This window comes from Solanum verrucosum, unplaced genomic scaffold (genome assembly GCF_900185275.1).
Source record: "Solanum verrucosum unplaced genomic scaffold, falcon-dt-bn FXZP01000038.1, whole genome shotgun sequence".
NCBI classification, from domain to species: Eukaryota; Viridiplantae; Streptophyta; class Magnoliopsida; order Solanales; family Solanaceae; genus Solanum; species Solanum verrucosum.
The window spans coordinates 3,945,075-4,017,163 of record NW_026020564.1 but is presented as its reverse complement, the minus strand read 5'-3'; the positions used below and the strand labels follow the sequence as shown (position 1 = coordinate 4,017,163).

General features: G+C 31.5%; 3 protein-coding genes across 3 annotated transcripts; all 3 read left to right on the top strand.

Annotated features, from left to right (window-relative positions):
• Nucleotides 1–31,633: 31,633 nt before the first annotated feature.
• Nucleotides 31,634–43,214, top strand: LOC125810333 (uncharacterized). Its single transcript, XM_049489839.1, has 3 exons — nt 31,634–32,042; nt 32,168–32,860; nt 43,168–43,214. The coding sequence occupies exons 1-3, from the start codon at nt 31,634–31,636 to the stop codon at nt 43,212–43,214; spliced, it is 1,149 nt and encodes a 382-aa protein (XP_049345796.1).
• Nucleotides 43,215–56,961: 13,747 nt separating this feature from the next.
• Nucleotides 56,962–57,921, top strand: LOC125810332 (uncharacterized). The gene has a single exon (XM_049489838.1). It carries the CDS (start codon nt 56,962–56,964, stop codon nt 57,919–57,921), a length of 960 nt encoding a protein of 319 aa, XP_049345795.1.
• A 3,382-nt stretch (nt 57,922–61,303) lies between these two features.
• Nucleotides 61,304–61,775, top strand: LOC125810331 (glycine-rich protein HC1-like). The gene is made up of 2 exons (XM_049489837.1): nt 61,304–61,397; nt 61,522–61,775. The coding sequence occupies exons 1-2, from the start codon at nt 61,304–61,306 to the stop codon at nt 61,773–61,775; spliced, it is 348 nt and encodes a 115-aa protein (XP_049345794.1).
• Nucleotides 61,776–72,089: the final 10,314 nt, after the last annotated feature.

The following is a 72,089-nucleotide window of genomic DNA, read 5'->3' as shown; positions in this document are numbered from 1 at the left end:
CTTATCTATCACATCATATGCAGCCTAGATGCCTCACTATAAGTTTTTTTCTTAGGCTTGAAGTATTTTTCTGCAGAACTCACACACCAACTCTTTCCAGAATTTCCAACTCTTTAGAAGTTACAGAAAAGCTCAACTCTTTCCAGAATTTCCAGCACTATATTATAGCAGATTGCAACATCTATATAAGAGTAATTGATAATAGCAGATTGCAGCAGCTGAGTTTCCAGAGTTTCCAGAATTTCCAACACTGTATAATATTGCAGCAGCTGAGTTTCCAGAATTTCCAAAATTTCAAATATTGTATAAAAGCAGATTGCAGCAACTGAGTTTCCAGAATTTTCAAAACTTCCAACACTGTATATAAACTGATTTTATAACATGTATAGACACAATATCCTAGCAGGGAAGCTGGAGCCACAACTAAAATGATTCTATAAATTCAAACAAAATCAGGACCTAGACAAACTATTTTTGATCAAATTGAACATTAGAACTTGAAGCCTCATAGCATCAGATAGCATTTGAGAACAATCAGACGGAGATATACAATGACTAAGTTAAAAGATACTCAAAAGAGAACTGAGCCACACTTGGAGAGAAATGTAAACAACCAGATTTTACAGCCCCATTTCAAGAACCCAGAACACATAGCAGGCACACTTAAAATTGTGACTGAATGAACTACAGACCATCTTGAATAAAAGGAGACTCGGTTAACTTTAAGAAAATAGATCAAATCATATCAACTAAGAAACTGATACAAACTAGCAGCTCACTATTTCAGTCACAACAACGCATAACACTCTTGGTCTGAAACAAACAAGGAAAAATTAAAGGTAAATAGTTGTACCTCTCTCGGAGCGACGAACTCGGGACAACGACAAAACCAGGAGCGACTTCAAACTGCAGAGCTCACTGTTCTGCCTCTAATGCCTACTGCCTGATAATAAAAGGAAACAAATAAGTATATAAAAATAACAAACATCCAAATAAAACAATATTCAGCTAGAAGTAGTGGTTCCTCAATAAAATAATAATCAGATAAGAAGCCAACATAAATTACTTAACCAAACAACAATTGGGCGCATGAAAAAAACCAACAGAATACTTAAACATTGTAGCGATCTAATCTTCAATTCCACATATTAGATATCTTAATGTGTTTGTACCAAAAAAAAATTAAATTACAAAAACAGTAAGTGAGCACTATATGGTCATCACAAAAATAATGAAACTCATGGTGCGTCACCTTCAAACTCTTCTGCAGACTTATCTTCATACTCATCTTCAAACTCATCTTCATACTCATTTTCTAACTCGTCTTCAAACTCATCTGCAAACTCATCTTCAAATTCTTCTTCATACTCAACTTCAAGTTGTTGAGTAACAAATTCCTCTGAAGGCACATCAATAATTGTTTCTGGTACATCAATCCTTGTTAAGAGTACTTCACCATAATCTTTTGGTATAGATGGTCCCATCAAATGTTTAGATGGCTCGTTTTCATAACTTTGTGGGAGATTATATTCAACTTCATCACCCATGTTAAACAAGTCTCTCAGAACAGTCTTCCTAACATAATGTCTATCTTGATCATATGGATCTTGCACATAGCAGCATTGGTGTACTTGAGATCCAAGCACAAAAGGCTTTTCCTGAGAGCATCTCTTGTTAAAATAGACATAAGTAAGACCATAAGCTTCAGTTTCAACCTCATACCAATTTCACTTAAATAGAACAATCTTAACATGACCATAATAGTCTAATTCAACAATATCAACTATTCTGCCATAATAAGTCAAATCTACAGCAATCGGATTTTTATCCTTTGAGCTTGCAAAGCTTGTAGTTGAGGCAACTAGTGCAACACCACTATTTTGTGTTTTAAGCCTTGCATCCGCTGCCTAACATGGAATCTATATCCATTGATGAGATACCCAAAATATCTTTTTGCAATGGAATTTGGTCCTCTAGACAATTGTTTTATCAAATCAGGCACATCCTCTTGCAAAACACAGGTTTCAAACCATTGAAAGAAGTTTTAACAATAATTCTTGGCCTTGTTCCATTTAGATCTTCGTGGATGATTATTAACCTCTTGTTCATGTTCTCTACACAACATGTACTTTTTTTGTTAAAATAATAAATAAAATAAGTTAAAAATTAATTATACAAAAAGAATACTATATTCAAAATAAGGTACCTAATATATTCTTGAACCTCGTCACAATTTCCCAATAAATATGCATGTGCCTGACTTAGTGACTTGTTATCTAAAATGAATGGATCGGTTTTCTTTGATCCTGGAAACAAACTCATAGTTTTTGCATCACTTGGGTCACATTCATCATTATTTTGGGCTCTTCTGTTAAATCTAGTATGCACACCCCCATGCAGATATTTAGAGAATAAATTCATACAATCTATTCCCACTTGTGTCTATGCTATGCAACCTTTTGGATAGCGTCTATTGTGGATGTATGATTTGAATGTACCCATTTCTCTTTCAGTGGAACACATTCATCGATTTTGAACTGGACCTCCTAATCTCACTTCATTCGCCAAATGGATAGGCAAATGAATCATTATATCAAAAAATGAAGGAGGAAAAATTCGCTCCAACTGATTTATTGTTTATATGATCTCTACTTCTAAGCAATCCAGTTCCTCCAATGTGATTACTTTTTGACACAAACGACGGAAGAAGGAACTAAGACGAATCAAAGGAATAGCCACATGATCAGGAAGAATGCTTTTAATTGGTATTGGAAGCAAGTAATGTAACATGAAATGAGCATCATGGGTTTTATAATTAGACACTTTTCTTTCATCCAAGTGCACACACCTAGATATTTTGGGGGCACTACCATCAGGTAGCTTGGCTGTCTTTAAAACTCCACAAAAAATTGATTTCTCTCCATTTGTCATTGAGAAGCACGCCTTTGAAAACATTGTTCTCTTACTATCTTCTGTATCTTTTGGATGAATGTTCTTCCTGATTCCCATATCTTTCAAATCATACCGGGCTTTTGTATGATCCTTTGTTTTGCCAGAAATATCCAAAAGAGTTCCAAGTATGCTATCAACTATGTTTTTCTCTATGTGCATTACATCAAGGTTGTGGCCTAACAAATTGTGCTGCCAATAAGGTAATTCAAAAAAATTGACCTTTTTTTCCATGGGCCTTCATTTGATCTCTTTCTCTTCTTTCCAAACACATTTTCAAAATCATGTAAGCTATTAAGCACATCAGTTCCCTTAACGAAAGGTGGAGGAGGCCTGAATTCAGTTTTTCCGTTGAAAGATCTTTTGTTAGATCTCCATGGATGATCCATGGGTAGAAAAACACGATGATCCATATAACACATTTTCCGACTATGTTTAAGATAGCGAGAATTAGTGACATAGTCACAACAAGGGCAAGCAAACTTTCCTTTTGTACTCCAACCAGATAACATAGCATATGCATGAAAGTCATTGAGTGTCCATATAAGAGCTGCCCGCATTTGAAAAGTTTGATTTCTTGAAGCATCATATGTTTCAACTCCATAATCCCATAATAATTTTAACTCATCTATCAATGGTTGTAAGTAAATATCAATATCATTTCCATGTGATCGCGGCCCAGGTATAAGTAAAGGAAGTATAGAATATTCAGATTTCATGCACATCCAAGGCGGCAGATTATACACCATCAACATAACTAGACATATGCTATGTGATATACTCATGGTTCGAAATGGATTGAATCCATCACTTGACAAGCCAAGTCTCACATTGCGACAATCTAGTGCGAAATCTGGATGCAACCTATCAAAATATTTCCATGCTAGACCATCAGCGGGATGCCTTAACTTTCCATCTTTAGAACATTCCTAGTCATGCCACCTCAAAGAATCTGCCGTCTTTGAGCACATAAATAGCCTTTTGAGTCTAGGAATTAATGGAAAGTGTCTTAAAGTCTTTGCTGAAACTCGATGTTATTTTTTTAAAGGCTCAAGCTCACTATCAACTTCAGGAGATTTAATATATCGTGAAGCTCCACAAGTATGACAAAATTCATCATCCTTATGATCATTCCTGAACAACATGCAATCATTGGGACATGCATCAATTTTCACATAATCAAGTTCAAGATTCTTAACCATAGACTTGGTTTTATTGTTAGACGGAGGAATGTTCAACTCGAGCATCGCCTCTTTTAATAACTCTAAAAGAAAAGTGAATGATTCATTGCTCCATCCATGTAGACACTTCAACAAATATAAACGAAGTGTGAATGATAATTTAGAGAATCCTGTACAACCAGGATATAATTCTTGGCTTGCCTCTTCAACTAAGTTATAGAATTTCTTGGCATCTTCATTTGGACCATCATAAACTCCTTCCGCCTGTGCAGCATCTCTAAATTGATCATTCAACAACCCATCAATATCATCACGCGAGTAATCCATATCATCGTCAACATTCAACTTGATATCCCATTCCTCGTGATTGATCCATCTAGTATAGCCTTTAACAAATCCATAGCATATTAGATGATCATACACTACATTCCTTCCAGTCCAACGAATATTACAATATTTTGCACATGGACACTGAATTTCCTCTCCTTGAAGATCGCCATAAGAGTAAGCAAATTCTAGAAATGATTCAACACCATCAATATACTCTTTGCTATACCTTACTAAATTCATCCAATCCTTGGATGAGATATTTGAATTCCTAGAAGAAGATATCAATATTTAATCTTTCAGTAACAATCACTAAATCATTAAATACTTCACAAATAAGTTTTAAAAGTCACGAGAAAGTTATCAGAATCATGTGTTATGAGATGATAAAAGTTTCCTACCTAGTCATGGCACTTGTGCTATGCCAAATCAAACCTTGAATCCTCCACAAATGTTTTTGAATGTTGATGATACTACCAAGGAAAAATAAGTAAAATTAATAGGATAGACATAATTAAGAAAGAAAGTAAGTAAATAGAATTCAAATGATTAAAAGTTAAAGTTTTGTGAGTGAATTTAGAGCTTTAGAGCTTTTAGAGTTTTTTAAAACTAAGTCCAAAATTTTAAAATCTCATTCTTGTGCACACCCAATCAAAGAAGTATCAAACATCTAATACCATGTTTAAACATTCAAGCAAACATTCCTATGATCCTATAATAGATAGTCGATCAACAACTTATGAAAGTCGCTTTGTCTTAGTAATACAATAATTTTTGAAATTTTGTTGTCTTAGTAATACAATAGTTTCCAAATTTCACACTGTATTAGTGACACAACGGTTTTTAAAATTTTCTCTATATCATTGATACAACAACAGATACAAAGCGAATTGTTGTATTAGTGATACAGAACGAACTTCAGAAACTCTTGTATCACTAATACATAGAGAATTTCAGAACTGTTGTATCAGTGAAACATGGAGAAAGGTATTTTTTATCCTTCCCTTTTGTGGTGAATGTTCTGTGAGTTTTTCAGCTTCTCCACATTTTGATTTAACTAGTTTTGTAAAGCCCTTGGCGGGTAAGCATATGAGAAATAGAGAACACATGGTAGGTTTTGATTGCTGATTGGGAAAAAATGAAGGAAGAAATGCTAAAAGGCTGGTCTGTTTTTGCTGGCTATTGAAGTGCAGAAACACAGTGACAACCATATGTCTAGTGAGCACAGAACAAGTTGTGCTATCCCATGTTCCTTACTAGTGGGGTCTACCTTTTATTATAGCTGCTCAGTGTAGTCTTTTTGTTGTTCATTAAAGGCAAGAAGGCTTCATCTTTCAATCTACTGGTTTTGTGGTGTTTTTGGTTAAGTTTTGCATTTGATTTATGAAGGATTTCTTAGCATGTTTTTCTTTTATGTACATCATATATGTTCCATTGTACCCTTCTAGTTCTCTTACACATTCAATAACACTTATATTTCTGAAGCTTAAAAGATGAGGATATATCTTCTTATGTTTTAACCCATGCGGCTGAGTAAGCAAATCAAAACACCAAAACAGAAAAGTATTTTGAATCTAATTCAACACCAAAATGATACTTGAATCTAATTCAACACCAAAATGATACTTGAATCTAATTCAACACCAAAATGATACTTGAATCTAATTCAACACCAAAGACTATATCATGAGAAACTCAAGTTCATATAAGTAGACCATCAGTCAAAGTACTTTATGAAATTCCACAAGTATTTCATCATGTGTTTCTTGAGCATTGATTTTTCGTTACACCAGGTAGTACCCCTAGTGTTCAGAAAGAACATGGTTCGCACCACCAGTAAAGTCAACAGGCTTCTGGAGCAATGATTCCTTATAAGTCCTAGTTTATCAAGGACAAAGTCCACTAAATACCACATCAATGGGAACCAAGTATTGCCACATCCATAGAACAAGAAGTCAACAAAGGTGACTTGAAAAAATCAACAGAGATACATGATTTTCAGATATTGCATGGTTATCCATTTGAAAACAGCTTTTTACACAAACTTGACCAAATTTATTGGGCTTCAAATGTAGCTACTAGTGAATTTTACAAGTTTAGATAAGAACAAAACCTAGATTTTTTCTTGAGTCATGTAAAACAGTCTAGACCAAGGCATTTAGACCTGCACTTTTTTTAGTCATGTAAAACTGTATAGACCAAGGCATTCCAGCCAGCTACATGATCCTTTTTTTCAGGGTTTATAGAATATCAATTCACAACAATGCATTGCTCAATTACTATCTGGATAACTGATGATATGGTGACCGTCACTATGCCATTGACTTGATAAAGGAAATGGATATCATATCCAACATCTATCGTGAGAGAGCAGAAACTTTCACATAGTTTAGATTTGAGAATCCATGTTCAACCTTCAAACCATAAAACAGATATCCAAATATGTACTAGGTTATATCGAGTAATTCCTATACTTTTTTTGGTGTACACCTTAGATACTGGAACATAGCATCTAAGTATGAGCAAACTTCACTTTTCTAAATCGATTACATGAAGTGAAGAATCAAACTTCTAAACTATCATGTAATGTATTGGTTAGCTACTTATTGTTTGAACTCAAGGCATATTCACTGTAAGAGTTCAAAATCGATTACATGAACTCAAACTTCTGGATGATTTCAGCCCTAATCGGCTTATAAGCCTAATAAAAGAGAAATTCTCAAGTGAAGAATCAGCCCACTTATACTTATTTAGTGATTACGAGCTACACTCCCAAAAATCAACTGATGAAGCTAAAATATGAGCCATACTCCCAAAATTTGTATAAAAAACACAAGAATATCAAAACCCTAAAGCTAAAATTTAGACTTTCAAAGATAGAATTTGTTACCTGATATGAGCTACACTCCCAACAAAATCCTATTTTCAGCGAAAACTATGATGTAAATCGTGTCCTTCAGCGAGAAGTTCTTCAGTTGTTGAGCTCTTCAACTAGAAATTTTTCTGAAATCATGTTCTTAGCTTCAGTTCATCTTGCCAACAACCCCAAAGTAATCAATTCCTTCTTATTCTCCTCTTCTAAACACAAAACAAAAAATCAATCAATAACAAGAAGACTATTTTTAGTACTTACAAAACAGTGAATCGAACTCATGCTTGACGAAATTGCAATCGGAGAAGAGAATCGAACTCACGCTTGACGAAATCGTTATCGTTATTAGTTTTTCGACTTCAATTCTTCAGCTCAGTTCTTCAACTCTTCAATTAGTCAGTTCTTCCGAGAAAGAGAGTACTCACGCATGTTTTTTTCACAAATGTTTTGTGCATTTTATTAAAATTAATGTTCTATGAATTATGTTTTTTTGGCCAATAAAAATGGGAGGGAGAGTTAAAAATGTTGGAGGGAATGCAATATTTTAGTGAAAATTTAAGGCCACACTTCTAATGTGTTGTTTTTACAATTATAAAAATAGGACACTTTAAAAGTTTGGCCATGTATGTTAATAGTTGTTGTCAATTATATATATTGTAACAACACTTATAAAGTGTAGTTTATACCATTAAAGAGTACACTTTTTAAATGTTGCCAATGTAAAGTGTAGCTAAAAGTTAAAAACTTGGGCTACGCTTTGAAAGTGTCCCCAAAAATATTTTAGGCAACACTTTACAAGCGTTGTCCAAAATTAGTGTGACCGTAGGCCTAAAATGGTGTAGTGAATATTGTTGTATGTAAACTTCACCAACAACAAAATGATTCCCAACAACCACCAAAGTTGATCGTACACACCTCTGCCACATGTTATCAAGGATCTTGACACAAACATCAGGACGAATCTTTTATCACATAACCATGATAAAATTCTAAATCAATACTCGCTACAATTAGAGGTGGACCTGAACCAACCAACACACACTCATAATACCCAAACAATCATAGTTCTTAAACAATATCTCCATCACACAGCATAAATTCCCATGAGCTTAAGTTATAACAAATTTGATCGTTAGAAATCATATACTCATCGAGGGATATGTCCAAGCATACAATCCCTCCAACAACACTATCAAAATGCCAGATTTAGTAATTGTAGATTACCTCTTAAGAACAGTAGAATTGGACCCAATGATCCCCACATTCAACCACACATAAACGGTACATGACCTTGATGACTAGAGGAATATTAAGATTGCCGGACAACCACAAATACGCATGGTAGCTCTTCTATAAATTCTCATAAGCAAGGTGGTACATGTAGAACCACTAAAATACTTTAACAACTCCAAGACAACACCAATTATGTCATTCGAAATAACCAAAACTTCCCAATCTTCCTACTCAACCAAGTGAACATTGCAGGATTTGGTACCCCTGATCCACCACTAGGAGTCTACCCACAAAAGTGAAAACACACTAGAGCATAGCTAGTGAATCATACTCACAACAATAACAACCATCATAAATACTCCGACCATCAATCTCGCTCTAAACCAACACTTTTACATGAAAACCTTTCTTAGGCACTTAATCAATAGTAATAAACTTTACGACTCAACCTAGTTGTAAGTCCTTTCAAAGGTTCAATACCTGATACAATTGATCATTTCTCACCTTGCCAATTCATACCTTGACAAAATACATCACCACGAATGTAGGCTCACAATGAAAAATCTAAATTGTAAATTCAATCGTATAACACAATCCCCATATCTATCAACATTAGTTTATACCTCGAAGATTTTTATGAATTCATGGATCTTCGATTATCATGGACCGTATCTCCATCTATCTCACATATCTTTCGCTAACAATTCAATCGTAATCATTTCAAAATTCAAAACAAAAACACTTATCATCACATTCAAGATAGTGTCTATACACTCCTTTCTCAAGTCTTTTTTAATAGTTTATAACCAATCTGATGGACTTGTGACACTATTACCATAGTCACAACAAAGCGAATGAAATTACGCATCTTTGCACCCAATTATATACACCTCTAAAGATATCTCTTTAGCCTTTGCAATCAATACAATATTCTTGCTCTCACCTCTCTCTAAAGGCTGCACTTCGTCCCACTATTTTTCTTCATTATGACTCTAGCTCTTTTAAGTTCTATTCGAATGGTGTCCCACATCTCTTAAAGTTTCCATACAACCACGTTACTCACCAAATATTTAAAAAAACCACAACCTTAGATACTCGCAGGTCGTAATTACCATACAAAATTCGATTAATCAACAATCTCATTATATAGTTGCATTCCATTATAATTCATCGCGAACTCTTATTACCATTACGCTCAGTTAGCCCTGACTATCACTATGAAGTCAACATTTTCATCAACATGACACCTAAAACTCAGGTATACTCATCAAATTTAAAGGACTAACCCAATCTTGGTTTGCACTTTCTTACTAAAATCTTAATTTCCTTCACCCAAGTATACTCAATGGAACTTTCTTTATCCGTAAGTTTGTCATTCTGGTATTAATCGAAACAAAATATCTCTCATCTCCCCCTCAAATAAATTCATTTTTTTGTTTCCAAAGGAATTTTGTAATGTTGTTTTGAAGGGTGCACTAATCCCTTGAATCCGATACCAATGGGTATCACCTCCCCCCCCTCAAAACAACGTTCTCTTTTAGGCGTTTCAACCAATCGATACGACCCGAAGAGCCACTTTTGCTAAAACTCGAGCAGTTTCATGAAAACTTGCTTCAGATATGAAACTTTGAGTATTGAGAGATGCTCTTGTTATTTCCAATAAGACGATTCGATAACTGATCGTTTCTTCCTCCCTTATGGGTTAAGATAAAATCATCAATCATCATACTACCCTCCTTCTTCGTAACAAACAAGACAGGAGCACCCCACTTGGAAACACTAGGACAGATAAATCCTTTAACAAGACACTCTTGGATTTGAGCCTTAAGCTCTCTCAACTCTGACACCCCAGGAATAGACTCAATAGATGGGAATTCAACCTCAACATCCCAAAAATGAGTCAATTATGTCAATCAATCCTGTCGTACTAGTTTCCTACCCTGCATGAAAGATACGACCTTAGCTGACTTAGGCTTGTACCCCCTTCCCACTCTAACCTTTCCCTAACGGGGATCTCTAGAGTTACCGACTTAGCACTACAATTAAGTCTGATATAATAGGGGGACAATCATGTCATGCCTAAGATTATATCAAGTCAGTCATATCTAGCATAACCAAATCAACCCAAAACTGAAAATCCATAACCACAACAGGACAACACGATACTCATGGGTGATTATGACCGACTCTTCAACTGGGGTAGAAACATAGATGGGGGCATCAAGAATATCAACAAACCACATCAAATCCCAAGGTAATTGAACTAACACGTATGAATAAGAATAACCCATATCACACAAAACAATAGCCATATGGACACAAACAAGAGTAGCACTAGTGACCACTACTTCACACCTCAAACTCAGTTTTGCCTAGAAAAGCATATAATTGAGCCATATCATCTTGATGGGAAACCTCCTCTCCTGGTTGCACTACTCTTCTACATGTATTACGATTTCTCCGGCCACGCTAATTCCTCCTCATATGCCCAGGTCCTCCACAATTTTAACACACCTTATAACTTATATTCGATTGTCGAACACTGAATTAGTTCGCAGGGGTTAGTTCAGGAACGATTCGAGGTCCATAATTATGACTAAAAAACCAGGGGAGATAGGGCTGAGATTATGTCTCAGCCTGTCCCGCACTGACGGGAGAAATATCGCACTGGCATCAAGTATTTACAACTTGCATAACTTCAACGACCAGGCCAATATATTGTACATATCAAAGTTCGGACACACATTTATTGTGCACATAATCACCTCATCATATTCAAGCAATTACAACTTCACATTCGCAGTTAATTTAGACAACCAGAAGCACGCATTCAAAGTTTCCAGATATAATTTTCAGATAAGTCCAAATTCTTAATAATTTTTTCGCTCCACGGATGACCATTTCTGATCATCCATGTTTTCACACCACCCCTAGGGCCAGATACCAATTGGAACCTTCTCAGTTTCCAATTTGCTTTGCTTGTGGCCCCTCAGTCGTGACCATGACGTCTAGTTCACTTTGTTGAGATACCAATTGGAATCGGGAGATACCAATTGGACTCAACTCATACCACAAGAGACAAAAGTAACTAGCGAGCCCCACAAAATTGCTAATTTCAATCATAGAACTTGGTCGAACCCAATTCTTAACCGCCTCAATCTTTAACTGATGGCAACCAGACCTTAAATCAATCTTAGAAAAAATTGATGCACCTTGCAATTGATCAAAAAGCTCATCTATCTGAGGCAATGGATACTTGTTCTGAATGGTGACCCTATTTAACTGTCGGTAGTCCATGCACATCCTCTCTTACTAGCGATGGTATTACCACTTTTGTTGCTCTAGTTCGGACCATAGGGTGAAGGAGGAAAGATATCAATTTGTATCACTCAAATACCAATTGGATTCAAGTCATAGCACGAAGGAGTCAAAAGAAGTGAGTTTTTCCTAAAGTCTTATAGCCTCTCGAAGAAAAGTACAGGCGTCTTCCTACCGCTCCGCAAGACTCTACTAGACTTGTTTTGGTACAATGAGATCAACGAACCTAGGCTCTGATACCAACTTTGTCGCGACCCAGACCGTCGTGATTGGCACCCACACTAACAATTCGGTGGGAGAACTACTACTACAACTCAAACCAAGCAATCAATCTAAAAGCTAAGGAATATAAGTCAAATACTAAGGAAAGAAAATAGAATTTCCATAAACTCTAACAAAAGTTCAACAATAACTAACAAATGTGAAAGAATTAACCTAGAACCTGAAAGTTAATATACCAAATCTCTACTAACGACAAGTCTAAGAACAAGGGGTACAACCCCAAAACTAAACAACACCTTAAACAAAAGTTTGAGTCCGAAAAGAGTGGAATTAAATAAGAAAGATCCACGGCAGCCTAAAAGAATTGGCTCACCCTTGAATCCGGTCACGCTCATAGTCACCTAGCTGAGGTCTATCAATAGCCACCTGAAGATGCCTTGTACTCAACAAAGAAAGAGCAAGTGCAGTATTAGTACACAACCACTATGTACTGATAGGATCACACGGCTATCCCACTAAGTGTAACATACATTAGTCAATACGACAATATAATCACATGCACATATCGAACATATACAATATCATCAACATATACGAACAATGAACAACTTCACGATTCTCACATATCATAGTTATATCAATTTAGAACAACATACCGTCTTCCAATATCATTCATCATTAGATATGAACGAACTCATCACAAGTAGATACGCAACACAATTCAATAGTCCTCTCAAGGAACCAAATTCAATGGTCCTCTCATGGAACCTAAACCCAAACAGTTAGCATGCCGGAACGTGGCAATTAGATTCCATATTTATGCCGGAATGTGGCAATTCGATCCAAGTTAGTGTGTCGGATCATGACACCTGCCCATTCAACAAACCACAATCATAATCACAATGTATATTCTCACAATCATACAACAAGAGGTGATTCATGGCATACAATTATTCAACTGTCCTCAATTACAACAAGTGTGATCAATAATGCAACATTCGCATACATACATGTATCATAATGAAGCAAGAACAAAGATACATCACACAATCATAGAATCACAACCATCACCTACCTTGAATCCAAGCTTGAATCCCCTAAGGCAGTTGAATCTTTTCTTTCCAGATTCTTCCCGCTTGTTTGTGGTCTTTAGCCTCAAGAATGGTGAAAAATGCTCAAGAACTCGTCCTGGGTCATCTCTTTAGCTCTAAAAATCAAAAAGTGCCAAATCAGGTCGTTTAGGAGTTTATTAACCATTTTAAGTCATGTTTGGCCCACCACAGCCTACTTATCCCGCTACAGCGGCCCCGCTCTAGCGGCTCCAATCCCCCTCTGGCGGCCTACACGGAGATAGAATGCTATATGTTCACGCTAAGATCATTTTTGAGAGTTCTACTCGCTCAAATTTGATTCCATAAAGTCATACGAGTTCCTTAACGTCTTAGCTATCTACTCATGTGGTCCAAATCATAATTAGATCTCTCATTAATTACCATATTTCCCTACACCTTAATAACTCTGATTTTGTCCAAATCTGGACTAGGTTGGGATATTCCAAGTTACTACGAAAAAGTTTTCTGGCCCCAACTCTTTCTTCATTGGTTTTTCCCTAACGACGGAATCAGGTCGTTACACAACGTTCCATGGTTTGTCAAATCATCAAAACTGCAAATAATAGTATTTCTAATCATACAAAATTTATTCTCATTATATATAATCCCATATAATTTAAGCGATAAATATACACTTTCGAGATATAATCAAGAGTGCTTAATATTATAGGAATACTATGTTATGAGTGATCAAACTGTGTATCTAAGTAGGTTACATGCATCTAACAAAATATATATATGTATATAATTAAGAGTTTAAATATTTGATAAACGGTACATATGTCTAAGTTAAGATTACATGTATTTATAAGAAAATATTTATGATGCTTAAAAAAATAGAAGAAATTTGAGAATTTTGAATTGTTTTTGGAGAAGAATTTTAGGGAAGAATTGAATAACAAATTCAGGGAAGAAGCAGTGAAAAAGATTTCCGATGCTAAAAAAATTGGGAGGTACTTTGAATATTTTGATATATAACTTTTTTGGATCAATAATACGACAAATACTTATATGCGTGATTTACCCCTAAATTGATGTGTTTGATAAGTTACATTCCATATATATATATAACTAGATGTGATGTATCTGCTCAGCATGTAGCCAATGGAGATTGAAATATGATAGAAATTGAAGAACTTTTGCTCCCCAATTTTCCTGTTGATTAAAAAATACACAACAGCCGTTAATAATTGTAAAAAAATATACTAAATCTAATGCTATTATACTCATGATCGAGTATTCATGAGTTGTCCTGATCCAAATTCACATGTCTTAATGACATCTATGTTACCAACCAATAGGTAAGCCAACCCCTTAGTTTTATCAATTTAACTAAGTAATAAACGTGAAAAGTAAACAACGAGTAGAATATCTCCAACACTAAGCTCTTCATAAATACAAAATGCGGAAAGCTAAAGTACTACCCAAGATTTTGTGTCACAAGTACAAGAACTTCTAAATATGGTGCAAGTTTGAAACTAAAATGACAACTCTAAACATAAGAGATATCATGTTTGAATACTAAAACAACAGAATAAATAAAATATAGAGGGAGGTGTGGGCCACGGAACAACCAAGCAGCTCACCACAACTCCAAGATACTCCAAGCTCGGACGCAAAAAGCTCCACGAGATGTGCTTGTATGCGGAATCGAATCTGCACCACAAAGAGTGCAACAAGTGTAGTATGAGTACTAAACCACGTGTACAAGTATATCTCATAGATCGACCGACAACGAAGAAGTAGTGACAGGAGTTTATATAAGAAAACCATCTTTTTACTTATACAAGTCTATGTTATACTTACCAGGTTTCATCAAATATGGATAATCAAATATCAAACAATATCCAACCACCAATAAAACACATAATCAACAAGAATGAAGGATGTAATGAGATGCATTGCAATGTGACACAATGAAATGATATGCCTTATATGACAAGTATTCTCCCAAGCGTATATACATGATACGTCTCGAAAATACATTGAGAGTTCATAACCCATTGGGGACTCACGAGGTCCATATACCGACACGGACGATCTCCACGCGTCTGTGCGGACGATCTCAATGCACTATCATAAAATCAAACAATTTTCACACGGACGATCTCCACGTGCCCAACTTATACTTAATCTCATGTCAATGCATGTGCATAATATGATTTCAATAAAAAGGGATGATGTTGCATCTCAATCAATCAAATATCATCAGGATATATAATCACATCAACTATCACAAATATATGGGTTGAATTCAAGTCAATAATACATCAGCTAATGCCCACATGATTTGGCATTCTCGTATTACAATCCACATTCTATAGTACTCCCTCCGTTTAAAAAAGAATGACCTCCTTTCCTTTTTAGTGTGTTTCAAAAAGAATGACCTCTTCCTTTTTATGGTAACATTTTAATTTCAGTTTTCCACGTGGCATGTTTAAGGCCACAAGATAAAAGGGCAATTTTGTACATTTGACATAACTTTAATTTAGGACTACAAGATTCAAAAGTCTTTTTATTTTCTTAAACTCCGTGCCAAGTCAAACTAGGTCATTCTTTGCGAAACAGAGGGAGTAATAATCTTTCCCTTTTATAACACTGGTACTCGTACCAATGCATGTCACACCATTGGTACGAGACCCCCATCTTTCGCCCTTACCCGTTGTCTATTCCCATTTTAATCTTTAATTAGAAAAACGTCATTCAACGAAGTCTAAGGTCTTAACATACGTTGAATGTCGAACACGTGTCACAAATCCTCAAAATTTTCTTTTCCCTTCCGTAAGGCTTTCGAACATTCCCAATCTATCAAAATATGCATATTTCGTAAGCAAATGAGTCTATAGACACCCATGTTACTATATGACTAGCCTAGACCCACAACTCACTCTAATTTTTAACTAAATTCATAACTCTAGCTGCCAACTAATATGCCAAGTCTCATATTCCTAAATTTTCAAGCTTAAAGTTAAGTCTCAATTCCTCTAAATATCATAAATCTAATAATCTTCATCTAATACAGTACAACCAAAACTTAAAATTTTGAATAAATATATATATAGATTAAGTTTTTAAATATCTAACAAATTTATATAAAAGTACTTAATAATTACAATCATAACATACATTATACATATGATTAGTGGTGCTTCCCATTACAATCTCATATTTGAAAGATATAACAATAGAAAAATGAGAAAAAATTAAAATCAAATGAGGCAAACAGAGATTTGTTTCAATAATTCTAGTGAAAAATATTAAACAAAATAATCATAGGTTTTTTGACAAATAAATAAGTAAAGGAAATTTAAAAAATAAACTTGCAAATTAAAGAATAATAAGGCCTTACAACTTTAATTATTTTAATTCAAATTAACCAAATACTTTTGACTCATGGGCCGATCCTCGCCCGGCCTCGGTCAAGTCTCAAGGGCCAAGAGCTTATTTGGATTGGACTTATAAGCCTAACAATTTTAAATGGGCTTGAAAAATCGTATCTCAACCCTAGTTCGATAACAAGTCGGGTTGAATTAGTCTCATAGACTAAGCCCATTCTATAAGTGACAGTTAAAGTAGTTCCTGTTATTTTGAAGGTATTTTAGTCTATTTCAGCTTATTTTCGTTAGTAATTGTTTCGGCCATGTCCTGACCTTGAGAAATGTTAATGTGATTGTTTGTTATCCTAGCATAACTAGTTTCTAGAATGTCTGTTTATACCTCATTTTGAACAAACACACAAGGAATTATCAAAACGGTAGGTTCATCAAAAGCATATGGAACAACTTGATGATTTCCAACTTCATCATTAAGTACTTGCACTCAAATATCAAATTATCATAGAGCAAGTTGTTATTATTTATCATATGCATAATATTAGTTGAGTCAGTATTGATTTCAAGGGGGGTTAAATTCATGTGTTCCACTGTGATTAAACCTTATCAGAGCTTCTAATTTTGGTCTGTCTGGGTTGGGTGAGTGGGGTATATTAAGAGAAGCTTAGAATCCAGTGCCCTAAGGGGTCGTTTGGTGTGATGGATAAAAAGGAATTAATTTCGGAATAACTTTTAAGTGGCCTTTAATCTGTTGTTTGGTTGCAAAGTGTAACGGCATGTTCCCGTCGTTATAGAAAAGCCAACGGGGAAAATTTTTGGGCTGGAAAACGTTTTCGTAGTAACTTGAGATTTCCTAGCCTAGTCCAGATTTGGACAAAATCGCAGTCAGTGAAGTCTAGGGAAATATGGTAACAAATGAGAGATCTATTAATGAATTTGATTACATGAGTGGATAGCTACGACTTTATGAAATCGAATTCGGGCGAGTAGAACTCCTGAAACTGATCTTAGAGTGAACGGGTATTTTTTTAGTGTCATGGGATGAATGTGTGTTGTGAAATGGGGGTTTGGAACTCTTAATTCGACATTTTATTTCTGTGCAAGCCACTGTGGCGGGATTATTCCCGTTAGGGCGGGGCCGCTGCAGCGAGGTGAGGACCGTTGTAGCGGGGTGAGGACAGCTGTAGCGGGATAGTCATGATTTAAGTCAAAAATAAACCCAAAAAATATTTGATTTTGCATTTTTCGATTTTGAGAGCCAGGAGACGACCCCAGGTGTTTTCTTGATAGTTTCCACCATTCTTGAGAGGTAAGGTTTTTACTTTCCGATTCCGTGTTTCGATCTGTAGAACTTAGTTTCTTGGGTAATTATCGATGGGGGGGGGGGGTTTGATCTGGGATTTATGATGGAAAAAGCTGTAATCTAGGTATGGGGATCAAGAGTTTGACCTAGGGTTGATGTTATTGATTATAATTCGGGTAATTAGGTCTTGTTTATTGATCCTCACGTTATATTGATTGTTTGTAGACCAAGAACAAGCGGAAAGAATCCAGAAAGGGAAGAATCAAGTTTCTTAGGGGATTCAAGCTTTGTTCGAGGTAGGTGATGGTTGAGATTTCATATTGGTGTGATATATGTTTGTACTTACTTCATAATAATGTGTGTATGTATGCGAATATTGCATTATTGATCACACTATTCGTAAATGAGGATGATTGAATAATTGTATGCCATGAAATCATGACTTGATTGTATGATTATGAGAATACACCTTGTGATTGTGATTGTGACTTGTTGAATGGATCGGGTGTTACGTTCCAACACACTAACTGGGATCGGTTGCCACGTTCTGACATAAACATGGGATTCTGGCATAAACATTGGATCGGGTACCACGAACCGGTACACTAACAGTTTGGATTTGGGTCCCATGAGAAGACCATTGACTTGACATGACTGTATATCTTGAGATTTGTGAAATTGTACGTTGTTCGTTAGTGATAATTGAGAATGTATATGTTCGGTGTATACATGTTTATTATGGTTGTAATGACTTATATATGTTCACTTTTTGGGATAGCCGTGTGATCTTACCAGTACACTCTGGTTGTGTACTGATACTGCACTTGCTCTTTCTTTGTTGAGTATGGGGCATTTTCAGGCGGTTATTGACTGACCTCGTTTAGAAGATCAGTGATCATTTCGAATTTAAGGATGAGCTAGTTTTCCGAGCTGCCTTGAGTTCTCTTTTGTTTATGTCCACATCTTCGGACTGAGACTAGTTCTTTAGATTTTCTTATGTTTAATTGGGTTGTATCCATTTCCTTTAGACTTATGATCCTTGTTAGAGTTTTGGTACATTGACTTTCAAGTTCTAGGGAATTACTTCCGCATTTGTTTTGTTAGATCTTTTGAGTTTATGGGAACTCTATTTTCCTTTAGCATTTAAACATGCTTCCATATCTTTAAATGCTTAGTTTTTGGTTAAGTTGTTTAGTTTGGGTTGTAATAGTGGTTCTCCCACCGGAGGGTTAGCGTGGGTGTCAATCATGACGGTCTGGGTCGTGACACAAAGGCTGGGATAACTTACCCCAAGATTAACAATTAGTCCTGTGATAAGTTATCCCTCCCTGGGGATGGAGTAGTAATCCCAGGATAACTTATCCTCGGATAAAGTGGGTAAAATAACAAAAATACCTCCCCTTAAACTCTCTTTTCTACATCACTTTACATTCATGTATATTAACATAATTCTTAACAACATTTATAATAACATTCACAACCTTAATTATTCATTGTTTCTATGATAATATATTCTTCTATTAAAAAAATACATTTTATAAATAGATTTTTTATTTATGAATATATTATAAGTTGAATTTATTTGCCTAATTCTTATGTTTATTTATATTTTGATTTCTCTTAAAATGTTCACTTCACTACTAAATTGCATATTTTTAATTAAATAGTTTACTACTCACTTAAAAATTATATTTTATATATCAATTACAATGTAGATAACTTTAAAATGTATATAACTTTAATGATAAAGTTTATGTTACTTTAATAAACTTAACATGAAAATTTTATTTTTAAGCTACAGAAGATGCATGTTTTATTCTAAATAAGATGAAAGTTCTATTTTAAAGCCAAATAAGATGGAAATTTTATTTTTAAGTTAAATAAGATGAAAGTTTAATTTTAAAAACACACGACACAATCAGGGAAATGCACACACAAAATATTTAAGCTAAAATAAGATGAAATTTTATTTTTAAGAATGAATAACTAATTAAAGCTTGCAAAGAAAGATTTCAAAACAAAAAAACTAAATAAGGTGGAAGGTATTATTGTAAACAAACAACTTGGTTTTAGAAATTATGCAATGAATATAAGTTACCATATGACAAACCAAACAAACAATAAAAACTAATCTCAGCATAACTAATCCCACCATAACTTATCCCAATATTCAAACAAAACTACCCCTAACCATCTCCAACCCAACACCAAATTTTACACCAAATCCTTATGGTGGTTTTGATCTCCAACCTAACACCAATTTTTACACCAAATTTGGTGTGTGAATAGTGTTACACGAAATTTGGTGTAACCCTATTCATCACACCAATTCACTTTTTGAATATTTTAATATTATTTTATTATACAAACTTTTAATTAAACATTATATAAATTGCATGTTTTAATTAAATCTCTTGTTTATTTAATTATTTTTTATGTAATATTTTTATAATATAAAATTTAGATTTTTTATAAATTATTTTTTCTATATATGACTTTTTTTGAATTAAATTTAAAATAATTTTTTCAATTATGTAATGTTTACTTAATTGTATTTCATTAATGATTTCACTTTTATTTGTATTATCCATTATTATGTATAATGTATAATATTTGCTAGCAATTTATATTATTTAAAAAATTATGGTACAAAATAATTTTATAGTAAACGATTATAAAAGGAAATAATATGAATTATATATGGTGAATGTTTTAGAGAGAATAGTTTTATGAAATAAGAAATAATAATATAATAATGAAGAGAGAGAAAAATATTCCTTTTTGGTGTAAAATTTGGTACAATGGGCTGGAGTTGATTACATAAAAAATATTGCTGACACCAAAGTTGGTGTAAATTTTGATGTTTTTGAGCTCCAACCCAACACCAAATTTGGTGTGTGAATAGTGTTACACAAAATTTGGTGTAACGCTATTCATCACACCAATTCACTTTTTGAATATTTTAATATTATTTCATTACACAAACTTTTAATTAAACATTATATAAATTGTATGTTTTAATTAAATCTCTTGTATATTTAATTATTTTTATGTAATATTTTTATAATATTAATTTTAGATATAAAATTTAGCTTTTTTATAAATTAATTTTTCTATATATAACTTTTTTTAAAATATTAATATGTTAATTCTACTATAAATTATAATTGGATATAACTACAATTAACCTTCACAAAAATTAAAAATGAAAACATATAAATTTTTAAATAAATAATACAATGTACTTAAAAATAACCGAAAATAATAAACATTCAACAAAGTAGTAATTGACATAGATCAAAATTGAAATATAAAATACATAGTAATTTTAAAAAGTACAACAAAACATAATAATTTAAAAATTATGGTACAAAATAATTTTATATTAAATGATTATAAAAGGAAATAATATGAATTATATATTGTGCATGTTTTAGAAAGAATTTGTTTTATGAAATAAGAAATAATAATATAATAATGAAGAGAGAAAAATATTCCTTTTGGTGTAAAATTTGGTGCAGTGGATTCGAGTTGATTACACCAGAAATAGTGCTGACACAAAATTTGGTGTTTGGGTTGGAGATGCCCATCTCCAACCATACACCAAATATTATTTGGTGTAAAATTTTGTGTTTTTGAGTTCCAACCCAACACCAATTTTTACACCAAATTTGGTGTGTGAATAGTATTACACCAAATTTGGTGTAACACTATTCATCACACCAATTCACCTTTTGAATATTTTAATATTATTTCATTATATAAACATTTAATTAAACATTATATAAATTGTATGTTTTAATTAAATCTCTTGTATATTTAATTATTTTTATGTAATATTTTTATAATATTAATTTTAGATATAAAATTTAGCTTTTTTATAAATTAATTTTCTATATATAACTTTTTTTTAAATATTAATATGTTAATTCTACTATAAATTATAATTGGATATAACTACAATTAACCTTCACAAAAATTAAAAATTAAAACATATAAATTTTTAAATAAATAATACAATGTACTTAAAAATAACCGAAAATAATAAACATTCAACAAAGTAGTAATTGACATAGATCAATGAAATATAAAATACATAGTAATTTTAAAAAGTACAACAAAACATAATAATTTAAAAATTATGGTACAAAATAATTTTATATTAAACGATTATAAAAGGAAATAATATGAATTATATATGGTGCATGTTTTAGAAAGAATTTGTTTTATGAAATAAGAAAATATAAATGAATTAAGAAATAATATAATAATAATGAAGAGAGAGAAAAATATTTCTTTTTGATTTTAAATTTGGTGCAGTGGGTTGGAGTTGATTAGACCAAAAATAGTGATGACACCAAATTTGGTGTAATAGTGCTGACACTAAAGGGTACACAATCAAAGCAATTAAACGTGTCACCCATCCACCACTGCAATAGTCATATATATATATGACTCCTACTTTCCCATATAGCTTTATTCCTGCAGAGCAAGTATGGCGAGAAAGGGTCAGGGCAACCTGTCATCTTCCATCTCCACCCCCACTCTCTCCTCCAGCCTCACCTTCTCCACCAGCCTCACCCCCACAACCCCCGCTTCCACTAGCTCATCAGGTAGCAGGGCACATTAATGTGCACCCATTCGTCTGTTTTGTTTGTGAAAGCAATAGATATGGTCAAAAGAGTTTTCCGACCTTGGGAGGGATTGAGAATCATAACCATTGACTGCATAAAACCAACACATTTGAGTGTGACAGATGCTACTCCAATTTTGCAACTAGAGCGGATCTGGCTGCACACAGAGCTGATGAAAACCACTAAGTAGAAATTAGTGGAAGTAGTGCAGGATTGATGGAAGAGAATGAAGGTACAAAAACAGTAAGAAGTTTGTTTAATTTCTTTATTTTTTTGTTTTTGTTTTAGTGTTCTAACTCTACTGAAGGTTTACTGTGGAAGAAGTTTGAAGGATTGATGGAAGAGGAGGAAGGTAGAAGAACGGGAAGAAATTAGTTTAATTTCTGTATTTTTTTGTTTTCGTTTTAGTGTTCTAACTCTACTGAAGGTTGAAGGTTTACTGTTCTAATGTGTTTCCTGATAATGAATATATCCAAAAATATAAACCATTTGATTTTGGTCCAAGATGAATCTAACCACAACAAATATATTAGATAGGGCATGATTGTTTTATTAGTCCCCAAACATGGGTTGCTGGAAGTAACACATTACAAAATTTCTGAATGGTTAATTTAAGTTTCTTAAGGTATCTATAGGAGCTAAAGTTTTTAATTATTATACTAATGGGTACCAAGGTGTCAACTTTTTTTGGAATTCTACAATACTTTAAAAAGTTAAGATAACTGTTTTTGCACTTTATATATTAACATTGCTTTATTTACATGTAATAAATACTTAATTATAATTTGATAATTATTTTTTAAAATTGATAGTATAATATTTCTTATAATAATTCGTAAGATAAGAATAAATATATATAAGTTGTTGTATGTTACATAGCAGCACAAATGTTATATCATAGTTAAGTTCTTATTGATTATACTTTTGAAAACTTTTTCAATTGAATAAATTATTATATAAACTATTAAAATTATTCTAGAAATAGTAGAATTATTTAAAAATAGAATTGATACTTGATCTGATTGAGTATGCCAATTAGAGTATCATTTTTATTTGTATAATATTTCATATTACTTTTAAATACACAAATATGTCTAAATCATCAATATTGTAGTTGTAACACCCTGATAATTTCTAAGTTAAGACTCAAACAATTCTTAATTTACATGTAAGGTCGTATCAGGTGATTCTTAAATTGATCATATGTGTAAAGGTCAATTATTTAGTGTGAGAATAAATTTGGAGATGAAATAAGGCAACATAATCCCCTAGCACAAAGTTGAGTTGAAAGCTTCCTTAGTGATTAAGTTTTGATGTAAGATTATACTTGGGTCAACTTCAAACGACCATATATGTTATAATCTAAAGAGTTACGTGGCCCATAACCTATCAAATTAAAGGTATTTGAATCTTCTTTCCAACGCCACAAATTTTGTGTCAATCCGAGTTTCAAGTAACACGTTATGACCATTTTAGTAACCTGATACAGTGCAATGATGAATTAGCAGACGGGAAACAACTAAAGGGTCATTTTTGTCTTTTTACCTCTGAGAAAACTCTAAACAAATTTTTGACTAATAAAAGTTTCAAACCAATTAGATTTTCATCTCTTAATCCCTCATTCTCTTCTCTCTCAAATCCTAAGGCAAAACCTAAGGAAAAATCAAAGTAGAAGACTTCATTCAAGATTCTTTCAATCTTTTTCAAGATTTTTCTTCAAGGTAAGTCCTTCTCCAAGAATTTCATTCTTTCCAACTCAAATTTCTTCATACAATTATGTATCATTAATGATAATCCTAATTCTTGGCAATAGAGTTTCAAGAAACTAATTCAAGAATCTCAAGAAAGGTTTTCTTGATTGTTCTCCTTCAAGCTGAGGTTACAAGGCTTCTAATCAAGTTCTTATTTAAGATTTTTTTTGAAATTATATTCCTAATTATTGAATTGCTATATGTTATGCATTGAGATTTTTATGTTGATTCGTTCATGTTTATATTTCAGTGTGAACACTATGAATTAAGTATTCTTGAGATAAGTAATATTGTTGAGTTCTTAGTTCTTGAGTTCTGAGTATTGAGTTTTCAATAATGATATTAAGATTCTTCAGTTGATTCTTTCATTTCTATATTTCATCATGAACCCTATTTTGAGTTATAAATCTTGAGAATCTTTTAAAGCCAACATTTGTGTTTTAAACTAAGTTTTCGAGCAAGTAAAGAGGAGTTTGAGAAAGAGTATAAGGGAACTAAGTATTTCCCAAATGTTTCATTTTTACATGAAGAAAGAGAATATTATTTTGAGAAACGAGAAACTTTGATTTCTAAACGAGTTTATGTGTTCATAGATATTTCAAAAAAAAACAGTTATTGTTGGGATTTGGTAGAATCTTTTTACTTTTTTTTCTTTTTAGTATAGAAATATTCTATAGTATTTTATTTTTTTTCAAGTCTAGGGTTTACATTAATTGCAAAATATTTTGTTTCCTTTTAGTTTAGTATCTAGAAGGAAAATAATATATTTTATTCTCCTTAATTATTTATAAATAGTGATGTACTCTTCTATTTGAATCAATGCAAGAATCAACACAAAGAGTTATTATTCATTTTCTCTTTAATTTTTCTTTCTAGTTTCTTCCATTCCATAACTGTGGTATCAGAGACTTCCATTGATCTTAATGGATCGGTGAGTTCATTGAATAAAAACTTTCAACCACTTTTAATTCATACCTATTTTCAATCCAATTTTAACCCATGCTTTTATTTTTAACGCAGGGCCAATTTTAACTCGTGCTTTTATTTTTAACGCAGGGCAACTTTTAACCAATTTTTAATCTTTACTATTTTAAACCTTATTTTCAAACCATGACAAGCAACTCTTTCTTTCAATGCCCCACAAACCTTCAATGGTGAAAATTATCAAATTTGGACAGTTAAGATGAAGTCTTATCTTGAGGCTTATGATTTGTGGGAAACTGTAATGGAAGATAAACTCATACAACCACTCTCTGATAATTCTTCTGTTGCTGAAATCAAACTTCCCTCAGAAAGGAAAACAAAAATATACAAAGCCAAAATTGTAATTCAAAATTCAGCTGCAGATTCAATCTTCTTTAAAATCATTGCATCTGAGACAACAAAAGAAGCTCGGGAAAAAATATGAAAAGGAGAAGATATTCTCAAGAATAACTAAGTGTTCAAACTCAAGTTAGATCCACCAACTTGAGTTTGAGTGGGAATGTTGTAATTTGGTAGAATCTTTTTACCTTTTTTCTTTTTAGTCTAGAAATATTCTATAGTATTTTATTTCCTTTCAAGTCTAGGGTTTACATTAATTGCAAAATATTTAGTTTCCTTTTAGTTTAGTATCTAGAAGGAAAATAATATCTTTTATTTTCCTTAATTATTTATAAATAGTGATGTACTCTTCTATTTGAATCAATACAAAGAGTTGGGTTATGAAAGTGATTAGGGCGTCATGCGGAAGCTTCCCTCAACAGTTTTTAAAAAAAAACTTGTTGGGTTATGAAAGTGATTAGGGCGTCATGCGGAAGCTTACAATTGCAAATAATATGGTTGATAAATTAGATGGCACATAAAACTATACTAAAAGAAACATATTATTATATGATATTACCAATTGGCCTACATAATTAAAAACTAATCAAAAGCATAGAAACTATAGAGAGAAAATCTCCCCATAAATTAAGCTCTTAAGCGTCTACATTGTGGAAGCTATTGTGTTTTGATATGAGAAGAGAGTCTTCAATTTATAGATCTCCTAACTTTTCCTCTAAGGAAATAATAAACCAAATATGGAAGAAAAATATATTTTCCTTTCATGAAAAGTAAAAACATTTATGGTAATGTTTTGTCTTTCCTTTTAGGAAAAAATAAACTTCAAATAAAGTAAGAAAATCAGGGTAAAACCCTAAGAAATCTCCCCTTTTGGTTGGATTTTCTTGACAAAACTTGATCCGCCTTCTTCAATTGCATGATAATCTTTGTTCTTCGCATAGTCTTCATCACTGCTACTTGTCATGGTTAACAATAAAGTTAAAAATATATGGGTTAAAAATATTTTGTTATTATTTTTAAAATTGCAGCAATAGAAATGTTGAAAATATGGTTCAAAACTTCTTCTCCACATGTAGTAGCATAAAAATCTTCATTATCATCACGTTAATTGCAAATTGATTTGAAACCGCCTTGAACATGTCTTCAACTTTGTTCCATTGGATCGTTGAACTATGTGATCTAATACCACTTGTTCGGTTATGAAAGTGATTAGGGCGTCATGCGTAAGCATACAATTGTAAATAATATGGTTGATAAATTAGACAACACATAAAACTATACTAAAAGAAACATATTATTATATGATATGACCAATTGACCTAAATAATTAAAAACTAATCAAAAGCATAGAAACTGTAGAGAGAAAATCTCCCAATAAATTAAACTCTTAATTAGCGTCTACATTGTGGAAGCTATTGTGTTTTGATATATATGAGAAGAGGGTCTTCAATTTATAGATCTCCTAACTTTTCCTCTAAGGAAATAATAAACCAAATATGGAAGAAAAACATATTTTTCTTTCATGAAAAGTAAAAACATTTATGGTAATGTTTTGTCTTTTCTTTTAGGAAAAAAATAAACTTCAAATAAGGTAAGAAAATCAGCGCAAAACCCTAACAGTTACCTCTATTAAGAGGATAGTTTGAGAAGTTATCTCAAACCAAAGAAAGAGTATGTTTTATACATTTGAGCATTGATGCATTAAACTTGGAGTTTTTCGTCTTAGGCTTTTTGTTATTAGGTATAATCGTGTTTTGATCTAATTTTGCAGGAAATAGGTTTTGGAGTAGTGGTGTTGAAAGATCCTGATTGGGAACATACGAGCCCACCTACAAGCCGTCGTTCCTTCGGCGAGCCGTAGTTGGAAGGCGTGGATGAAGGTTCTAAGAAAATGGGCTAAGTATGGAACCAGAGAGGCTAATGAGTCGTGAATTTTATTAAATTGATATTGTTAAAAGGATATTGATGATTTTTAAGTTTCTTCATTCAATTACATCTATTTAGCTTATTTTTAAAAAAATTATATTTCTATCTCAAATTCAAGTTTAATATAATTCATCATTTTAAGGAGTTTATTTAAGTTGGTTCATGAAAAAAGAGTTGCATTAAAATAAAAATGTGTCTAATAAATTTAAACAAAAACAAATTCGAAAGAAAAATGATATATAAAAGAGAAAGATAATGAAAAAGGAGAAGAAGTGTTGTGCGTGAGACTCAAACCCATGACATAGGGCCAATTCTTGAACTCCCTTATCCATTGAGCTAAACATCTTACTTGTGTTTTGGGTGGTTCATTTTAATATATATATTTATAAAATCAAAATTTAACCTTATATATATGTAGTGTGATTTTTTGACGACGGGAATTTGAGTGAACCCCAACCCCTGGTTGCATCTAGATCCGCCCTTGCTATCAGGTTTGCTGTTCCATTGTCATACTTGGAACTAAGGCCCTCGGTACTCCTCAGTGCCGGCTCAATGCTTATAAAAATTAGGCATATGCCTTAGGCCACCAATTTTAGGGGGACTCTAATTTTTACCACAATAAATTATGTGTTAATTTTTTTATAGAAAAAAATAATTATCTAAGATAAATATATTTTTCTTAAATATATATATTATTTTATTCACCTTAACCTCAATAAATAGAAGAAATCAAGAAAAATTTGTTTTGTCTTCTTACATTCTCTTCACTAACTCTCGCACTGTAATTTTCTAGACTCCTTTTATACTATAGGTAAGTTAGAGCTCTATAAAAAAATATGAATAAATAGTAAAAATCATGTTTTGGATAAAGTGAATTACAAGCCTGTTTAGATTGACTTATTTTATGTGTTTTTAAATCAAAAAAAAAAAAAAAAAAGAAGAAGCTTATAAGTTGTTTTGTCAACTTATTACTTATAGAATAATGTTAACAAGTTATATAATAATTGCTAGCTAAAAGATTTTAGGCCTTTAATTGAAATTTCGCTTTAGGCCTCCAAGTACGTTGAGCCGCCCCTGGTACTCCTTCTATGGATTTCGCTACAAATAATAAAACTAGACCAAGCATGAATAAAGTTAAGGTGGAGGTTAATCTCACTAAGCCAAAACTAAATTCGATTTGGGTTTTGTCTTAAACATGAATCTAATATAATCCGTTGAAAGGTTTTACTCAAAAACTTGAATACAAGAACGTTTCTAAGTTTTGTCGACATTGTAAAATGTAAACTGCTAGGACACTATTAACCAATGTTGATATCCTGAAAAATGGGCAGAAATTGAAATTGAAATTGATCCTAACACCTTATTACCCGTTGTATTGTATTGTTAGTTTAAATACAATGTTTGTTTTGATTGTTACTTAAATTCTATTGTGTCGTATCATTTGAATTCATCGTTAGGTCATGGCGATTCATTTTATGTAACGACCGATTTGGTGTAATCGCGTTATTACCTTACTATTTTGTTCTCATTTTGTCTTTATTTATCATTTAATAATCATATCTCATATTTTATCCTAAGTATCTTTTCATAGTAACTTTACTCCGTACCCTACTTTTCTTGTAAATTTATCATTCAAATTATGGATGTGTGATACTATGTAACGACAGAGAACAATACAATATATACAAACACTGTATTCATTAAAAGAATATAGTAGTATACAATACAACACAATATAATACATTATGAAACAATATGTAACAATCATCCAAAACAAAGTGTAAGAATTCAACATATGTTGATACTCTGTTCAATTCTACAGGAAACAAAGGCAAACAAGTTGAGTAAAAATGTTGGGCAGATATGGCACTTAATATAGAATTGTGTCATTCTTTTTTGGATTGACTAAAAAGGAGATTAAGTCACATAAATTGGGACAGAGCGAGTATTAATTAGATGTTTGGTATTCAGTCATTATCAATGGATCTAGGACGGGATATTCTTTACATCTTCACAAGGACCGAAACAAGGCGATCCCTTATATATCACCATCTCTATTTATACTGGTTGCGGAAGTTTTAACTAAATATCTAAATAGCTTACTCCATCCGTTTGAAAAAGAATGACCTAGTTTGATTTGGAACGAAATGTAAGAAAAGAGAGTAGACTTTTTAATCTTGTGGTTCTAAAATAAAGTTATATCAAGTATACCAAAATACCCTTTAATCTTGTGGCTTTAAACATGTTACGTGGAAAGTTAAAGTTAAAGTGTTGCCAAAAAAGGAAAGGGATCATTCTTTTTTAAACAGACTAAAAAGGAAACTTGATCATTCTTTTTGAAACAGATGGAGTATTTCTTATGAAAAGTTTATAATCCCGTTTACTAGTGGAAGGACCAAAACTATCAAGATGGTGATGAAGCAAATTAGTAATTATGAGAAAAGCTCACGACAACTGGTGAACAAAGATTAAAGTTCTTCCTGACAGCTCCTATGGCATCAGCTAGCAGAATAAACAGAATGAAAAATAGTACTGGATTTATGGACAAGGAATTTCCATTCACTTATTGTGGATGTCCAATCTACGTTGGAAAAAAAGAAAAATAAATACTTTGATGACATCATAAGGTGGTAAACAAGTTGGGTGTATAAATTTGACCATCAAAATAATAAATTTAAATTAGTCGTTGAAACATAAAAGTCAAAAAAACAAAAATACATGTGAGCTAGGAGGATCTAATATACCTCATATGGATGATATTTTTTTCAAAAAAATAATTAAAAAAATTAAATTAAAATTATTATTTTTTCTCTTTCGTTGGAGGAAAAGAGTATATGTGTGTCATTTGTATAACATTGGGGTATATGTGAGTCACTTTCATAACGAGTGATATATCAGCTCTAAATGATAGAATTTAGAGGTATATCAGACCCTTTTCCAAAAAAAAAAACGAATTATAAGAGGAATTGTTATGGCTTTTATTATTACCCATATTAGTTCGACACTCTCTTTTTCATTCAAATCCGGCAATAGTATTTACCATCACTTCATATATATATATATATATATATATATATATATATATATATATATCCTTATTGCAATTTTTATAAATTTTTATTTATAAAATTTATGCTTCACATCGAAAGTATTAGATTCAAGAGAAATACGACGTCTCAATTTTACGTCTCAATTCTACTTTAGCCTCTGTAACAAGAATGGTCTACTTTAGGATTATAGTATTCCCTATCAAAAGTATTTTTTTCTCAAATATTTCAAATTTAAAAACGGATAATTAAAAATAGAAGGTACTTATCGATCACCTATCACCAAAAATGATAGCAATATATACTTCAAATATATGAAGTAGAAAAGTAACGCAATAAAAATTGTTTCAGCAATTAGAACCTACTTGGGAAAACTTTTAAAATTTACGTATTTTAAAACGTGTTTTCAATTATTATTTTTTTGTATAGTTAATGTTTAAGTAAGATTTAAGCTCTTTTATTAGTAACGTAAAAAAAATATGAACAAAATTTACATTATGATAAATATAATGATAATTTTTAGTTATTTATTACTCTTAGGGATTTTAGTAAAGTATTGAAATTATATATTTTTTTAAATATTTCATCTTTGTATGAGATTCACCGACCCATCACAAGAAAATATTTAGATAATATATGCCTATTTTATTTTTTAAATATAAACAATTATTTTATTTAGTGTACATCTCAAAATGCAGATAAATATTGTGGTCCTATACTTCCTTCTTTTTTAAAACAAACTAAAAATATAGTACAAATAAATTGAAACAAAGAAAATATAATCGATGCGTGATGGTTGGGCAAGATAAGTGATAAGTGACCGTTTATCAATTTCTTATTCATTGAATTCTTTTTAGTATAAATATAACTCAATGTTGTATCAATTTCTTCATCCTTTAATTAAGATAATTAAGTTTTGAAAAAGAAAAAAAATGATGGGTTCCCAGGCATTTTTGTTTCTTGTCATTTTTTTGGTTACTTTTGCAATAATAAGCTCTGAGGTTACTAATTATCTATTTGAAATATTGGATTTCTTATCTAATTATATGACATTTATTCAATGTTATGCTAGTTTTTAAATTTCACATTTGATATTTGTAGCAATGAAATCGGATGATGTACACGATGATGGATATAATGACATTGACGGATATCCCAGAGATGAAAAGGATGAATATAACAATGGATATAAATATTTTGGTGGCAAATATTATCCTCCATGTGGTGGATATAATTTCCCAAATAGTGGATATAAACCCTCACATGACAATTATAACAACAAATATAAAGCTCTTGGTGGTGCATATAACAATGGATATAAGCCTCCAAGTGGTGGAAATAAACCCCCACATAGTGAATACAACCCTCCAAGTGGTGAATACAACCCCCCACATGACAAATATAAACCTCGGTGTGGCGAAGAAAACCCCCCACATTACAGATATAAATCCCCTAGTGATGAGTATAAACGTCCACGTTATAAATCCCCTAGTGATGAATACAAAGCTCCAGGTGACAAATATACCCCCCACATAACAAATATAAACCCCCTAGTGATGAATACAAACCTCTAGGTGACAAATATAACCCCCCACATTACAAATATAAACCTCCTAGTGACGAATACAAACCTCCAGGTGACAAACATAACCCTCCACATGATAAGTATAAACCTCCTAGTGACGAATACAAACCTCCAAGTGACAAATATAACCCTTCATATGACAAATATAAACCCCATAGTGATGAATACAAATCTCCAGGTGACAAATATAAATCTCCTAGTGATGAATACAAACCTCTAGGTGACAAATATAAACCTCCTAGTGACGAATACAAACCTCCAGGTGACAAATATAATCCTCCACATGACAAATATAAACCTCCTAGTGACAAATACAAACCTCCAGGTGACAAATATAACCCTCCGCATGACAAATATAAACCTCCTAGGGACGAATACAAACCTCCAATTGACAAATATAACCCTCCACATGACAAATACAAACCCCCTAGTGACGAATATAAACCTCAAGGTGACAAATATAATAACCCATATGACAAATATAAACCCCCTATTGATGAATACAAACCTCCAGGTGACAAATATAAACCTCCTAGTGACGAATACAAACCTCTAGGTGACAAATATAACCCTCCACATGACAAATATAAACCTTCTAGTGATGAATACAAACCTCCATGTGACAAATATAACCATCCACATGACAAATATAAACCTCCTAGTGACGAATACAAACCTACAGTTGACAAATATAACCCTCCACAGGACAAATATAAACCCCCAAGTGACGAATACAAACCTCCAGGTGACAAATATAACCCTCCACATGAAAAATATAAACCCCTAGTGACGAATACAAACCTCCAGGTGACAAACATAACCCCTCATATGACAAATATAAACCCCCTAGTGATGAATACAAACCTCCAGGTGACCAATATAAACTTCCTAGTGACGAATACAAATTTCCAGGTGGCAAACATAACCCTCCACATTACAATTATAAACCCCCTAGTGATGGATATTAGCCAATTGCCTCATAACAAATCATCATGTAATATTATAAAACTGTTGTACGTAGTGGCACAATCTATAATAGTAATAGTCTTGCTACTCTAAACCTTGCTAAAAAAATCGTATGAATAAAACGGTATTGAGTTTCATATGTATGGTTGATCATGTAATATTTTGTTGTATAATATAACACAATATATTGTGCTGATATATTTTCATAATGTACGTTTCTTATATCTCTTGGGGCTTAAAGTTATTTATGCTGAAATCATATGAATTTTTACCTTTAACCTGCACAAGGTTCTATCAAGTTAGATTTTTTTTATATAACATTTTTGTGGGTGACTAGACAAAAATGTTATAAATCACATTGTACTAGAACTATATATATAAGGGAAAAAAATAAAAATATACCCCCGAGCTATCATAAATGGTATGCAGATACCCTCCATTATACTTTTGGGACATTGGGGTTCCTGTTGTCTAAAAACTGGAAGACTAAATAGGGACACGTGACACAATCTTATCCGTTGATCCGATATTTAATGAAGGAGAAAATGATAAATATACCCCTGAACTATCATAAATGGTATGCAGATACCCTCCGTCATACTTTTGAGACATTGGTGCCCCTACCATCCAAATACGAGAGCATATATATCCCTTATACTAACGGACATACACGTGTAATAATATTATCCACCGACCCGACATTTATTAAATATCAAATTGATGGATAAAATTGCGCCACATGTCCCTATTTAGTCTTCCGTTAGAGTGAAGGGCATATATGCTCTAATTTTTGGACGGCATGGGCACCAATGTCCCAAAAGTATAACGGAGGGTATCTGCATACCATTTACGATAGTTCGAGGGTATCTTTGTCCTTTTTCCCTTTAATAAATATTGGGTCTGTGGATAAGATTATGACACGTATATGTCCGTTAGTATAATGGGTATATATGCTCTAGTTTTTGGATGGCAGGGGCAATAATGTCCCAAAAGTATAACGGAGGGTATTTGCATATCATCATATACGATAGTTCGAGGGTATATTTGTCCTTTTTCCCTATATATAATGGCTCACTGGAAATTCTAACCAGTTATTTGTATCTGATTGTGCTTGAATTGCCTATCGAATTGTGTTACTACTTAGATTTGTACTTTTTTTGTTGTTTTGTGGTTACAAGTTATAATGCAAGATTCATAATTAATTTTACTCCGTGAGTTTTAGGATGTTCTGCTCTCGCCACCACTTTAGATTAGATTTGTATAACATTGTTAAAAGCAAATAAAAGGTCTCGTTTGATTCTGCTTTCATTTTTCATGTCTCATTATTATTGTCACTACTTAGATCAATGTAAGCTTGAAAAGAAAAAATGATTTCATTTTAAGTTGAATTCCCACCACCATCACCACCTCTTTTTTTTTCTTAATTTATTTACTTCATATTAAATTAAATACAAATATTAAAGCTAAATAACACGCAATTTGATTTTTAAAATTTTGGAACATTTATTCATAAATTTTTTAATATTACGTAGTTTGATTTTAAATTTTTCAGTGCACCTATTCATCAAAAAAAAAATTGCTTATGTAATGCTTGGACATCCTTCATGAAATTTCTAGCTCTGCCACTGCATAAGTTGAGCAAGTAAAATATAAACATCCATGTTGCGAATAATGTTATCATCTACAAATAAATATATTTCCAAGTATCTTACATAAGTAAATACAACGAATTTTTGGATTTCTAAAAAGTTTATTTTAGTGTTCTCTCTTGTCTTTTAGTGTAATGACCTAATTTCGTCGTTAGGAAAAAGCCAATGGCGAAAGAATTGGACCAGAAAAACTTTTGAGTCGTAACTTGGAATTTCCTAGCCTAGTCCAGATTTGGATGAATTCAGAGTCAGTAAGGTCTAGGAAAATCTAGTAATAATTGGGTGATCTAACTATGATTTTGATCACATGAGTAGATAGCTAAGACGTTAAGGCACTCGTGTTACATTACGGAATTGAATTCGGGTGAGTAAAACTCCCGAAACTGATCTTAGCGTGAACAGGTATTTTATGAGTGTCATGTTTGAAGGTGTGTTGTGAAATGGAGGTTTGAAGCTCTGAATTTAGCTCACTGTTTCGTGCAAGCCGCCAAGATGGGATTATTCCCGACAGGGCGAGGCAGTTGTAGCGAAATGAGGTCCGATGTGGCAGGGCAGTCTCGATTTAAGTCAGAAATAAACCCCAAAAATGTTTTATTCTGCACTTTTCAACTTTGAGAGCTAAAGAACGACCCTAGGTGCTTCTTGACAGTTTTCCACCATTTTTTAGGCTAAAGGTAAGGTTTTCACTCCCATAATCCATTTTTTGATCTGTAGAACTTAGTTTCGTAGGTAATTATTATTGTTGAAGGGTTTGGGAACTGTTTGGATGGTGGGAAAAGCCCTAATTTGGATATTGGATTTAAGGGTTTGACCTAGGGTTGATATTATTGACAATTATCCTGGTAATTAAGTCTTGATTATTGATCCTAACATTATATTGATTGTTTGTAGACCAAGAACAAGCGGAAAGAATCCGAAAAAGGAAGAATCAAGTTTCTTAGGGGATTTCAAGCTTTGTTCGAGGTAGGTAATGGTTTTGATTTCATGTTGTGTGATATCTGTTTGTTCTTGCTTTATTATGATATATGGATATATGTGAATTTTACATTATTGATCACACTAATCGTAAATGAGGATATACGGATATTTGAATGCCATGAATGATGACTTGATTGTATGATTATGAGAATATACTTGTGAATGTGATTGTGGCTTGTTGAATGGATCGGGTGTTGCGTTCCGACATACTAACTGGGATCGGTTGTCACATACCACTATAAACATTGGAATTGGTATCACGATCCAGCACACTAACTTGCAACGGGTACCACGTACCGATACACTAACTGTTTGGGTGTGGAATTTGTGAGAGGACCATTGACTTGACATAACTGTATATCTTAGGAATTGTGAAATTGTACGTTGTTTGTAAATGATGTTGATACTGTATATGTTCGGTGTGTGCATGTTATTATTAAGTTGTAATGGCTTATGTATGTTGCACTTAGTGGGATAGTCGTGTGATCCTCCCAGTGCACTGTGGTGGTGTACTGATACAACACTTGCTCTTTCTTTGTTGAGTACAGAGCATCTTCAAGCGGCTATTGACATACCTCGTTTAGAAGATCAGTGATCGTCATCGAATTCAAGGGTGAGCCAATTCTTCCGGGCTGTCATGAGTTCTCTTTTCGTTTATCTCCCTATTCCAGACTTAAACTAGTACATTAGGATTTCTTATGTTTAATTGGGTTGCACCGTTTGTTTTAAACTTGTTGTTACTAGAGTTTTGGTACATTGACTTTCAGGTTCCAGGGGTTAAGACTTAGCTTCCGCATTAGTTTGGTTAGTTATTTGTTTAAACCTTTGGAGTTTATGGGAACTACATATTTCTTTGGTCATTTAAACTTGCTTCTGTAACTTTAAATGCCTTAGTTTTGATTAAGTTATGTAGTTCTTTGGTTAGGTAATTAGTATTAATGGTTCTACCACTGAAGGGTTAGTGTGGGTGTCAATTACGATGGTCTGGATAAGTTGGTATCAGAGCCCTAGGTTCGTTGATTTCAATGTACCAAAATGAGTCTAGTAGAGTCTTGCGGAACGGTACGAAGACGTCTGTACTTTTCTTCGAGAGGCCATAGAAATTTAGGAAAAACTCACTTGTTTCTACTCCTTCGTGCTATGACTTGAATCCAATTGGTATCTGCGTGATACAAATTGGTATCTTTCCTCCTTCACTCTATGGTCCGAACTAGAGCAACAAAAGTGGAAACACCATCGCTAGCAAGAGAGGATGTGTATAGATTACAGGTAATTGAATAGGGTCAGCATTCAAAACAAGTACCCATTGCCTCAAATAGATGATCTTTTTGACCAATTGCAAGGTGCATCAGTTTTCTCTAAAATTTATCTAAGGTCTGGCTACCATTAGTTAAAGATTAGGCCTGAAGATGTGCCCAAGACGGCTTTTAGAACCCGCTATGGGCACTATGAGTTTCTAGTCATGTCGTTTGGGTTGATAATTGTGCCTGCAGCTTTTATGAGTTTGATGAATGGTGTGTTCAAACCATTTCTTGATTCATTTGTTATAGTATTTATTGATGATGATATTTTGGTTTATTCGAAAAGTGAGGAAGAGCATGCTGACCATCTTCGTATTGTTCTGGGTCTTCTTGGGAAACAAAAGTTGTATGCGAAATTTTCTAAGTGTGAATTTTGGTTGACTTTGGTTGCCCTTTTGGGGCATGTGGTTTCAAAAGAAGAGGTAATGGTAGATCCCCAAAAGATTAAATCGGTTAAGAATTGGGTTTGGCCTAGTTCTGTAACTGAAGTTAGGAATTTTGTGGGGATCGCTAGCTACTATCATCGATTTGTGAAGAACTTTGCTTCTATACACACGCACTTGACAAATTTGACCAAAAAGGAGATATCATTTGAATAGACTGAAAAATGTGAGGAGAGCTTTCAAAAGCTCAAGACTCTCTTGACCACAACACCTATTCTAGCATTACCGATGGAAGGTAAAGATTTTATTATTTATTGTGATGCTTCACATTCTAGTTTGGGTGTGGTATTGATGCACGATAAGAAGAGGAATTATCCAACACATGATTTGGAGTTGGCAGTGGTAGTGTTTTCTCTTAAGATATGGCGGCATTATCTTTATGGTGTTAAGTATGAGGTGGGTGTTTAATGATCATCGTAGTCTGCAACATGTGTTCACTCAAAAGGATTTGAATTTGAGACATCGAAGGTGGATGAAATTACTCAAGGATTATGATGTGACCATCCAATATCATCCGGGTAAGGTTAATGTAGTGGTAGACGCACTAAGTCGAAAGACGGTGAGCATGGGTAGTTTACCTTGCTTGAGTGTATCCAAGCGACCCTTGGATAAAGAAATTCAAACCTTGAAATTTAAGTTCATGCAACTGGGCATCTCAGAGAAAGGTGGGGTGTTAGCTAGTATTGTATTAAGGGCAACGCTCTTTGAGGATGAAAATTTGAATGAGCTTAGAAAGAATACTGTGATTGGTAAGACACAAAAGACCACTCTTGATGCAAAAGGTGTGCTCAATTTTAAAGAAAGGATTTGTGTTCCTAGAGTGGGCGACTTGATTCAGAAATTATTGGCAAAATCACATGGTTCACGGTATTCTATCCATTCGGGTGTGACCAAGATGTACCGAGACTTGAAGCGTCTTTATTGGTGGCCTGGCATGAAGAAGGATATAACAGAGTTTGTGGCTAAGTGTCAAAATTGCCAACAAGTAATGTATGAACATCAAAGTCCTGCAGGGTTGCTTCAGAGAATGCCAATTCCGGAATGGAAGTGGAAAAGGATTGCTATGGGTTTTGTGGTTGGTCTTCCCAAGACTTTGGGGAAATTTTATTCTATTTGGGAAGTGGTGGACAGATTGACTACGTCAGCCCATTTTATTCCTGTCAGAATAGATTATAATGCTCAACAATTGGCCAAGGTTTATGTGAAAGCGATAGTGAGGTTGCACGGGGTGCCCCTTTCTATCATCTCAGACCGGGTATCCAGTTTACCTCCAAGTTTTGGAGGAAGTTACATGATGAATTGGGCACACAACTCACTTTTAGTACAACTTTCCATCCACAGACGGACGGGCAGTCATAAAGGACTATTCAAGTGTTAGAAGACATGTTGAGGGCATGTGTGATTGATATTGAAGGACATTGGGATAAGTTTTTATCTTTGTGTGAGTTCTCCTATAATAATAGTTATTACTCCAACATAGATATGGCACCGTTTGAGGCACTTTATGAAAAGGGTAGTGGTAGATCCCCAAAAGATTTAAGCAGTCAGGAATTGGGTTGTGACTAAAATTAAGAGTTTTGTAGGGTTCGCTAGCTACTATCGTCGCTTGTGAAGAGATTAAGGTCAGATTTGCAGATTCTAGTTTATAGGTGACAACATTCAAGAAGTTTTGGTAAGGGACGGTTAAATAATGAACACCATTACTTAGGAAAATGCATTTAGTATTATTGTCATAACATGTATGGGTTGTTTATCGAATGATGTAATTAAGTTATGTCAATCGAAGTTTGAAACTATACTATGATTTCCTGGATTGTTTGGTGTAAGTAGCTCATATTCGAGATGTTGAGGTCAAGTCTCCCTCTATTGAGTCTATTCATGTAGTGTTAGAATTTAGAGAAGTGTTTCCTATTGATTTGCCTGGTATGCCCCCGGATAGAGATATAGATTTCTACATTGACTTGTAAACTGGCACTCACCCTTCTTCATTCCTCCTTAACGCATGGCTCTGGCAGAATTGAGAGAGCTTAAAGCCCAAATCCAAGGGATTCTTGATAAAGGTTTCATCCATCCTAGTGCTTCCCCATGGGGTGCTCCTGTCTTGTTTGTTAAGAAGAAGGAGGGTAGTATGAGGACCAATGATTTTATCTTAAGCCATAAAAGAGTGGATTGATACCGGAATGACAAGATTATGGATAAAGAAAGTCCCAATGATTATACTTGGGGGAAGGCAATTGAAGTATTTTAGTAAGAAAGTGCGTATAAATTGGGTTAGTCCTCTAAATTTGATGATTATACATGAGTTTGAGGTGTCATGTTGATGAAAAGGTGGACTTCGTAGTGACAACCAGGGCTAATGGAGCATAATGGTAATAGGAGTTCGTGGTGGATTGTGACGAGATGTAAATATATAATAAGATTGTTGGTTAAGCGAAATTTGTACAATAATTATGACTTGCGAGTATCTAGGGTTGTGGTTTTCTAATATTTGGTGAGTAACGTGGTTGTATGGACAGTTTTCAGAGATGGTAGAACACCACTCGAATAGAATTTAAAGAGCTAGAGTCATAATGAAGAAAAATTAGTGGGATGTAGTACAACCTTTAAAGAGAGGCAAGAGCAAGAATATTTTATTTTGATTGCAAAGGCTAAAGAGATATCTTCAGAGGGGTAGATAATTGGGTTCAAAGATGCATGATTTCATTCGTTTTTGTTGTGGCTATGGTAATAGTGTCACAAGTCCGTCAGATTGGTTAAAAACTATTGAAAAAGACTTGAGAAATGAGTGTACAAACATTAGCTCAAGTGTGATGATAAGTTCTTTATTTTTGTTTTGAGTTTAGTAATGAGTACGATTGCATTATTAGCAAAGATATTGTAAGATCGATGGAGATTCGATCAATGATAAGTGAAGATCCATGAATTCATAAAAATCTTCAAGGTACAAACTGATGTTGATAGATAAGGGGATTGTGTTATACGGTTGAAATTACAATTCATATTTTTTTATTGTAAGTCTACATTCGTGGTGAGATATGTTGTCAAGGTATGAGTTGACAAGGTGAGAAATGATCAATTGTATCATGTATTGAGCATTTGAAAGGACTTACACCTGGGTTGAGTCGTAAGGTTTATTACTGTTGATTGTTAAGTACCCAAGTGGGGTTTTCATTTAAAAGTGTTGGTTTATAGTAAGGTAAATGTTCAGAGTGTTCATGAGGGTGGTTAGTATTGAGAGTGTGGACTTCAATGGAATGATGTGAAGAGTATGTGGAGTCAACTCGATGGAATTGACTGGTATTGACTCTTCAGAGAAAAACCTTTAGTGTTATTCCGTAAAATTCTTACGTGACCATATATTTCATTTTGTACACAGCGATGAGTATGTTTCACTAGCTATGATCACGTGTGTGTTTTCACTTTTGTGGGTGAATCCCTAGTGGTGGATCAAGGGTACCAATTCGGCGATGTTCTCTTGGTTGAGTGGGATGATTGGGAAGACTTGATTAATTCAAATGACATATTTGGTATTGTCTTAGAATTGTTAAAGTATTTTAGTGGTTCTACATGTACCACCTTGCTTATGAGAATTCTTAGAAGAGTTACCCTACGTAATCATGTCCGACAATCTTAATATGCATCTAGTCGTCAAGGTCATGTATTGATTGTGTGTGGTTGAATGTGGGGATCATTGGGTCCAATTCTACTGTTCTGAAGGGTAATCTATAATCATAATTGCTAAATCTAGCATTCGATAATGTGGTTAGAGGGTTTGTATGCTTGGACATATCCCTCAATAAGTATCTGATGTCTAAAGATCAATTTTTTATAACTTAAGCTTATGAAAATCTATGTTGTGCGATGGAGATGTTGATAAGGACTATGATTGTTTGAGTATTATGAGTATGTGTTGGTTAGTTCAAGTTCACTTCTAATCGTAGCGAGTATGAATTAGAATTTTACAATGCTTATGTGAGAAATGATTCGTCCAGATGATTGTGTTGAGGTCCTTGATAATACGTTGCGGACATGGGTACGGTCAACTTTGGTGGCTATTGAGAATCGCTTTTGTTGTTAGTTAAGTTTATATGGGAGGATGTGTAGGTATCCAATTGGTTGGTCAGAGGACCAAGGAGATAAAGTCCGTGAAAGTTCAATAGAAGCATCGTCTGGTTGAAAAAGCTACTTGGGAAATCGAGAAGGACATGTGAGACAAGTATCCCCAGTAATTCGACGATTCAGATACTACTCTACCCTTACTTTAGCCAGTCTTTCCAAGTTGATCACTCGGGGACGAGTGATGGGTAAATTGGTATCTATTGTAATGACCTGATTACATCGTTAGGGAAAAACCAATGGGGAAAGAATTGGACCAAAAAAACTTTTGAGTAGTAACTTGGAATTTCCTAGCCTAGTCCAGATTTGGACGAAATCGGAGTTAGTAAGGTCTAGGGAACTCTAGTAACAATTGGGTGATCTAACTATGATTTTGATCACATGAGTAGATATCTAAGACATTAAGGAACCCGTGCGACTTTACGGAATTAAATTCGGGCAAGTAGAACTCTCGAAACTGATCTTAGCGTGAATGGGTATTTTCTAAGTGTCACGGGTTGAAGGTGTGTTGTGAAATGGGGATTTGAAATCTCTGAATTTAGCTTATTATTTCCATGCAAGCCGCCAATGTGGGATTATTCCCGCTAGGGCGGGCAGCTATAGCGGGATGAGGTCCAATGTGGCGGGGCAATCACGAATTAAGTCGAAAATAAACCCCAAAAATGTTTTATTCTGCACTTTTCAAATTTGAGATCTAAGGAACGACCCCAGGTGTTTCTTGACAATTTCCATCATTCTTGAGGCTAAAGGTAAGATTTTCACTCCCCGAATTCATTTTTCGAACAATAGAACTTAGTTTCATGGGTAATTATTGTCGGGGAAGGGTTGGGAACTGTTTGGATGGTGGGAAAAGCCCTAATTTGAATATTGGGATCAAGGGTTTGACCTAGGGTTGATATTATTGACTATTATCTTGGTAATTAAGTCTTGATTATTGATCCTAACATTATATTGATTGTTTGTAGACCAAGAACAAGCGGAAAGAATCCGAAAAGGGAAGAATCAAGTTTCTTAGGGGATTTCAACATTTGTTCGAGGTAGGTGATGGTTTTGATTTCATGTTGTGTGATATATGTTTGTTCTTGCTTCATTATGATACATGGATATATGTGAATGGTACATTATTGATCACACTAATCATAAATGAAGATAGACGGATAATTGAATGCCATGAATGATGACTTGATTGTATGATTATGAGAATATACTTCTGAATGTGATTGTGGCTTGTTGAATGGATCGGGTGTTGCATTCCGACATACTAACTGGGATCGGTTGTCACATACCAGCATAAACATTGGAACGGGTATCAGGATCCAGCACACTAACTTGCAACGGGTACCACGTACCGATACACTAACTGTTTGGGTGTGGAATCTATGAGAGGACCATTGACTTGACATAATTGTATATCTTAGGAATTGTGAAATTGTACGTTGTTTGTAATGATGTTGATATTGTATATGTTCGGTGTGCGCATGTTATTATTATGTTGTAATGGCTTATGTATGTTGCACTTAGTGGGATAGTCGTATGATCCTCCCAGTACACTGTGGTGGTGTACTGATACAACACTTGCTCTTTCTTTGTTGAGTACAGGGCATCTTCAAACGGCTATTGACATACCTCGTTTAGAAGATCAGTGATCGTCATCGAATTCAAGGGTGAGTCAGTTCTTCCGGGCTGCCATGAGTTCTCTTTTCGTTTATCTCCCTATTCCAGACTTAAACTAGTACATTAGGATTTCTTATGTTTAATTGGGTTGCACCGTTTGTTTTAAACATGTCGTTAGTAGAGTTTTCGTACATTGTCTTTCAGGTTCCAGGGGTTAAGATTTCCGCATTAGTTTGGTTAGTTATTTGTTTAAACCTTTGGTGCTTATGGGAACTCCGTATTTCTTTGCTCATTTAAACCTGCTTCCATAACTTTAAATGCCTTAGTTTTTATTAAGTTGTGTAGCTCTTTGGTTAGCTAATTAGTATTAATGGTTCTCCCACTGGACGATGGTCTGGGTCGTGACAATTTATGTCTTTAATTTTAGGTGAACACAAGTAGACACTTAAACTTATATAAATGGGAATCTGCCGAATAGATTGGACCAAATCCTGAAGAAAGCCAAAAACCGTTGTTTGATGAGCCTGCGTAGTATTAGGAAGTTGGTCAGGTAAAGGCTGACCAAGCTAGTGGTGCTTAACTGGTCTTTTCGGATGATCTGCCACATGGGATTGAGACACGACCCGTACTCCAGTTGAACATATAGACACACTTATTTTATGTGACATCTTACATGACAATTCATGCCCTACGTGACATTTTACGTATATTATACCATGTATGTATCTACTTGTTCAACTTTATATATACAAGTATTATAAGTGTCTACTCGTAAACACCTAAAGTTCAAAGACATAAATACAAGATCAGGACAAGTTAAAAAGCAAATTTATGTATTATATAATTTTATTTCCCTTTTTATTTGGTTGTAAAAATTGAAGATAGTGGTGAGTTTCTAGAAAAAAGGGTTTTTCCATTGTGAGAGATTTATTTCGAAGAAGCATTTGATGGTGTTCTCTTTGGATATTTGGAAATAATTGAAGTCTAAGGCAACATCCACCCCCCCCCCCCCCAAACACCCAAACACTATGCTTTCATTGTCAAATAAGATGGATGTGTGCGCGTGGGACTCAAACCCATGACATAGGGCCAATCCTTGAACTCCTTTATCCATTGAGCTAAACTTCTTACTTGTTTTTAGGTGGTTCATTTTAATATATATATTCATAAAATCATAATTTGACCTTATATATAGTGTGATTTTTCGACGAAGGGAGTTTGAGTGAACCCCAACCCCTGGCTACATCTAGATTCGCCAAGTTGCCGTTCCATTATCATACTTGGAACTAAGGCCCCTCGGTACTCCTCTTTCTATGGATTTCGCTACAAATAATACAACTAGACCAAGCATGAATGAAGTGGCAGATGCTCTAGCAAGATATGCCACTCAAATTCAAGATCCGAAGATTTTTTGCAAGAAGTGGATCTTCCAAAAGTGAGTACTGAAGGTCTTTTTAGGATGAATAAATTGGATTTTTCCGCCTTTCGAAGAAGAGCCAAGAAGACTAATACCTAGCAATTTGATCCACCTTGAATACTTTTATTTATATGCATTAACAATTGTAGTTTAAATGCATTAGTATAATTGTTTTATTTTGTTAAGATCTCTGGATCAAGAACCTTAATAGGATAGGATCTTTCTTGTCCTAAGATGTAAAAGGAGGTTAGGCTTTATGTCCCCCTCCATTTGGTTGTTAATATCATTAAGTTATGTTGATTAAAAAAAATCTAAAATAATCCGTTGAAAGGTTTTACTCAAAAACTTGAATACGAGAACGTTTGTAAGTTTTGTCGACATTGTAAAATGTAAAGTGCTAGGACACTATTAGTGAGAAAAGGATCAAAATCGTCCTTTATGTTTGAGTTAAGAATCAAAATAGTCCTTCTCTTTTAACATGGAGCACTAATAGTCCTCCATGTTTCATGAATTGGTACATTTTTAGTATTCTTCCAAATATTTGTCTATTTTTTAACCCAACCTTTCTTTTGCACGTGAGAAAGTCCCCCCCCCCCCCCCACCCACCAAAAAAAAAAAACTCAGTTTTTTTGTCCCTCTGACCTCCTTATCAAATCAGACTTCTATTTTATATTCCCTTTCTTCTTCAATCAAACCCTATAGTCAAAATTTCATTCTAAATTCCATTAAAAGCTTAGTCGATTCATGGAAGCAATTATGTTGTTATGGCGCAACAATAAAAGGTAGTTGCTTCCAAGAATTGACTAAGCTTTTATTTAAATTATATCGTATATATATATATATATTAGAGAAGAAGAGTGACAGAAGAAAAGTACAGGAAAAAGGAGAGTGACAATCTAGAATGAAAAGACTTGTTAGCATATTCGAAAACAAATATCATGCGATGACAAGTCTAGTTAATTCAACTAATGTTGATTACAATTATGAAAGAACAGATAACTAGAGTTGATCACAGAACAATACTCTCCTTTCCTCACTTGTTTTTATAAATACTAAAAAAAACTATATGTATATTTATAGTGATTCTCGGAGGGAATTTCCTTAAGTTGCTCAAAATTTACTTCAAATAATGATTTTTGTTTGTATAATAGGAAAATCAAAGTTATGAAATTAGGGATGAATACTACGGAGAAGAAGGGAAAAATCTTGTTTCCACCACGTGAATACAGAGTTATCAAAGAAGACGGTTAAATTTGATTTGCAATGGCGAAATTAAAATTATCATGTATATGCTTTCTCACGTGCAAAAGAAAGGCTCTATTAAAAAATAGACATATGTTTGGAAGCATATCAAAAGTGTACCAATTCTTGAAACATGGAGAACTATTAGTGCTCCATGTTAAAAGAGAAGGACTACTTTGATTCTTAACTCAAACATAAAGGACCATTTTGATCCTTTTCTCCACTATTAGTCAATGTTGGCATGCTGAAAAGACCAAAGATGCAGAGGCTAAATGTATTGGAATTGATAAAGAAAGGAAGTAAAATGAAGTGTCTTCCTCTGGTACTGAAAAGGCATGGGCATAAATTGAATTGATCCTAACACCTTGTTTGGATGTTCGTTATCCGTTGTATTGTTAGTTTAAATGCAATGTTTGTTTTGATTGTTACCTAAATTCTATTGTATCGTATCATTTGAATCACCGTTAGGTCACGACGATACATTTTATGTAACGTCGCATTGTTACCTTACTATTTTGTTCTCATTTTGTCTTTATTTATCATTTAATAATCATATCTCATATTTTATCCTAAGTATCTTTTCATAGTAACTCTACTCCGTACCCTACTTTTCTTGTAGGTTTATCATTTAAATTATGGATGTGTGACATTGTGTAACGACGGATAACATGAATACAATATATACAAACATTGTATTCATTAAAACAATACGATAGGATACAATACAACACAATAGAATACATTATGAAAGAATATGTAACAACCATCCAAACAAAGTGTAAGAAAACCAAAAAAATGCCGTTTAATTTATCGAATAAATTAGCCAGGAATTAGTTGAAGATTCCTTTCAAACACAACAAAGAAATTACCCAGGAATTAGATTTCTTAATTTTTGGGTGAAATCTTCCAGGTTCTCAAAACAGTTTTGATTTTTTCATTATCGAGTTATCCATTCTTAGAGGTTTGAAGTTTTTTCTTAACGGATTAACCGATAACCCAATAGTAAATTATCTAATTATATTTATACCATTTGGTATATAAAGTCTTTGAATTAGAGTTTAGTTTCATTTTTTTTTAGGTTGTCTCAAACTTTAGGTTATTCTACAATGCGTCAGTGTTTGCTTTTAAGCAAGATGCATTTTGGCAACTCATGTGCATGCATGGTTCATTTGATTTGTCACCTTGTTTTTAAGTGATTTTTTTGTGTGTTAAATTTTAACAATTAAATCGATAACGATCAATAGCCGATAAAATAATAACCAAAACAAGTCAATATCTTAATGGTTTAATAACGATTTAGCATGTCTACAAACCGATAATCGATAAGTCGAATCGGTTAACTTCAAAATCGAACCGAATCGATCGATACGCATACTAATGGGAAGAGAAAGTTCAATTCTTTGAAGAAGCATACATTCATTGTAAAATAGAACATGAAAGATAAAGATGCCAACAAAACTCATGCTGAATCTATAAAGTGGCTTTGCATACTTGACTCTTTTTTTATTGATACAAAAATCAAAAGTCAAATGGTTTGAGGAGGGAGAAAAAAATAAAAAATATTTTCATAGTATTACGAGGGATAACAAAAAAAAGATTCCAGATTTGACAATTCTTGATAGCATATAATGACACTTTCTTCCATAAGGTGGAAAAGTTACTTCGATTAAACATTTATTACATGCACTACCTACTTATACCCTCACAACCTTGACACCTCCCAAAGGTATCCTTCAATTTAAAACTTTTTTTTTTTGACCGTATTGTAATATAGTTTTTGTATTTATAAAAATAAAATAAAATAAAATAAATGGGGCATCGATAATAAATTTTACAAGAAAATTAGTGAAACATAAATAAGTTTGACCATCAAAATAATAAAAATTAGTCGTTGAAACATAAAAGTCAAAAAAACAAAAATACGTGTGAGGAGGATCTAATATACCCCATATGGATTATATTTTTTTTCAAAAAAATAATTTAAAAATTAAATTAAAATATTTTTTTTCACTTTCGTTAGAGGAAAAGAGTATATGTGAGTCATTTGTATAACATTGAGGGTATATACGAGTCACTTTCATAATGAGGCATATATCAGCTCTAAATAACAAAGTTGAGAGGTTTATCAGACCCTTTTCAAAAAAAAAAAATTATAAGAGGAATGGTTATCGCTTTTATTATTACCCATACTAGTATACTTGCCCGCACGCTGCGTGAATAATTTAAAATGTAATAATTTTATAATTAAAAATAACTAATAAAATGTATTATGCACTTAATAATATATTTAATACATTATAGTAATAATAATATAATAATACAAATCATTAACTTATTTATTTAAGCACATTAAATTAATATTATTAGTACACGATTTAATCTATTGTATTACTATTATATCTATAGCTATATTAAATATACTTTTAGTTTTATAATATATTATGTTGAATTTTTTCTAAAATACCATTAATTTTCTGATTATTTTATTTTGATAAAAAATCAAATACATTAAATATGTTTATTTGTTTGTACTTTATTCTCTGTATTTGGTTTGAATAAAAAAAATATGATAATACTTTATTAAATCTAATATTCCATATGAAATATTTGATATCATAAGATTAAATGGCATGCTAATATATATATATATATATATTGTATTAAATTTGTGTAAAAATATAATAGAAAATTAATTTAAAGGTAAAAATAATCTTAATTACAGGAAAGGGCCTGATATACCCCTCAACTTTGTCATTTGAAGCTGATATGCCCCTCGTTATGAAAGTGGCTCATATATACCCTTACCGTTATACAAACGGCTCACATATACCCCTACAGTTACAAAATGAGCTCACATATACCCTTTATTTAACGGAAGTGCAAAAGTTAGTTTTAAATTTATATTTTTGACTTTTAATTTTCTTAAAAATTATTTAGGGGTATATATGATTCTTCTAGCAAAGTTCAAGCTATATATTTTAATCTTTTTATTCATAAATTATTTTTTGACTTCTTTTATTATAATTATTTGAGTTTCTTATTCTTATTTTATTTTTTTCTTTCATTCCTTAGTGTTAAAGAAAAAAATTTAAAACTATTTTTTTGTGGCCATATTATAATTTAAAATTTTATTTTTTTGGTCTATATTGTAATTTAATTTTTGTATTTGAAGAAAACAATTTGGTCATCTATAATAAGTTTTATAAGAATATTAGTGAAACATAAATAAATTTGACCATCAAAATAATAAATCTAAATTAGTTATTGAAACAAAAAAAAAAAGTTAAAAAAATATATATGTTTGAGGAGGATTAAATATACTCATATGGGATTATATTTTTTTTTAAAAATAATAAAAAATTAACCTGAAATTAATTTTTTTCATTTCCGTTAAAGGAAAAGGGTATATGTGAGCCATTTGTATAAGTAGGGGTATATATGAGCCACTTTCATAACGAGGGGTATATCAGCTCTAAATGACAAAGTTGAGGGGTATATCAGACCCTTTTCCCTTAATTATTTAAACAATTTTGCTAATGTTTTATATAATTAGTAGAAACAAAATAACAATATGTCCTTGTTTCTCTCGCTACACAATCCTAAATTATAGCATCATTATTTGTATATGTAATAGTTATCTACCAAATATTTTGTGGAAATATATTTACAGAAAAATAGGCTAAATTGATTTGTGTTTAGATTTATGTAAATATAAACATAATTGGTAGTTCCTAAATTTTAGCAGCCAGTGTAGTTATATATGTATTTTTAAAACGTGGGAAGTACTATTTTTTTATAAAAAATATGGTACAGTTATCTTTTTTTTTCTTTTTTTTTTTTGGCTTAAAATTAAAATATTTTCAGATTTAAAAAGATTTTCCGATTTTTTTAAAAAAAGTTCAGATTTAAAATATTTTTAATTATATTTTTTAATTTAATATGAATTATGTTTTAAATGACTCCACCGTGCATAAGTATTCTTCTCCTTTAAAAAAGATTGTTGTCGTTATTTTAGCCACATATTTATATTTAGTTAGTTAATAAAATTTTGTTCATTTTCTGATTTTATCTTCTCTCCCCTTTTGTGTAAACTTAAAAGTATTCTTATCATTTAAAAAGATTTTTAGATTTTAGATTTAAAATATATTTCATTATTTAAACTAATAATTTAATTTTTATATATATTTATATACAAACATACAAACATACATACATACATACATACATAGTCAATTTTTATATTTATATTTTATATTTAATAAAGAATTTGAAGTTTTTTAATTTTATTTTTCACATATGGGAGAATTTTACATCTGATTAAATGTGAAAATATTGAATAATTTTTAAAATTTTATTTTTCATGTTTTATTTATTTTTACCCATTTGAAATAACTTTTAAAAATAATTTTCGTATCTGCATGCAGAAAAAACTAAATATTAATTCATTATGAGCAATGTTACTTGAAAAAAGATAAGTCACATAAAAGCATAAAATAATTTTAATTTTTTTATATTCAGAAAAAACTAAATATTAATTCATTATGAGCAATGTTACTTGAAAAAAGATAAGTCACATAAAAGCATAAAATAATTTTAATTTTTTTATATTCGTAATCTTTTTGCTCATAAAAAATACATAATCAACATACATTATATATTGTAATTTGTAAGTGTCTTTTTGCTGAAAAGTCTATTGATATATGAATGCATCATGAACATTTGCAAAAATAAGTTGATACCACAATCTATTTTGGAAGTACTTTAGAAAATTAACTAAAGCTAACCATTAAAAGTATATTTTGACATAGAATAAAATAATTTTCAAAAAATATAGATATTGCATATTAAATATAAAAAACATACTCTTAATCAGTGGTCCATAATCACTATAAGAAAATATTATTTTGGTAAATCTAATTGGAATTGTGTTTAGTTTAGATATTTAGAAACACACATAATATTCATTGAAACCACATATAACCAAGTAAACAAAATCAATTTGTTATATGTTCAATGCAATTTCTCATTTAGTGACGTTTTTCAATAAATGGGCATATAATTTTTTGTTGATCAGTAACCTTAATTACAGGGATTCATCACTGTCTTGTCCTTTTACATATAACAATATTCAAAAAAATAAATGCAATTATACAAATTTTAAACTTACCCCATTAATAAAAATAAGTAACGACAGTAAAACTAAAAAATCTATCTTAATTTAAAGGTAAACAAATCTATTCAACACCTGTAGGAGATAAAATTGACCTTGTAATTGTTAATTTGCTATAAAATCAGGTAAAAAAAAGAAACGTGACTTTATTTATTTTTTGCGGTATAGTTATTTTAGAGTGTGTACTATTATAATTTTAATTTTAATTTGTTAATTGTTAATTTTTTTTTTGAATTTACCATTTACAAATTAAAATACTTTGAGTTATGAATTATTTCAAGAAAAACGAAAAATTCAAATGAAAATAACTATAAATATTAAATAGTAAAGTGTGGCACAAATTTAGGCATGTTTTATATTTAATAATTAATATTACTTTCAATTAGTACGTTTTCATAATTTTTCCAGATTATTGCGTAAATTTTTTTTTCCTAATTTTCTATTTTAAAAGTTTAAAAATTTATTTGTATGCAAAAAAATTGTAACCGTATGTGTATCTATTATAAATTATGTGTATATATTATATATTTATTTTTTAGTTTAAATAATTAATGTAAAAATCTTACAAAAATCAAATAAAAGAAAGAAAAAAAGTTATAAACATGCATTGATTAATGTTGCACGTTTTTAGGACTCCAACATGAAGCACTGATGTGCAGTAAACTTTAAATTCGATTTGAATTTACTATTTAAAATTCAAAGAATGTACCGTTGGATCTATATCTCGGTTACAAAATGCTTTGATTGTTTTTCAATTCTTCCACCGCTAAGAAGAAAAAAGAACGAATTTAACGACTGTCAAAATAAGAAGAAAAAAAAACGAATTTGATGATTGTAAAAACAGACTGCTTTGATCAAGAGCTTTTTTTCCTTTAGATGTTCATAATAGAGAGAGTGGGTTAATGTCAATTTAAAGAATATTTATAGTTATAGTTTAAATGTGGGAAGTTACTTTTTTTTTAAAATGGTACGGTTATATTTTTTAAATTGACTATTTTGAAAACAGAAAAAATTATCCTCATTTTTCAATTTAAACTGTCTTGTATATTGAGTTTGAGTAGAATTGAAATTCATTGTTTGAAAGTTTTGCAACACTATTCGTATTTTTTTTTAAATATAAAAAATCAATTGACTATTAAAAAAACAAAAAAACTGCAACGGCTTTATATTTTGATTTTAAAAAAGAAAACCTTTTTTAATGTTGACAGTTTTCATTATTTGGGTAACTTGATGACATGTGTTTACTTTTATTTCAAATTTTGAATTTACAATATTTAATTATTAATTAATAATTATTTAAAATTTTGAAAATTTGTGGCGCTGACATGTGCCATTTTTTCTTCTCCTATTATATTACTATATTACTATATTACTATATATTAGAAGAGTCTAGGATTTGCTACCATTGTTCCAATTAAATCATTACAAATGTCCAATACTTACTATATAAAATATATAAGTGGGCCCCACCTCCTTCCAATTAAATAATACTTTTCAACCTTATCATGGTAAAAGTTGAATTTATTATCCTTTTCATTTAAGTTTATATGATATTATTTTTTCTATAAAATCATTATATATGTTTTAATAATTTAAATTTCAAAAACATTATAATTTAACTTTAAAGATTTTATTTTATCAAAATCTTGTACATTGAAATATATAGTTATGAATTTAAAATATTTTTACAATCATATAAAAATTTCAATAACTTCTCAAATTCCATAATATAACACTTAAATACTACATATTATATATTAATTACTATACTATAAATGACTTAAATACTCCATATTATCTATTACAATAATTAACAATTATTTGACACTTTAAATTCTATCAATGCCATATAAATTAGGATAAAAAACCTAACATATAATATTTAAATATATTTAAAAATAATATAAGTAATACTATACATTACAATAATTAACAGCTTAATTATTTAAAACTTATATAAAAAATTTAATTGAGTCTCTAAATTTTATTGGTACCACATAAAATAGATTAAATAATAAACATCTATTGTTTGAAATTGACGAAAAAGAAACAATAAATTACAATAATTAATAAAAAAATAGTCCACTCCAAAAAATCTATCAATTAACAACATATATTGTTTGAAATTGACGAAAAAGAAACTATAAATTACAATAATTAACAAATAAATCTCTCGACTCCAACAAATCTATCAATTAATGCCACATAAATTGGGACATGGCAAATAACATATAGTATTAAAAAAATAGGTTCAAAATGTACTAAAAAAATACAATAATTAACAACTTAATATATTAAAGAGACATAAAAAAGGGTTAATATTTAAAATTCTGCATGTGCCACATAAATTAGAACAAATAGAGTAATAAATATTACTTTCAAAATTATGTTAAAAAAAAGTACTACAAATCACGTTAGCTAACAATTTAAAATATTTTTAAAATCATATAAAAATTTCAATAACTTCTCAAATTCCATAATATGACATAAATTTTAAAAAAAAGTGTTATAAATCATAATAAATAGTACAATATTTAAACTACTTTAAAAGCATTATAAATTGTAATAAATAATACAACAATTTAAATTACTTAAAATTTAACGACTTAAAAATATTTTTTTAAATGTATTAAAATTTTGGTTAATTGTCAAAACTTTACATGTGCCACATAAATTGGGACATGGACAGTCACACATATTTTTAAAAAAAAAATTACATTAAAAGTATTCTATCAATTAACAACATATATTGTTTGAAATTGACGAAAAAGAAACTATAAATTTCAATAATTAACAAAATAAATCTCTCGACTCCAACAAATCTATCAATTAATGCCACATAAATTGGGACATGGCAAATAACAGATATTATTAAAAAATTAGGTTCAAAATGTACTATGAAATACAATAATTAACAACTTAATATATTAAAGAGACATATAAAAAATGGTTAATATTTGAAATTTTGCATGTGCCACATAAATTAGAACAAATAGAGTAATAAATATTATTTTCAAAATTATGTAAAAAAAAAAGTACTACAAATCACATTAGCTAACAGTTTAAAAAATTTTAAAATCATATAAAAATTTCAATAACTTCTCAAATTCCATAATATAACACTTAAATACTACATATTATATATTAATTATACTATACTATAAATGACTTAAATACTCCATATTATCTATTACAATAATTAACAATTATTTGACACTTTAAATTCTATCAATGCCATATAAATTAGGATAAAAAACCTAACATATAATATTTAAATATATTTAAAATACTATAAGTAATACTATACATTACAATAATTAACAGCTTAATTATTTAAAACTTATATACAAAATTTAATTGAGTCTCTAAATTCTATTGGTACCACATAAAATGAATTATATGATAAACATATATTGTTTGAAATTGACGAAAAAGAAACAATAAATTACAATAATTAATAAAAAAAAATAGTCGACGAAAAAAAATTTATAAATTACAAAAATTAACAAAATAAATCTCTCGACTCCAACAAATCTATCAATTAATGCCACATAAATTGGGACATGGCAAATAACATATATTATTAAAAAATTAGGTTCAAAATGTACTATAAAATACAATAATTAACAACTTAATATATTAAAGAGACATATAAAAAAGGGTTAATATTTGAAATTTTGCATGTGCCACATAAATTAGAACAAATAGATTAATAAATATTATTTTCAAAATTATGTTAAAAAAAGTACTACAAATCACAATAGCTAACAATTTAAAATATTTTTAAAATCATATAAAAATTTCAATAACTTCTCAAATTCCATAATATGACATAAATTTAAAAAAAAAGTGTTATAAATCATAATAAATTGTACAATATTTTAACTACTTTAAAAGTATTATAAATTGTAATAAATAATACAACAATTTAAATTACTTATTACTTAAAATTTAATGACTTAAAAATATTTTTTTAAATGTATTAAAATTTTGGTTAATTGTCAAAACTTTACATGTGCCACATAAATTGGGACATGGAGAGTCACACATATTTTTTTAAAAAATATTACATTAAAAGTATTCTATCAATTAACAACATATATTGTTTGAAATTGACGGGAAAAATAAAAATAAATTACAATAATTAACAAAATAAATCTCTCGACTCCAACAAATCTATCAATTAATGTCACATAAATTGGGACATGGCAAATAACATATATTATTAAAAAATTAGGTTCAAAATGTACAATAAAATACAATAATTAACAACTTAATATATTAAAGAGACATATAAAAAATGCTTAATATTTAAAATTCTGTGTGTGCCACATAAATTAGAACAAACAGAGTAATAAATATTTTTTTCAAAATTATGTTAAAAAAAAGTACTACAAATCACAATAGCTAAAATTTTAAAATATTTTAAAAATTATATAAAAATTTCAATAACTTCTCAAATTCCATAATATGACATAAATTAAAATAAAAAATATATATATATATTGGGCCCCGTGTTGGCACGGGGTCCTATATCTAGTATAGATAGATTTGTGTAAGTTGATGACATGTGTCTATTTTTATTTAATTTTTTTTATTTATAGATAGATAATAGTTATATAATAATTAATTATTTATTTAAAATTCTAAAAATTTGTGGCGCTGACATGTGGCGTTTTTTCTTCTCCTATTATATATAGATAGATTAGTTAGACACGCTCTTTTTCATTCAAATCCGGCTAAGTGTTTACCATCACTTCTTATAAAATTTGTTGCAATTTGAATAAATTTTTATTTATAAAATTTATGCTTCACATAAAAAATATTAGATTCAAGATAAATCTGACGTCTCAACTCTACTTTAGCCTCTCTATCAGGAATGGTCCACTTTAGGATTATAGTGTTCCCTATCAAAAGTAATTTTTTTCTCAAATATTTCAAATTTGAAAACGTATAATTAAAAATAGAAGGTACTAATCGATCACCTACCACCAAAAATGATAGCAATATATACTTCAAATATATGAAGTAGAAAACTAACGCAATAAAAATTGTTTGAGCAATTAGAACCTACTTGGGAAAACTTTTAAAATTTACGTATTTTAAAACGTGTTTCCAAAAATTTCTTTGTATAGTTCTAGGCTTATAGCAGTTTATGTTTAAGTAAGATTTAAGAAGCTCTTTTATTAGTATGACTCTATTAGTATTAGTCTATTAGAGCAGTAGTTTGTGTTTATTGAAATTTCCACCCAAAAAAAAAAAGTTCAAGAAAAGGAAATTACGTAAAAAATAAATATGTACAAAATTTACATTATGATAAATGTAATAATAACTTTTAGTTATTTATTACTCTTAGAGATTTTAGTAAAGTATTGAAATTATAATTTTTTAAAAATATTTCATCTTTTGTATGAGATTCACTCTCCCATCACAAGAAAATATTTGATAATTTATGCTTATTTTATTTTTTAACTATAAACACTTATTTTATTTAGTGTACATCACAAAATGCAGATAAATATTGTGGTGCTATACTACCTTCTTTTTAAAAACAGATTAAGAATATAATACAAATAAATTGAAACAGAGGAAATATAATATATGTATGATGGTTGGGCAAGATAAGTGATAAGTGACCGTTTATCAATTTTTAATACATTGAGTTCTTTTTAGTATAAATATAACCCAATGTTGTATCAATTTCTTCATCCTTTAATTAGGATAACTAAGTTTTGAAAAAGAAAAAAATGATGGGTTCCAAGGCATTTTTTTGGTTACTTTTGCAATAATAAGCTTTGAGGTTGTGGCTAAGGAGTTGACTGAGACCTGTAAGTTTTTTTTTTTTTTTTTTAATAATTATCTATTTGAAATATTGGATTTCTTATCTAATTATTTGGCATTTATTCAATGTTATGCCAGTATTTAAATTTCACATTTGATATTTGTAGCAATGAAATCAGATGATGTACACGATGATGGATATAATGACATTGACGGATATTCCAGAGATGAGCATGATGAATATAAATATTTTGGTGGCGGATATTATCTTCCACGTGATGGATATAATTTTCCAGGTAGGGGATATAAACCCCCACATGACGATTATAACAACAGATATAAATCTCTTGATGGTTCATATAACAATGGATATAAGCCTCCAAGTGGTGGAAATAAACCCCCACATAGCGGATACAACCCTCCAAGTGGCGAATACAACCCCCAACATGACAAATATAAACCTCGGTGTGGCGAATATAACCTCCCACATGGCAAATATAAATCCCCTAGTGATGAGTATAAACCGCCAGGTTATAAACCCCCTAGTGATGAATATAAACCTCCAGGTGCACATGATAAATATAAACCCCCTAGTGATGAATACAAACCTCCAGGTGACAAATATATCCCCCCACATTACAAATATAAACCTTCTAGTGACGAATACAAACCTCCAGGTGACAAATATAACCCTTCACATGACAAATATAAACCCCCTAGTGATGAATACAAATCCCCAGGTGACAAATATAACCACTCACATGACAAATATAAATCTCCTAGTGATGAATACAAACTTGCAGGTGACAAATATAAACCTCCTAGTGACGAATACAAACCTCCAGGTGACAAATATAACCCTCCACATGACAAATATAAACCTTCTAGTGACGAATACAAACCTCCAAGTGACAAATATAACCCTCCACATGACAAATATAAATCCCCTAGTGACGAATACAAACCTCCAAGTGACAAATATAACCCTCCACATGACAAATATAAATCCCCTAGTGATGAATACAAACCTCTAGGTGATAAACATAACCCCCCATATGACAAATATAAACCCCCTAGTGATGAATACAAACCTCCAGGTGACAAATATAAACCTCCTAGTGATGAATAAAAACCTTCAGGCAGCAAATATAACCCTCCACATTACAAATATAAACCCCCTAGTGATGGATACAATCCTTCAGGTGAAGGCCATGAATAAGTGATCGATTAGCCAATTGCCTCACAACAAATCATCATGTAATATTATTAAACCGTTATACGTAGAGGCAAGATCTATAATAGTAATAGTCTAGCTACTCGATCTAAAACCTTGCTAAATTAATCATACTGAATAAAACATCATTGAGTTCATATGTATGGTTGATCATGTAATATTTTGTTGTATAATATAACACAATATATTGTGCTAATATATTTTCATAATGTACGTTTCTTATATCTCTCGGGGCTTAAAGTTATTTATGCTGAAATCATATGAATTTTTACCTTTAACCTTTACATGGTTTTATCAAGTTAGATTCCTTTATATACTTTAAACAAAGCTCATGAATTATGGGCGACTAGACAAAAATGTTATAAATCACATTGTACTAATATAATATAATGAATATTTACATCAAATATTCTATTTTTGTGTGTAAGACTAAATATGCTATTTTGATAACCACTTATCTAAATTAATGAAGTCTTTCTGTCCTCCTAACCATATTGTGCTAATCTAATGAAAATCCAACAACCTCTCATAATTAAATGAGAGAGAAAATTAGGGATAATGCACAAGTACCCCATAAATTATGATCGAAATCTCAGAGACACATTTTGATTAAACTAAGGTCTTATTACCTCCATGAACTCATTTTTTTTTTGGTAATTTTGTACACCTTTTTGGCTTACGTGGCATCTAAATATCTCCCATATGCCTCAACTACGTAGAGTCACGGAGTGTGACACGTAAGCCAAAAGGTGTACAAAATTTTAAAAAAAATGAGTTCAAACACTATGCTTTCATTATCAAATAAGATGGTTGTGTGCGTGTGGGACTCAAACCCATGACATAGGGCCAATTCTTGAACTCCTTTATCCATTGAGCTAAGCTTCTTACTTATTTTTAGGTGGTTCATTTTAATATATATATTCATAATCATAATTTGACCTTATATATAGTGTGATTTTTCGACGAAGGGAGTTTGAGTGAACCCCAACCCCTGGCTGCATCTAGATCCGCCCTTGCTACCAGGTTTACCGTTCCATTGTCATACTTGGAACTAAGGCCCCTCGGTACTCCTCTTTCTATGAATTTCGCTACAAATAATAAAACTATACCAAGCATGAATGAAGTGGCAGATCTCTGGATCAAGAACCTTAATAGGATAGGATCTTTCTTGTCCTAACATGTAAAAGGAGGTTAGTCTTTATGTCCCCCTCCATTTGGTTGTTAATATCATTAAGTTATATTGATTAAAAAAAAAATCTAAAATAATCCGTGTAAAGGTTTTACTCAAAGACTTGAATACGAGAACGTTTCTCAGTTTTGTCGACATTGTAAAATGTAAACTGCTAGGACACTATTAACCAATGTTGACATGCTGAAAAGACCAAAGATGCAGAGGCTAAATGTATTGGAATTGATAAAGACAGGAAGTAAAATGAAGTGTCTTCCTCTAGTACTGAAAAAGCATGGGCATAAATTGAATTGATCCTAACACCTTGTTTGGATGGTCGTTACTCATTGTATTGTTAATTTAAATACAATGTTTGTTTTGATTGTTATTTAAATTCTATTTTATCGTATCGTTTGAATCACCGTTAGGTCACAACAATACATTTTATGTAACGTCGCATTGTTACCTTACTATTTTGTTCTCATTTTGTCTTTATTTATCATTTAATAATCATATTTCATTTTATATCCCAAGTATCTTTTCATAGTAACTCTACTTCGTACCCTACTTTTCTTGTAGGTTTATCATTCAAATTATAGATGTGTGACATTATGTAACGACGGATAACATTTAGTATATAAAGTCTTTGAATTAGAGTTTAGTTTCATATTTTTTTAGGTTGTCTCAAACTTTAGGTTATTCTACAATTGCTTTTAAGCAAGATGCATTTTGGCAACTCATGTGCATGCATGGTTCATTTGGTTTGTCACCTTGTTTCTAAGTGAGGAGGATCTAATATACCCTATATGGATTATATTTTTTTCAAAAAAATAATTAAAAAAATTATAATTAATTTTTTTTCCACTTTCGTTAGAGGAAAAGGATATATGTGAGTCATTTGTATAACAATGGGGTATATGTGAGTCACTTTCATAACAAGAGATATATCAGCTCTAAATGACAGAATTGAGAGGTATATCAAACCCTTTTAACAAAAAAAGAAAGAAATATATATATATATATATATATATATATATATATATATATATATATATATATCACTTGTTATACCTGCAACTAAAATCCCAGTTACAATACTGTCTTAATATTGAGCTAATTGTATTTTTAAAGTTATGAATTTAAATATATATATATATATATATATATATAAAACTCTTTTTTCTTCGAAAAACGGTGTCAGAGAAAATGATAGTCGAGCCGATTGTTTTGATACCGGATTTAGTGGAGGCTGCGGCGGCACAAGTTGTGATGCCGCAGTCGAATAGGTGTTTGATTTGTAGGAAGAAAATAAGGTTAATGGGATTTAAATGTAGGTGTGGGACCATTTTTTGTGGGACCCATAGGTATCCAGAGGTTCATGCATGCACATTTGATTTTAAGTCAATGGGACAGAAGCTATAGCAAAGGCAAATCCATTGATCAAAGCTGAGAAATTGAAGAAGATTTAATCTTAGCCGTTGTAAATGTATTCAATCATTTAGCCTCTCTAACAGGAATGTTCCACTTTAGGATTATAGTGTTCCTTATTAAAAGTAATTTTTTTCTTAAATATTTCAAATATGAAAACGTATAATTAAAAATAGAAGGTATTTATAGATCACCTACCACCAAAAATATAGCAATATATATTTCAAATATATGAAGTAGAAAACTAACGCAATAAAAATTGTTTGAGCAATTAGAACCTACTTGGGAAAACTTTTAAAATCTACGTATTTTAAACGAGTTTTCAAAAATTTCTTTGTATAGTTATAGGCTTATAGCAGCTTATGTTTAAGTAAGATTTAAGGTCTTTTATTAGTAATTAGAGCAGTAGTTTGTGTTTATTCAAATCCACAAACTCGAAATGCAGATAAATATTGTGATCCTATATTTCCTTCTTTTCTAAAATAAACTAAAAATATAATACAAATAAATTGAAACAAAGGAAATATAATCTATGCGTGGTGGTTGGACAAGATAAGTGATAAGTGACCGTTTATCAAATTTTAATACATTAAATTCTTTTAGTATAAATATAACCCAATTATGTATTAATTTCTTCATCCTTTCATTAAGATAACTAAGTTTTGAAAAAGGAAAAAAATGATGGGTTCCAAGGCATTTTTTGTTTCTTGGCATTTTTTGGTTATTTTTGCAATAATAAGCTCTGAGGTTGTAGCTAGGGAACTGGCTGAGACCTGTAAGTTTATTGTTTTTTTTTCCTTTTAGTAGTTATCTGTTTGAAATATTGGATTTCTTATCTAATTATTTGACATTTATTCAATGTTATGCTAGTATTTAAATTTCATATTTAATATTTGTAGCAATGAAATCGGATGTTGTATACGAAAATGGATATAATGACATTGACGGATATTCCAGAGATGAACATGATGCATATAACAATGGATATAAATATTTTGGTGGCGGATATTATCCTCCACGTGGTGGAAATAATTTCTCAGGTAGTGAATATAAACCCCCACATGACGATTATAACAACAGATATAAATCTCTTGGTGGTGCATATAACAATGGATACAACCCTTCCAAGTGGCGAATACACCCCCCTACATGACAAATATAAACCTCGGTGTGGCGAATATAACCCCCCACATGACAAATATGAATCCCCTAGTGATGAGTATAAACCTCCAGGTTATAAACCCCATAGTGATGAATACAAACCTCCAGGTGTACATGACAAATATAAAGCCCCTAGTGATGAATAGAAACCTCCAGGTGACAAATATAGCCCCCCACATGACAAATATAAATCTCCTTGTAATGAATACAAACCTCCAGGTGATAAATATAACCCTCCACGTGACAAATATAAATCCCCTAGTGATGAATATAAATTTCCGGGTGACAAATATAGCCCTTCACATGACAAATATAAATCTCCTAGTGATGAATACAAACCTCCAGGTGACAAATATAAACATCCTAGTGACGAATATAAAACCTCCAGGTGACAAATATAATCATCCACATGCTACAGGCCCAAAACCTTCGACCCTTCTTTCTAAATGGGGGTGCCCGAGGTACCTCATCTTCTCATTTCGTCGTTGCTCATTCCCGTTAGGCCAAAGTGTTTGGCCTTTCCTTCTCCGCACCCGCTCAGGCTTCGCTGACCTATCGCTGGTAAAAAGAAGAAAGTACAAAGAATAGTAAACGGAGCACACCGCAGAAAGATTCTAAATATGAGAAGTCCCCCTTGGATTCGAGAAGAAGGAAATGAAGAACGGGAACGAAACGAAATAAAGCGTTTCTAGCTCTAGTTTCGGATGAGCTTCTCCCAATTATGTCTGGTAATAGAATAGGCGGCTTGCTCTGACCAAGACTCCACTTTTTGCTCCGTCCGCGGAGCGTATGAATTTCCTGGAATGTAGATAGACCAAAAGAGGGAATGAAGGGATAGGAATAGGAATTATAGTACCAGTGGAAAAAAGGGCACCTGTGGGAACATCTCTACTGACGAACCATTTCAATAGTATGGTTGTTGCCGTGCCACGAGGCACGACCACGATAAATATAAACCTTCTAGTGACGAATATAACCCTCCACATGACAAATATAAACCCCCAGTGACGAATACAAATCTCCAGGTGGCAAACATAACCCCCATATGAAAAATATAAACCCCCTAATGATGAATACAAACCTCCAAGTGACAAATATAAACCTCATAGTGACGAATACAAACCTCCAGGTGGAAAATATAACCCTCCACATTACAAATATTAACCTCCTAGTGATGGGATACAATCCTTCAGGTGAAGGCCATGAATAAGTGATCCATTAGCCAATTGCCTCAAAACAAATCATCATGTAATATTATAAAACCGTTGTACGTAGTGGCAAGATCTATAATAGTAATAGTCTTGCTATTCTAAACCTTGCTAAAAAAATCGTATGAATAAAACTGCATTGAGTTTCATATGTATGGTTGATCATGTAATCTTTTGTTGTATAGTATAACACAATATATTGTGCTGATATATTTTCATAATGTACTTTTCTTATATCTCTTGGGGTTTAAATGTCACGCCCCGAGCCTACACTCTGGGCGAGATTGGCACTCGAGAACCATTGCTCCCCAAGTGAACCCTTGCTTTGGCTTACTTACTCAGCGGAAGACTTAGACATAAGAAAGAGAATCCAAATATAAGATAACCCAACATATCTCAAACTAAACTTATGATGTTTTAAAATAAACATTTAACTTAGCCAAAATGGTAATTCAAATATGAACATAAGCCAATAACAAAATGATGACGAATGAACTAACATCTGACTGACTATATCTATGAAGCCTCTAAAACAACTGAGATGGATGTCGGGATAAGCCCATGACATCCTAATGAACTAAAATGATAAAATAATGAAAAAGGGGGATCCTCCGGAATGCCAGGAGGCTCACCAACAACTCTGAAGCTCAACTGGATCAACGATGCGCTGGATGCTGATCCTGGTTACCTGTGTCTACATCATAATAAGATGTAGGCCAACTGGCATTAGTACATTGAATGTACGAGTATGCGAGTTGGAATGCTAAACACAACATAGGCTTGAAAAGAATCTGAAAGGAACTGAAGAACTTACCTGGCTCAACTCAACTCAGCATAACTGAACTCATTTCAATATAAAGCAGTTTAAAAACAAGTGCAATATAAAGAAACACTGTTTAAAACATGATGTCAACTCTGTGTGTAGGCAAAGATACATATAACTCTAAGATGCGTGTAAAAATACAAATAAGCTGATGTATATAAAAATACAAAATATTGTTGTGGGAGTTTCTCTAACCGACAACCATCACTTAAGAGCTATAGTGATGATACAACACTTTACCTCACGGTGCCAAGGACCATCCTATACCTTGCCGGGGGTATAGGACCTAACTCACTAAGTGGATCCACTAGTCTATGTGAAAAGGATTCATCTAAAAAGTATGACCCTTTTCTACCTATGATGGCTACATGGTTTATAGGGGCTATGGATTCTCTGAACGCTCCCCTATATCGGTGCTCAATACTACTCCCAAAATACGATACTAGCTCTTTATGTTTAAAAACATATTTCTTTCTGTGATTTGAGATAATTACTCAAAAACTTAGCTCAAAGGCTATCTTGGAAATCAAAGTTTCGCCTCTTTCTTAATTATGAAAGCATTTACTCTTTTATGAAACTAGCCCGAAGGCTCTTTGGAAATCGAGGTTTCCTTTCTTGTTTAAATGTAAAAACATTTTAAACCCTCTGGGAATACATAGTCCCCATATAATTTTGAAGAAATGAACTTCAAGCTTTACTCTTTACTGAACTCAAAAACTTAAGTTTTAAAAAAAAGTTAAAATGTTTGCAAAAGACTTTTGGAAAACTTTAAGATCTTCTCTAGACTTTGATCTTAACTGCTCTTGACTTGACTCTTAACTAGTCCTTGAATTGAATTATGGATTCAAGGATTTTGATTTGTGATAGGAAGGATCACATGATGTTTAGGAATGATCTTAAATAGCTAAACATGAGAAAAGTCACGAAATCACCATCTTGGAACAAGTCCGCGACGCGGAGATGTTTTAAATAATTACTGGCGAAATTAAATTTTGAGACAGAGGAGTCCGCGTCTTAACTGCGAGGTGGAGAAACTTTTTGGTCACTGGGGGAGCAAGTTCGCGACACGGACTTGCGTTCCAGATGACGCTCGGCTTTTTTCTTCTCCATTTTACAGCCCCAATTCGCCTAAATTCGAATATTTTTCTCAAAAACTCTTTAGATTTAGATACCTAGCATATGAACCTAAGAACCTAACTCAAAAGATCTCAGAAACTCCTCAATTCATCACAATTCAAAAACAACATTCGAATTCAAGAATACATGTCAAGAACATCAACTTTCAAACTCTTTTAGGATGGATTTCACTGAACTAAACATGCTTGGCGCGTGGGTGAATGAACCCAACGCTATGAAAGACTCACATACCTTGTAAGATGAATTTCTTGGCAAATCCATAACCAAAATTGATCGTTCTTGGCGAATCTTGAGCTTTTCTTCTCCTTTCTCCTCTTTTCTCTTTTCTCCAAACCCTAGTGTGAATTTCCAATTGACTAAACTGATCTCATTCTGATTTGACCCTTAATTATTTCACTAAAACGAATTAAATTAATTGGATAAGGAAAAGACTGAAATACCCTTCAAAATCCGGATTGGACATTTCCTTATTTGAACATCCCAACTTCCAATGGGCGTATCTCACTCATACGAAGTCAGATTCGTGCAATCTTGGCGGCGTTGGAAAGAGCGTTTCAAGAGATTTCCAACCATACCTATAAGTGCACCTAACTCATCCTGAGCTAGGAGTTTTCGTTTGAAGTTGACCAAAAACTCACCTTTTTCCTAACTTAAGTAAATTTCCAGATTTTCATTCTTTCCAAAAATGATTATTTCAAATTCTTATCTTCTTGCTAGCTATTTCAAATTGCGAGATGTTACATTAAAGTTATTTATGCTGAAATCATATGAATTTTTACCTTTAACCTGCACAAGGTTCTATCAAGTTAGAATCTTTTATATACTTTAAACAAAGCTCATGAATTGTGAGCGACTAGACAAAAATGTTATAAATCACATTGTACTAGAACTATATATATAAGGGAAAAAGGAAAAATGTACCCCCAGACTATCATAAATGGTATGCAGATACCATCCGCTATACTTTTGGGATATTGGTGCTCCTGCCGTCCAAAAACTAGAGCATATATGCACGCCCTTTACTCGACTAAATAGGGACACGTGACACAATCTTATCCGTTGATTCGATATTTAATAAAGGAGAAAAGGATAAATATACCCCCGAACTATTGTATATGGTATGCAAATATCCTCCGTCATACTTTTAGGACATTGGTGCCCCTACCATTCAAAAACTAGAGCATATATACCCTTTATACTAACGGACATACACGTGTCATAATCTTATCCACCGACCCGACATTTATTAAATATCGAATTGGTGGATAAAATTGTGCCACGTGTCCCTATTTAGTCTTCCGTTAGAGTGAAGAGCATATATGCTTTAATTTTTGGACGACAGGAGCACTAATGTCCCAAAAGTATGACGGAGGGTATCTGCATAGCATTTACGATAGGTTGAAGGTATCTTTGTCCTTTTTTCCCTTTAATAAATGTTGGATTGGTGGATAAGATTATGACACATGTATGTGTGTTATAAAGGGTATATATATGCTCTAGTTTTTGGACGGCAGGGGCAATAATGTCCCAAAAATATAACGGAGGATATCTGCATATCATATACGATAGTTCGAGGGTATATTTGTCCTTTTTCCCTATATATAATGGCTCACTGGAAATTCCAAAAAACCATGGATTGCCTAAAGCTAAAACACGATGATCTTCACTATATATGTTATATATAATAGGAGGAATGTCGACGATCTTCACTATTTTTGGGAACTTTCTAACTAGTTATTTGTATCAGATTGTGGTTGAATTACCTATCAAATTGTGTTACTATTTAGATTTGATACTTTTTTTGTTGTTTTGGGGTTACAAGTTATACTGCGAAATTCATAATTAGTGCCTATTTGGATGGATTTTTAAGTTGATCAAACTGACTTAAAAGTATGTTTTTGACTTGTGAGAGCCTTTGACAATTATAAGAACAACTTAAAATAAGTCAAAAGTGACTTAAAATAAGTCAAAAGTTAAAAGTAGGGTGATTCCTACTCTTTTTTTTTTAACTTAAAAGTCATTCTACTTTGACCAAGTATATTACTTTTTTACCCTTAATTCTTTTAAACAATTCCCAAATTCTTTCATATGATCTATTCAAATTATATATTTTTGAAATTTAAAATAAGTTGCACATTTAAAATTAACTTAAATATTAAGTTATTGAAATTGAATTAAAATATAAATTAATTTTTTTTAAATTTTTCTTAGAAATAAAAAACTTAGATTAATCAACTTTTTATTATGTTAATAGTTTTAAGGGTATTTCAGGCATTTTGATAAAAAAAAGTGTTTAACAACACTTATTTGTCAAACACATCAACAATTTTTTTTCAACTGCAACACTTTTATCCAAACACATAACTACTTATTTTTAAAATAATTTTCAGCACTTTAAAAGTTACTTTTTAAAAGTTACTTTTTTTAAGCCAATTCAAATTGGCTATTAATTTTACTCCGTGAGTTTTAGGATATTAGATTAGATTTGTATAACATTGTTAAAAGCGAACAAAAGGTCTCGTTTGATTCTGCTTTCATTATTAATGTCTCATTTATGCCTTTCAATTTTAGGTGAACAAAAGTAGACACTTAAACTTATATAAATGGGAATCTGCCGAACAGTTTGGGCCAAATTCTGAAGAAAGCCAAAAAACGTTGTTTGATGAGCATGTGTAGTATTAGGAAGTTGGTCAGGTAAAGACTGACCAAGCCAGTGATGCTTAGTTGGTCTTTCCGGATGATCAACCACATTGGGACTGAGACACGACCCGTACTCCAGTTGAACATGTAGACACACTTATTTTATGTGACATCTTACATGACAATTCATGTCCTACGTGACATTTTACGTATATTATACCATGTATGTGTCTACTTGGTCAACTTTATATATACAAGTATAATAAATATATACTCGTAAACATCGAAAGTTGAAAGACATAAATACAAGATCAGGACAAATTAAAGAGCAAGTTTATGTATTATATAAGTTTATTTTCCTTTTTATTTGGTTGTAAAAATTGAAGATAGTGGTGAGTTTCTAGAAAAAGGTTTTTTCCACTGTGGGAGATTTATTTCAAAGAAGCATTTAATGGTGTTCTCTAACCACCCCCCCCCCCCCCCCCCCAACAAAAAAACCCAAACACAGTGCTTTCATTGTCAAATAAGATGGCTGTCTCGTCTATCTAGAAAATTTAAAACTTCTCACCATATATTTAGTAGATTCAAAGGTAACACGGTCGATTAAAGAAAAATCAAAGTTTAGTCACATTATAATATTGGTATCCGCTATTTATAGGCAGATATTTTTATAAATTTCATGATACGAATACTTGATTACTTAAAGTTTAATTCACATGAACTCGTACCATATAGGCTAGATTCGTACTTGATTTTATGAGTTTAGATGAGCTAGTTCAATATAAATTTCTAATTTGAAAAGTGTAAATAAGTCTAATAATAGAAATAAAGATCGAACTCATCAAATTTAAATTTAAATTGAACATTTAGTACTCTACTATAAACGTCACATGTTACAAATTTACGAGTATATATATATTCCATACATAAAAATATTAGGAAAATGTAAATTTGCAACCTAAGAAGAAGATGTCTCACAAGTCATGATCAATATTTGCCGCTGATGAACTTTAAAGTTTTCATTTCGTCATGAAGTGCCTTTTTGAAAAATAAACTCATTATAAGGCCTGTACCAACATCCAGACGAGGCAGTAATAATCGTAGAAATCTGAATTGCGGATGATTGAGATCTTTCTATTTTTAATTAGAGATTTTAAAGAGCTTTTAAAAATGGATAAAAATTTATTGAGAATGTTGCTACAATATGAAGAGTAGATACCAATGAAAAAACACAAAATAAAAGATATGTTTGTTGAGATAGATTTAAGACTGATTTCTAGATTTAACTGAATTTATTACTTTCGATTTCAATTATATCCACGTAAGAAAGAGATATATTATAAGATTGCGCTCATTTCTTATACATATGTATATATATATATTTTAAATAGGGAATTAATATATAAGAATATGATCACACTCGCCCTAATATTTCTTTTTGACTCAAAAATATCCCTCGACTAACTCTCTAAATATAAATGATGACCTTTATTTACAATAAGATATAGCCACATGATATATTATAATTTCTCACACGGCAAATTATGATTTGCCTCATACCCTAATAAGCATCAAATTTAATTGGGGTACATTGTCCGGGTTGGTTCAAATTTTTCAAATATCAAATCAAACCATTTGTGTCGAATTTTTAAATTTATAAATCAAACCAAACCAATAAACCTCGAGTTTTTTCGGGATTTTTGGGTTTTTTCGATAAAGTATTCATACAAATTAAACATATAATTTACTTGTACTTCAAATATTTCTTTAGTCCTACCAAAATACAACTATCTAAGGTGTTTCTTCAGAAAATAACACAAAATATGATATGATTAATGACACTAAATATCCAATAAAAAAAATAATGAAATCGCGTAAAACAAATATTGCAAATTAACAAGTCATAATGAAAATGATCATAATTTAAAAGTACTAAATCATGCTAAAATAAGTTTAATAAGTATTAGTTACATGACTAAATATTAAAGGAAATTAAAATTAGATTATATATTTTAATTGTCTAAACCAATGTAAAACTAAAGAACAAATATTCAATATTATTGTCATTCTTAGTGTTGAATTGATTTTTTTTTTTGCATTAGTATTAATTTGATTTTGATTTAAACTTTATTATAATTACCAACATTTGTGGACTATAATCTTTATTGAACTATTCCAAATTCTAAGTTCCAAACTTGAAATAATATATTAAAAGATAAAAACTATGAAAAAGTATAAGAAATATTTTAAAATTATATCTAGGTAAATATTTTTATGTATGAAATAAAATTTTAAAATTTTATATATTATGTCGGGTTGGTTTGGTCTCGGGTTGATTTTTTTTAGTTAAAACCAAACCAATCCAAATATAGTCGGGTTTTTTTTTTTCAATACCAAATCAAATCAAACCAAACCACTAATCAGATTTTTTTTCTTCGATTTGCGGTTTGATTCGGTTTTTTATTCGATTTTGTACACCCCTAAAATTTAGGCTATTAATTTTAGGGCATTCTTGAGTTAAAAAGAAATATTAAAAGTATTTTCAGATCCAAAGATAAAAAATATTATTTGTGATTATTTTTTATATGATTAGGATATTTTTGACTTTTTTTTTTTTTTGTTTTTCTTATTCATGGTTAGGTTTGAATGATTAGATTCCCGAGGTAATAGTACAATGAAAATCCAACAAGAAGTGAGAAATATAGACAGACATAAAGAGGACAAGAAAAGAAGAAAAGTCCATATCCAAATCATTAAATAAATATTCCTTTTACTCCCTTTGTTCCTAATTACTTGTCTACTTTTCTTTTTCTAGTTATTCTTATTACTTGTTCATTTTGACAAATCAAGAAAGAACAATTTTTTTTACCTACTAGACCCTCAATTGATTTTTTTGAAAAATGTAGAACTTCTTGAAAATCTTAAGTTTTTAATTATCCACTTCATAATTAATAGGGATAAAATGGTAAATTCATTGTATCAATTATTGTATTCTTAATAGGTGTGCCAATTCAAAGTGGACAAATAATTAGGGACAAAGGGAGTACTTTTTTTGGGTTGAGAAAAAGAGAGGGATAATTAATTTGCATGGAGATATTAGTCCACAACATTATTATTTTTTCTAGTATAAAAGATTAAAAAATATATTCAGAATTTAAAATTGATGAATTCGATTCTAAAGTTCTAATATAACATATTTAGTTTAATTTATTGAATTTATAATTAATATTTATATTTATTTAATTGTTTATATATATAAAAAATCAAAATTAATAAGTTCGAATCATAGGTTATGATGGCCCTGCATAAAATAATACTAGTCCACAATGTTGTAATAGTTGGGAAATTATGATATGATTGATGTGTTGAATGAGGCCACGATCCAAAGCAACCTCTAGTCATTGTGTCTTTTACTTGAAAATGGACATTATAAAGGTCATGTTGAAAATGGCCTTTCACCACCCATCCCATATATTTAAGGGGTGTCAACCGACAATATTCGTTGCGTTGCATAATCATATTATATGATTAGATAAAAATATTTTTATATATGTATATTATATATCAACATTTCTTGATTTCTTTGTAAATTTACTTAATTTATATTTTAACACTTAATTTGTAGGCCAAACCCTCACACTTGCACAAGTCTCTTCACCACTTTCTTAACCTAACCTTTTCTTTTAGTACTATGTTTCTCCGAAATTTTATTCATATTCGTTATTGTACTAAACTTATTAAGTATATTAACATGTATCTTTTTTAAAATAACATTCTTTGACAAAAACATATTTATTCATATCATATTTTATAAGTCTACCCATTTTTTGGAATGAATCAGACCCCAACAAAAAACAATAATCATCCAGCTTTAAAAAGTTAAGTCTACTAAAAAAATAGATCTAACTAGAGATTTTAGGTTCGAGCTCTAAGAATATACTCATTTTGTCTATTTTTAGTTGTCATGTTGCATTTTTTGAAAGTCAATTGACTAATTTTTAAAGGTAAATTAGAATTCATTAATTCGATATTTTTAAGAAAAAATTTAGATATTCAAACACTATATGAAAAATACTATAAATTACAATTTTTTGCATATCAATATGATGAAAAAATGCATCGTAAAATATTAGTCAAAATTCTTATAATTTGATTCTAAACAAGAAAATCATGAACAATTAAAAATGAACGAAGAGAATAAAATTCTTTTTAGTACAGATTGCTAGCTTTTCCTTTTAGTGGGATTTATGTGAACGCCAATTCAAATTAATCAAAATCTTAAAATATTTTTATCAAACATCAATGGGAATGCAATTTAAAAAAAAAAGGGTTTTCAAGACACCTTTCATTGGAATTTGTGTCATATTCAATCTTTCAAACGTGCACTCGCCGTGTCTCCTTACTCCTTCCGAGTGCTTCGTTTACTATATAAAATGTGTAATATAATACATTAGTTTTAAGTGGTTTCTTATTCGATGTTTGATATCTGTATTATAAA

Coding starts and splice junctions, on each gene's coding strand:
- LOC125810333 (XM_049489839.1), top strand. CDS start 31,634: ATGAAATCGGATGATGTACACGATGATGGATATAATGACATTGACGGA. Junction 32,043..32,167: donor TGATGAATACAAAGCTCCAG/GTGACAAATATA, acceptor ACAAACCTCCAG/GTGACAAACATAACCCTCCA. Junction 32,861..43,167: donor TGACGAATACAAACCTCCAG/GTGACAAATATA, acceptor TGTTGAGTACAG/GGCATCTTCAAACGGCTATT.
- LOC125810332 (XM_049489838.1), top strand. CDS start 56,962: ATGAAATCAGATGATGTACACGATGATGGATATAATGACATTGACGGA.
- LOC125810331 (XM_049489837.1), top strand. CDS start 61,304: ATGGGTTCCAAGGCATTTTTTGTTTCTTGGCATTTTTTGGTTATTTTT. Junction 61,398..61,521: donor TAGGGAACTGGCTGAGACCT/GTAAGTTTATTG, acceptor TAATATTTGTAG/CAATGAAATCGGATGTTGTA.